Genomic DNA, 72,089 nt, shown 5'->3' with positions numbered 1-72,089 from the left:
CAATCTGGGTCATTTATTGTACAAGGCTCTGAGTATTTCTCTTAATATTTACATCACACAGGCAAGACAGCATTTCTTTGCTTGCATAAACTAATCTTTCCTATCTTGATTCTATATAAATTAGAAAAGAGAAACCACCCACCCCAGGAACCTTACATGGATGGATCTGCATGCAAAGTATTGACTTTTTCAAAGTTATAGGACCAACAAGATGGATTAATGGGCAAAGGTGCCTGTCACAAGCTTGACATCCTGAGTTCTATTATTTTGGAACCCATGTGGTGGAAAAAGAGAATCAGCTCTGGTCAGTGCACTTCAGACAGTCGAAAGTATGTCATGGTCAGTGTTCACACACATTCAGCCAATCAATAACTGTGGAAGTGTTGGAAAGCCTAAAGGAGCACCAGACACAGACAGTAGAAGCAATGAACAGGAAGTTCCTCCTAGGCCCTAGCTGGATGCACACAGTGGAGACGTAGGAAGTCCCTCACCCAGGGACACTGCAGTAGGCAGAGTTGTGGCAACAGTGAAGGTCTTGAGAGTTGGAACTATACACTGGTGACTGCACACTAGCCTAAGATGAGCAGAACCCTGGGCTTGGTGTCCAGCATTGCCAAACCCTGCCTACCTGAGGAAGACACTGAAGTCTTGGGAGGGTCGGGGAGACTGACTCACTGACGGGAGTCTCAACTGGGTCACAGCCACAGGTAGGGCCTCAAGCCTAAGGCCACGCACTGCTGTCAGATGCAGAGTTTAAAAGGAAAAAGGTGCAAGGTCTCTCTATTTCAACCTCTCTGGTATTCTGAGGTTGCCTCTTTGTGGAAGATTCCTTACTCAGCAGTCATTTGGCTGGGAAATATGGGAACTTCAGTATTCTGTGCTTCATCCCAAGAGCATGAAAGAAGAGGAAACAAGCCAAGCCAGGGGTGGGTGGTGAGTGGGAAGAGTGGGGACAAGTGAGTGTCACATACGCTTAGTCAGCCAAAGCTCTTATACGATTTCAATCCTGTACCTACCCCCCATCCTGGAAATGGCTGTTAAAGTCAAACATCAGTATGCCATGTCATTTATAACCTGGCAAAGTTAGTTTTCCATCTTTAAATTTTCAAGATTTTTTTTTTTAAATCAGGGCTTGCTATTCTATTTTCCAAAGCACGCATGTGAAAATCAGGTCCAAGGACCAGCGAGTTTTGGGAACTGTACACTTTATAATCCCCTTGGGAATTTCACACTTTAGGTTAGCATGTAAAGACCCCAAATGCATCTATTTCAAAGTGTATTTTACTTTGCAGATGTGTGCTGTAGTGAACACAGTGGTCATAGTTTCTGATACCTGGAGTTTAGGATGCAGAGACAGAGAATAAAGTGTGTGTGTGTGTGTGTGTGTGTGTGTGTGTGTGTGTACATGTGTGTATGGTTATGTGTTTGTGTGTATGTGTTTGTGTGTATGTGTATATGTGTATGTATACATGTATGCATGTGTATATTTGTTTGTTTTTGTGTGCATGTATATGTGTGTATCTGTGTATGTATGCATGTGTGCATGTATATATGTGTATATGTGTTGGTTTTTGTGTGTATATGTGTATGTATATGTGTATGTGTACATGTGTGCATGTGTGTATGTGTATACGTGTTTGGTTTTGGTGTATGTATATGTGTATGTTTGTGTATGTGTGTTTATGTGTTTATGTGTATGTGTTTGTGTTTATGCATGTGTGTTTGTGTGTATATGTGTATTTGTGTTTATGTGTGTGTTTATGTGTATGTATTTGTGTATGTATGTGTTTGTGTGTGTGTGTGTGTGTTTATTCGAGTGTGTTTTTATATGTATGTGGATTTGTTTGTGTGTGTTTATGCATGTGTTTGTGTGTGTGTGTGTGTTCACTGAAAGAGAGTGAAGTGGTAGAATTTAGTGAAGCACGCTAATGAGGAAACATGGTCAGGACATACCCTTTGAGGAAGACTGAGTCCTAATCTAACAGATGGCATCAGCTCTACCCAGAGTCCTCAGCGGCCTGTGAATCAGACTCCATTAGCAAACTGTTCCTGGATCCTAATTAGTTCCATCGAGAGTAAACATTTGTAACCTATAAAGCAGTTTGATAAGACCACGTTTTATGTCTGTTAAATCTGAAACTAAACATCTTTAATCTTTTTTTCTAATAGTTTGGGGCTCTTTCTGCCTTTTACAAAGGTATAATTACATGACAGATTCAGAAGGAAAAAAAATCTTTCACCACACAGTTTAAAAGTTTCTTAGTAAACCATGGTTGCAAGAGCCCCCAAAGAAAGAGGCTATTGAGTTTGAGGAACAGACAAGATGCTCATGAGTGAGAGTGTAGCTATGTGTTATGTGCAGAACTTTGAGGAAAAGTTTGGGTCACAGCCCAAAAAGAAGAATCCACTGCACAATTTAAAAATAGCTCAAACTGACAGAGGATACATCCTGAGAACAATCATCAAGTGCCTGCTGGTGAAATAAAAAGTGTAAAACAGGTTGATTCTGTCAGAACCATTCAGAAGCTTGTGGAGAGGATGTGTGTGTGTGGGTGGGTGTGTGCAGGAGTGATAGGCAGGCATAAGTTAAGTAGGGAGAACTGAATGGGTGGGCACATGTTTAGCTGACATGTGAGAGACCAGTTTGGAGAAATGGAAAGAAATAGATCAGGAAGATGCCCAGCTTTTTTCTGAGGAAAGCTCAGTACATTTAGAGATCATACTTACTAAGTTTTTATAGCAACAGAGACTACAGAACACCGAATAAAACACAGAAGGGAAAAGTTGAAGACTCAGGACGGAGTCTTGAAGACTAGCTTTGGTTCTTGTACGAGATCCTGGAGCCTGGGATAAAGAGAATTGGCAGCCTCGAGGGCATGTTGATTTCTGTTCAATTCATGTCTTGTGTTCTTAACATGAAATCCTTCTCAGTAAGTTTACTCTGTTTCTCATTCACAAAAGAGTTCATAAGGGGGTTGTCAGAGATGTAAGGCCTCCAATATTTTAAAGGATTTTCTATCTGGAAGGTCTCTGAAAATATGTGCGAAAGTCTAAGACAGACATGGTGATGCTGTGGAAGGATGGTGAGTCAAGGGGAATTTGTAGAAGTCAGAGTCTGAGGTACCAACAAGGGTATGACATTAAGCTGCCGTGGAGTGCACAGATTTAAACTATAACATATAAATATGTGTATATATTACCTCCATACACACGTATTTGCTTTTGTATCTGTATTAGTCTCTCTACATTATTCTTTGAGTTCATAGTTCCAATCTAATTCCATTTCAAGACAGATTGATTTGTTCTTTGACAACTAGAAACCTGGCCCTAATGGTTTACAAAGTATTTTCTTATTTGTACCATTACTGAACCCAAGATATTCCAGAATTGATAACTCATACTTCTGTAGGAAACATGCCAATTATAATATATCTGTATAATATTTTTTCTTTAATTTGTAATAGTAGCTTATCAAAATACTGATTCTTAGGGTTCCTTACTGATTTCTGTCCTCTACCTGGTTTGGTGTGGTAATCATTCACAGTAAGGTTGGTAACATTTATTCGAGTTTGTATTCTACTCAGCAATGCCTCCACTTGTGTGCTTTTATTTCATTGATGAAGAGTAAAATCCACTCCTTGTAGTCTTTCTCTCTTCAGGCTTTGACAAATGCTTAGGGTTCTATACTTACCACCATAGTCTTTGCACAGAATGGTTCTGTTTCCTCAGTCTTTTGTGTTTGCACTTTTGCAAAGAGCCCTCTAAACAGTCAGTTATCTGCTTATTTTCAACTTGGTATAAATGGAACAATACAATGGCCTTTGAGTCTGGGTGCTCGCACTTAGCAAAGTATATTTGGAATTCACCAGTGAGGTTGCAAGTAGTAATAGCTTGTTCTTTTCTTCCTTTCTTTCTTTCTTTCTTTCTTTCTTTCTTTCTTTCTTTTTTTCTTTCTTTCTTTTATTTTTATACTTCAGATTTTATTTCCCTCCTGGTCCACGCTCCCACTGTTGCATATCCATATCTCCCCGCTGACCAAACACCCCCGACCAAGTCTCCACAAGGATGTCCCCACCCCACCCACCTGCCAGACTCTAAACTCCCTAGGGCCTCCAGTCTCTTGAGGGTTTGATGCATCTCCTCTGACTGAACTCCGCCAAGGTAGTCCTCTGTTGTTTATGTGTTGGGGGGTCTCAGATCAGCTGGTGTATGCTACCTGGTTGGTGATCCAGTGTCTGAGAGATCTCAGGGGTTCAGGTTAATCGAGACTGCTGGTCCTCTTACAGGGTCGCCCTCAGCTACATCCAGCTTTCCCCTAATTCAAGCGCAGGAGTCAGCAGCTTCTGTTCATTGGTTGGGTGCAAATATCTGCATCTGACTCTTTCAGCTACTTGTTGGGACTTTCAGAGGGCAGTCATGATAGGACCCATTTTGTAAATGTTCCATAGCTTCAGTAGTGGTGTCAGGCCTTGGGACCTCCCTTTGAGCTGGATCTTCCTTTGGGCCTGTCCCTAGACCCTCAGACTCTTCCCTATTTCCTTCCCTGCAGTTCTTTGAGACAGGAACAATTATGGGTCAGAGTTTTGACTGTGGGATGACAACCCCATCCCTCATTTGATGACCTGACTTTCTGCTGGAGGTGGGCTCTACAAGTTCCCCCTCCCTACTGTAGGGCATTTCTTCTACTACACCCCCCCCCCCATTGAGTCCCTAGGCTCTCTCACTTCCCAGGTCTCTGGTACATTCTGGAGGATCATCCCAGCCTTCTACCTCCTGAGGTTGCCTGTTTTCATTCTTTCTACTGGTCCTCAAGGCTTCAGTCCTTTTCCCCCACCCAATACCAGATCAAGTTCCCCTCTCCCCATCCCCTTTCCCTCCTAGGTCCCTCCCTCCCCCCTTGTGGTTGCTTTCTTCTCCATCCCAAGTGGGACTGAGGCTTCCTCACTTGGGCCTGCTCATTCTTTTTTCAATGGTAACTAGTATTTGGCTGGTTGGCTCCCCCCCCCCCCAGCTTTATCTGCTCACAGGGCTGTATGCTGAATGGAGACAGGATGGACATTCAGGTACAAGATTTTCCATCAGCACGATCTAAGTTCTTTTGGTTAAAACACCTAGAAGGGTTTCACTCTTTTTCTTCTTTGCTTTTTCAGTTTGGTTATTTACTACTGACTGGTGCTCAGTTTGTTTGTTTATTTTTTTGTCATTGATTCATTGATTGATTGATTGATTGCAGCACCCCCATTCTCCTGGTCTCCCCTTCACACAATCCCTCTCTCCTCTCTCCTTTTCTTTCTCCTCTGAGAAGGCAGAAACCCTGGGCTCTCCTCCTAGCTGTCTGGAAAACAGTCTTCTCCTGGCTACCTTTAAATCATGATGCTCTTGGCTGCTTCTCTAGCACCATGTCTGCCTGTCACAGGCTGTCATGTTTCTTACCCTGATAATAATGCACTAACAATGGTAAGCCAGACCTAATTAAATGTTGACCTTAATAAGAGTTGCCTTGGTCACGGTGTCTATGCACAGCAATGACAGCCTAAGACACCCATATGGCTTTTGTACTAAATGATTATATATATAGGAGGAAGGTGCTGATTCAGGATTTTCCTTTGGTATAGTGGTTACAGAGTTCTTTCTGTACACATGAGCAGTAGCACCATCTAACTGGTGGGGTTGGCAGATTTCACCCCGCAGGAGTGAGCATGCTCTCCCATACCATAAGTTCCCAAGGGATGTTTGTTTGCCATTTATCACACATTCAACCTCTAGTAATCCATTAACTCTCCTGTCCAAATCCTTTCTATCAGAGCTGTGTCTGGCTAAGTTCTTCTTTCTTTTGCTATAACTGCCTCTCATTCCTTAATTATAGAGTTGGTAAATGTTGATATTCTCTTAAGATATCACTAGAGTTTTATTGTTTTGTAGTAATAAAAATAATTTTAAACACGCACACACACACACACACACACACACACGTGCGTGTACAAGCACATTTAGACATTCAGCTCCTTTCTGAATATGTTGGTAACTTCCTCCTCGTTGGCTTTTAATAGCTGACTGGCCAATGTAGCAGACAGAGTTGGTTGTAGTTTTAAGGACTATCCTAAAAAAACAGGTTTCTTTCTCATGAAGCACAGGAATATTGTGTGAAGTTTCATTGGCTTAAAGCATGTTTGCCACCATATTGACACTAAGTCTTAATGACACTAGAAGTCCTGGAAAAGAATAACCTACTGATTAGGTCAGAGACCTTAGTGTCCAGTCACTTTCTAAAAGTCATTCAGTTGGCCACAAAACCTTTACTGTGTAAGTCTAAAAGACAATTTATCGATCCAAGCTATTGTGTGTAAGTGTTGCTTCATTGCAGTAGATCCACTCAATAAATAAAAACCCTACAAAGAACAAGGCAATTTGGACACATAAATGTGAAAGATACATTGAGTTTTCATGGAAAGTACCAATATCTTAATAGTTTGAGACTCAGGGGTGTATTAGAAGTTAGTGCCTGAGTGTTCGCAATGCATTCCAAGTTTCAGTGTTGGGAAGTCTTGTTAGCAGATATATGAAAACCCTCTGATAGCCTTTTTCCACCATAATATGTCCTCGAGTATCATTAACATTGGATTTTAATTCAATTATTGTGATAAGTGTTATCATCAATCATTCACTTATAGCTATTATAATATAACCATGATAAATAGCACTAGTGCATTACCTAAAATTTTTCTTTGTCTCATATTAAAATTTTGATTTGTGGTTTTAGTACTCAAAACTGTTTATCTAACTATTTGTTTTTGCATAGCTTACCAAAAACCCAGTCATATGCTATTCTTGCAAAGAAAATTCTTTTTAAAAGGTAAACAATATCACCTTTAACTTGTTTTTTAACTTGCTTTTGTTTGTTTGAGTGTTGGTTGTTTGGTTGGTTTGATTGGGTTTTTCAAGAAAGGATTTTTGTGTGAAGCCTTGGCTGTCCTGGTTCTCACTCTGTAAACCAGGCTGGCCTCAAACTCCCAGAGATCCACTTGCCTCTACCTCCCAAGTGCTAGCATTAAAGGTATGCACCACCACTGCCCATAACCTGTAAATCTTTTCATTAAATATGTTCACACATACTAAGATCCTGGTTGCTTTGGTTACCAAAACATTATGAGCAATTTGAGTAACTATAAGGATGTCTCTGGAAGAACTCTGTGTAACAACTTAATTCTGATCTCTATTGTTTTTATCTCTATTCATATTTGTCCAACTGGGCATGGTAGGTCATACCTTTGGTATCAGGTCTAGGGACACCCAGGCAAAGTATCTCCATGTTCAAGGACAGCCTGGGCTATGAAGAAAGACCCTGTCTCAAAAAACAAAACAAAACACACACACACACACACACACACACACACATTTTTTCTTGAGTTAATTAATATAACTTTTTCTATGAATTGTACCGGATGTGATGCATGCATTCATGTGAGCACTGATACAATCAGGATCCATGAGTTCCACTTCCACCAGGCCTGCCTTAATAACATTTCTTGCTGGTTACCCCTCTCTCCGCCACCTTTCCTAAGGGACAAGTCTGCTATGTTTTTCTCTTGCTTTCACTTTCTTTTTCAGGAAGAGGATGGAAGCAGAGTTCTGGAGGCCGGGACATTCTAAGACTGACCTCCTTCAGTCAGAACACTGCTTTTGAGACTCATCCTTATTGTCACCAGGTCAATAGTTTGTTCTCCTTTAGCCCTGAGTAGTATTGGTTGGGTAAGTGTCTTCACCTTCTTAATCCTGTCTATTGGTGGACTTTGAGAACTGCGGAGTCCGAATCAAGTTGCCATACTTACTGACATTTATTATGCTTTTATTTCTCTGGCTTTCTGGTTGTCAGCTTTTTGTCACTGTTACCGAATACCTAAGAGAAATAACTTTAAAGGAGGAAACATTTCAGGGTCTCCATTATTGCAATTAGCATCCTCATGAACCATTTGTCCCAGGTGAGACCCAAGCGTTTAATACACAAACTTTTGGAGGGGGACATTTTGTGTCTGTAGCATAAAAAGGTTAGATAAAACTGTTGAGACAATGGTAAAGTGCATGCCTAACTTCCTAACAAACTAACCACTGGTTCCAGGAAATGTTAACCACTTTAGCTTTTTCCCTGGCAATGCAAACACTTGGCATTCCCGGGTGTTGACAGGTCAGACTGAGTGATAAAGGCATGGCAGAAAAACCAAGCTGCTGTCTTAAAATAGAAGCAATGCAAGCATTGGGTAGAAAGTAAGAAAATATTTTACATTGATATTTACTAAGGAATGAGCGACCGTGTGATCTGACGAGGAGAAGAGGGCGAGTAAACAGAACCAACTGGGACCCTGAGAGACCGTGGAAGTATTACTAGGAAAGACCAGGAAGGGAGTTACTGAAGTGTGTATGTCAAAGGTATAAAGAAGCATGACACATTTCACAGTGATATATGAAGAACATAGGACAAGTACTACTTACTACCTTAAATGAAACCCAGTGCTGAAGATTTTTCTCCATAAGGAACAAATAAGAACTCATCCAGGGCGATTGCAGGTTTTAAAGATAAAAACTAAAAAACTGATAAGGAGGTTGAGGAAGTCCATGACTCCAGAAGGGAGAAAGATCATGGGTTCAGCCTAGGATAGTCCGTTTGACCAAATTATGGTCCAGACATTTTATATCTCAGCTCTTAGCATTTTATGTGATAGCCAACATTAAAAAAAAAAAAAGTAATACTGAGACTCTGAGATGGCAGGGACATTAAAGAAGAAAGATGTATAGGAAGTAAAGGTGGTCTTCAAGTCAGAAAATCCAAGCAAACGTACTTAAGAAGTGGCCTATGGGTGTCATGTTAGAATGTAGTCAGCGATATTGTATGCTGTGTTCAATGTGACTGCCCCAGTTGGCAGTGTGCATCCATGGCAGTGTGCTAATGAAGCCTGTGCAGGTGAGGTGTCTCCGTCAAGGCCTGTATACACACTGAAGGTGCACACAAGCACACACACACAGATGCACATCACCACCAAATATATATATATAGATGCTATGCATTATCTGAGAAGAGTTACAGCTCCCAGTTTTCACTTGAGAAGCCTGCCTTTGATTTACTAGAGAAAGTACTGGATATTGCTCAACCTCTGAAGTATGAAACAACAAGACCCACCTCCAGACGTTCTTGCTAATGGTGGGGCTTCCTTGAAGGAGATGAAGGCGAAGGTACCAAATGGCATCCCTGATGGAAGAGATTTGGTATTTTCAAGTTGATACAGCAATAACTGATGAACCCCTCAAGGGAATTGGGGGATTGGGGAAATGGGGAGCTGACATCATGGGTTTCTGAACGTGGTGGGCACCGGGCACAAAGGTGAATCCCGTCACAGAAGTGGTATATTTAGCAAAAAGACTGACATGTTATAGAAACTCTGAAGCTTATTCAATAACTTGGAGCAGTTTCAGGAGAGGGTTAGAGAAGCGGAATTCAGGCAGCACTGAAAGGCATGAAAGGCATGCGTAGTGAAGAGGAAGCTCACAGAGCGCCTGTCTTACCTAACTAGGGGGTAAGCAGAGGTTATAAATAGCACAGTGGTTATAGGCGCTCCCGGCCGAGTGAATTCCTTTTAAAACTTGGGCTGATGATGGTCACAGTAGCTCTCTCTGTTTATATCTCATCCAAGGGTACGATCAGTAATAAAGTTGACAAATGTGAAGGAGTGGTGGGTGCCAAGAGCCGAAGGACGTCCCTGGACAGAAACTACAGAACCTTTCAAACCAGATATTCTGTTCCTAACTCCATCCAACCCAGAATAATGGCCAGAGCATTTATATATCTCCAAAGAAATAGTTTTGGATACCAATGCTTTCACAAGTACTGTTAATATGTCTGAGCCAACTTTTTTCTACTGAATCAATTCAGGTTTGTTTCGTACCCGAGAACGTTTCATGCTACAACTTCATGTCAATCATGTGTAAATACTCATTGCAGAACGGTATTTGCAATGCACACCATAGACTGATCGGTCTCTACTGTGAATAGCTAGAAGTGACATTTTTACTTATTAAAATAGAACCTTGAAAATATTTTATTGAGAATTATTTTATTTCGATTGCTACAATTAAAATTATTTTCTTTTTATATAAATGCCAAAAAAAAAATGGAGAAAAATTTATTCTCAAACGTATTACTCAGTGAATGGAAAGGCTGGTCGTAACTTAGACATTATGCAATTTCTGGGAGGAAAGAGAAAATCACAGGGTAATTTCCTATTTATTCTCAAATAAAAACAATACGTTGATTTTATTTGGCAGGTGTGACTGGTATATTTATGATCAGACTGAGTCATCTCTGTTACATCTAATGATCTTACCAACTCCAGGGAAGGGCAGGCTTACTCCAAGGCCGTGGAAACAGCTGTGAGGAGGAGAAGCAAGTTCTTGGCTTTTTTTCCCCTCTTTCCCACTAATATTCTTGAGAAGTGGGTGTGTGTTTTATACCAGCAGTCTCTACTTCCTCTTCCAATTTATCATCTATATTTTTAGCTTTCTTTAGAAAATGGTCCAACTCAAAGCTTGCATCCTTGTCCCTTAAGGAAGTATTAAATTTTGTTGCACATTTTTTTAAAGGCAAAGCAAAACAACCCCCTTTCACATTTTACAATTACAAAAAAAAAAAAAAAAAAAAAAAAAAGCCAAAGGTTCGATGCTGTAAAATCAGTAACCGTGCCATTGCTGAGGTCTATGAGCCTCTGTTTTTTTCATACAATATAAAAGAAAAATGGAGACAAGTTAAAAATGGATTGCTCAGCAAATGGAAAGACCAACAGAGATAAGCACTCGGTTGCTATCTTTGTAGTAACCCTATTTGCTGACAAGGTTTGATAAAGTAATAGATGTCTGCTTTGTGAGTCTGTGCTGAGGTTTAAGAATGTAGTAACCACTTTAGGTCTCCCCAGTAATGTAAGCACTTGGCACTGCCTGTGGGGTTTGCCCCCATTGTCACAGGTATATATGCTATGTCACTATAGGTGTGATTTCCATTTCCACAAATAGCTAGTGATTTGAAGCATCTTTTTATGTTCTTGCTTGACTTACCCTTTGATTGTTTATGCGTTTTTGTCTGGTGAAGTCTCTATATTAAAATCATTTGTCATTCTAAAATGCTGTTTACTGTTGAATTTTAGAAAAATCCCAAGTATTCCAGATATAAGCCTCCTTGTGTATATATAATTTTTAATATTTTTTTCCTAAAGGGTAGCCTTCTCCTTTATTTTCTCAGTTGTGTTGTCTACAGAACAAACGCTTTAAGTTTTCATGCAAAATTATGACTTTCCAAAAATTTTATGGCTTGTGCTTCTGGCTTCATACTGAAAGATCTATGCCTAACACACAATGTCCTCAGGAAGACAAGTCCACTCTGAGCAGGACTTGGTTGGTTAGGGCAATGGATTTCAACTTGTGAGGCACAGCCCCTCGGGTTGTATAGCAAACATCTTGCATATCAGGTATTTGCACTACGATTGATAACCGTAGCAAAATTACAGTTATGAAGTAGTGTTGGGGGTCGCCACAACATGAAGAACTGTATTAAAGGATCTCAGCATTAGGAAGGGTGTGCAGTGAGGGAGGGCATGCCCGAAAAGCTAATCCCTCCTTAGAATGAAAACCTTGCCAGTGTCGGCCAGGGCATGCCACCTCTTATAAGTAGCTCTGGAAAGGAAAAAACAAATTCAGTCACCATTTGTTACTGTTTCTAGAAGCAGTGTTTGAAATAACGTTATACATTCAAAAACCAGGACATCCAGGTGTCTTTGAATGCCGAGTTTTGATTCATCACTGAATGGATTCAAATTGAAAGCACAAGTAGAAAGAAGACTGGTATCAAAGTTTCTACCCCGGGTTGCACAGCACTCCTGCACTCTCTCTTCCTTCCAACTCCCCCGCTGCATCCCATAATCCAGCAGGAGGCAGAACAGGGAGTCTCCAGCAACGCATCTCATCTTCCTACTGCAACTGTGCTTGGCCTGAGCCCATGGCATACAGCTTCTTGTAGATTTGGATAATCCTGCCTGGGAAATCCATTCAAACAGTCAAGCCATTGATGGGCAGAAAAGCTGGAGTTCAAAGAGTGTTGTGCAGGACAGAAGGTACATTTCGGTTCTCCCAAATCTTGACAAAAGGAGGTTGTCTATTTGGAGAGCTGAACACTCTGTTCCGATTCTGAGCTTACCCAGTTGAGTGGGGTTGACCATGGAGGGCAGCAGGCTTGTCAGGGTTCTCACTGTAAATTAAGAAGTGGCATGTGGCTTCATGGGCTAGTGTCTTGAGAGCTCCCTAAGGGACTGGTAAGAAGATTGAGTACTCTCAGGTCAGGTAAACTCCACACACTGGCCCTTCAAGGCTGATGCCTGAGAAGCACTCAAACCATCCCAGTCACTGGCTATCCATTTTCTACATTGCTCTATCAGGCCACTGTCTATAAGCAGCTATGATGTTTGTGACAGCCATTCCATTCTTTTATAAAATTCACTTTAATGTCAAGGAGTAAACCCTACTTTCAGAGCTGTGACGAGGTTCCTAGAGCAATGGTGTTCAGCAAACGTTTGGGGTCTACTGGAACCCCAACCCTGTCACCAGCTTTGCTGTGCTGCCTGGATCTAGGCCGGAGGATGTGGGAAGCAGGCTGCCGGAGATGAAATGGCAGAGAGAAGGGAGAGGAGGCAAGCACTCCCCTTTCTCTTTTCTCCTGAACCCTAACATTCTTGAAAATCTGTGTGTGTTCTACACCAGCAGTCTTCCTGCCCTCTTTCTATTCCAGTTTCTTATCTATTTTTACCGTTCTACAGAAACTGGTCTAAGGTCACAGTATGCCAGATCTGATGGCCTCCTTTAACTTCCCTCCCCTGCGTTATCTCCTTAACTTTCCACAATGATCTTTCGGGCGGCGGAAATCTATCCTGTTCTTTGTAGTTTTAACCAGTGAAGTGTTTATAAAAAGATAAAGAGAGGGGGGAATGTTCTATGGAAGTGTGGTGAGGTGTGGGGGAAGGAGGTGCCTCCACGGGCCCCATGTTGAGGCATCCTTTTCCCATGAGGGACCAGCCACATGGTATTGTATAGAATAGAGTTTATTCAGGGCATGGGAAGGGGGCATTAAGAGGAGAGAGACAGAGACAGAGACAGACAGACAGACAGACAGACAGAGAAGAGAGAGAGAAACAGACAGACACAGAGAGAGACAGACAGACAGACAGACAGAGAAGAGAGAGAGAGAGAGAGAGAGAGAGAGAGAGAGAGAGAGAGAGAGAGAGAGAGAGAGAAGGGAGACAAACAGCCCTTTTTATAGTGTCAGGCTCACCTGGCTGTTGCCAGGTAACTGTGGGGTGGAGCTTAGACCGAATGCTAACAACCAGTATTTGTCAAGGAGCACAGTGACTACTTCCTAGGAACTATGAAATACTGCTTTAATGTTCAGTAATCTCTCACTAATAAAGAGCAGCAGCCCCCTGTTCTTGTGCTTTAACAATATTTTCCCAAAGAATCATATTTTTTTTGTCTGCTTTTACTCCTGGATGTGCCAACAGAAGTGAGGACAAGGACAGCAAATGGGAAGAGGGGATGTGGCTCCTGTCACAGGTGATCAGGAGAAGTGTGACTGATGATTGACAATGATTGACTCCGTGATGTCCCTGTTACTCTGTAGACTCCGTGATGAATCACTCCCCAAACACAGAGCGTCAGATAATGATCACTTACGTTCTCTTTCCCGTTTCCTGCTTGAGTTGAGGAAGGGGGCTCAGGGGTTAAGAGCACTGACTGCCCTTCCAGAGGTCCCTGAGTTCAATTCCCAGCAACCACATGGTGGCTCACAACCATCTGTAATGGGGTCCAATGCCCTCTTTTGTTATGTCTGAAGACAGCTACTGTGTACTGATATATATATATATATATATATATATATATATATATATATATATATATATATATATATATATATATATATACAAATAATTCTTAAAAGATTAAGGGCTAAGCTAGTCACTGAAGGGGTCTAGCAGAGTCCTGGCATAGTAACATGGTGGTCTTGCCCTTCCCCCTTCCCTCTCCCTTGCTAAACCGTAGATTACCTGCCTAGATGTTAGCCACCAAAACCTGGAAACCAACTTCTAGCTATCAAAATAGTGAAGTTCAGCAATCAAATGCCCACTTTGGCTTACTTAATTAATATACACAATTAAAATCAAATACCTCATCCTAACATAGGGTTTTCCCTTTGCCTTTATATAAACTGCCATTTGCTTATGGGCCACATCTGTCTCCTTCCTATCCAGGGGCAGCTATTTGTCCCTCCTGAGCAAATATACCTTCCTCCTTTCTTCTTGGTGCTGAGAACTTAGTATTGGTGTGTCTGGTGCTGACCCCATTTCTTTCTGTCACTTTTTCTCTTGAAGTGCCGTCGGGCCTTGTATGAGGATCTGAGGCAGTGGTGAGGTGTAGTTGAAGGGGTGGAATCTGAAGGTTTGCCTTGGGTTAAAGAACTGATTTCCAAGGAAACTACATCTCTATGTCCTGGGGGCCTCTATCCATCTCCACAGACTTGCCTGAATGTTCTCAAAGCAGGGCATCTAATTTCCCTCAGAGTGCGCAGTTCCAGACAGCAGGATGGAATCCACAATGCCTTTGAACCTTGTCTCATATGTCATATGTCAGGGTCCTACCGTGCTTTATTGATTATACAGTTAGTGGGCAAGATATTGACCATCAGAAAGCGAGAAAGCGAGGACATTAGAGCCTGCTTGAAAATGGGGCACAGACAGTTTAGCCTTGGGGGAAAACAGTTTTGAACTGGGACAAAGCTCAGGTATGCAGTATTAGGAAGGTAAACATTCAGTACAAAGCCTCCAAAGAAGCAAACACATTGTTATCTGAGAGTGAATGCTTCTCAGGTTCCCACCCCTCACTCCTGTCCTGATGCAGTGGCTGGGTGGTCACCTATGCACAGTTACTCTTTAGGTCTCCAAACAGCATATTCATCTCAATGAAGGCCAGGTGAGAGTTTGCATTCTTGGTGGTTTAATCTTAAGCTGTTTGGGCTGTCCCTTAGGCAGAAATGTGAGTGTCCTGAAGCTGCCAGCAAGTCCCAATCAAGTCACATACAATTGTCCTTTGGCCTCACTGAATCTCTGGGCTGCGTCTCGGGTCTCCAAATAGCAGAACTATTGCTTCTGATGTGTTCTCATAGCAATGTCTGTACTCAGAGTTGCCTGGAGGAAACACATTTCTTTACGATCATTTCAAAAGACCAGGAGCAGGGCAGGAACTCCCAAGAAGCCCGGAGCACACCTACACAAAACACATGTTCCTTGGCTGTAACCATTAAGGCTTTTCTATATCTGCCCCGGTTCCCAAACAATGACAGAGAGGCTTATTTGTGCATGGATTTATGCCTAGGCCTTAAGCTAGGCTTGTTCTCCAGCTAGCTCACAACTCAGTAACTCAGTTAACTGTTTAGTTAGTTCAGTTAGTCTGTGACTGCCACATGACTAGTTACCTCTCAGTGTCACATGCCTGACTTCCTCTGAATCTCAGTAGTGAATCTTCCAGCTCCTGATTCTTTCCAAGAGATCCTATCTCCTCCCAGAAGTCCCACCTTTTCTCCTGCCTTGCTGTAAGCCAGTCAGCTCTTTATTGACAGGTGATGCTTTTCCACAGTGCACAAAACATTATCCCTACAATCAGCTGTTGATTGTTATAAGCAAATTTCCTTCGGATCTGGGGAAAATTCCAGGATGTGTGTGTGTGTGTGTGTGTGTGTGTGTGTGTGTGTGTGTGTGTGTGTGTGTGTGTGTACGGTTCAGTTACTGCAATGCTTTTAACTAATTAGAAAAATTTAAAGGACCAAGAACTATGTAAGAAACAATAGTGGAATAATTTTGGAAAAGATTATATGATGCATATCCTCTTGGTTCATAAAATCAACTTTGAAATCAAGCGTTCTTGTTTCATAAGATTTACAATGCTTATTTAAAAAAAAAACAAGATGCAGCTGAATTATGCAAATGAGAACTCTAAACTATAGTTTTGAACAAGTGTTATCTTTAACTCTGAAGACTGGTCTGCTTTTAGTTCACAGGCTGACTTCCTTTGTTTAGTTATGCAAATGATGATTTCTTACCTGGTTCTATATTACCTTCTGCCTCATTATCAGTATGTCCAGTAACTTGGGATGCCCTAATGCAACACAAGCACACTACACACCTCTAACCGTGGCCTTAGTAAGAACTTTGGCGTGATTGGTAGGCACAAAAGACTTTTTGCTGTGAAGATCCTCAGTACCTACTGTGACTATGGACTTAGCCTTTGAATTGAAAAGCAGTTCTTAGAAAGAAATCTGTCTTTCAGCGATGCTAAGTTTTCCCTCTTAGTCATCTACTCCATTGTGGAAATTTTCAGATATATAGCTTTTCATACTTAAGGGAAACAAGAAGCATGTTAGAATCAGTGTTTCTTGGATTCCTCTAAACAGAGTTAAGGCTTCACTGCATCTGTCTGTACTGCAAATGTCTCAAACACCAGCATCTTAGCCAGAAACTCTTCTCACTGCTTCTTGTTCTGTTATTTCTCCCTGGAGCCTTCATGTCTTCACTAGCATGTCACCTCCCGCAGAGACGCCTCCTAATGCCACACCGCAGCCATCTTGTCACGTCTCTATTGTACTCAAAATCTGCATGGCTGTTATGGAGTTTATTAAACTGCCGTCTTCCCTAATGTTCTCTAAAACTCCAAGTCTGTAGTCCTGGCTTGCACAGTGGCCATCCCTCCCTGGTGAGTGCTGGTTAAACAAATGAACTGTTCAGAACCAACAAAAACAAACTAGAATCACACCATTGTCATGTTTTGTCATTTTGATAGATTGGATGTGAAAATATTTAAAGTCCCCCAGGGATGGATCAGAGTCTTGACAGCAGTCTTTGACTGCCAATGGGAAAATTTAATTTATTTGTTACCAAGACTTGATAGCATATTACTTGGCATCTTCTATTAATTATTAAAAATACAGAAATCTCTTTGTTACATAAAACTTGATTGAAGTTGAAACAAGGTATATATTTTTTTTTCATGTCTCATTTTAAAACGACTTTGGAAACTTTGGTTCAGTTCTAGGAAAATTGCTTGAATTGAAGACTGGGGGTGCTGGTAATAAGAACATTAAGAAAGAGTTAACAGAAAATATGCTGGAAATTATATCCTATAAATATAAGAAATAACAAGATAACATTTCTGAATGCAGAACACAAGAGAACAGATGCTGAAGGAGGCAGTGTGGTGGTAAAAGTGATGTGACCCCATGTAGGAGGGCTGGAACTGGGAGGTGACAGCTAACAAACAAAGCAACCCCGGATTTTGTCTCCATAAACCAAAACACGTTTACAAATCCCTTATTTGGAAAAGGGAGATCAAGGGAAATCTCCAGTGAGCCCTGGTTTAGCCAAAGACTCCAAGAGAGGTTGTATAGGTTGTGTCCTTGGTGAAGTTGTGTCCTTGGTGAAGTTGTGTCCTTGGTGAAGGTGTGTCTTTGGTGAAGGTGTGTCCTTAGTGAAGGTGTGTCCTTGGTGTAGGTGTGTCTTTAGTGCAGGTGTGTCCTTGGTGAAGGTGTGTCTTTAGTGCAGGTGTGTTCTTGGTGAAGATGTGTCTTTGGTGAAGGTGTGTCCTTGGTGATGGTGTGTCCTGGACTCCTTAGGTGGGGATTCCCATCCTACGGCGCAAAGAGCATCTTAATTAATACTTATTATGCTTAAAATAACTTCCTACCTTTGAGGGTAATTCCTTTATTACAGGACCTAAGAGATATTCAGAATTAGCTATTAAAAACATATGTTGGATACAATGTAGGCAAATCATTGCTTTAAACTTACTTTAAGAGTTTTTCTATACTGTGCTTTCGTAATGTCTCATATAAAACTGCATCCACCAATAAACACATTTCACACCTTGGCAGATGATCTATAACCCTATGAAATCTAACAAAAAACACCAAAAGGTTTAGGAAAATGTAAGAGCTTAACTGTGGCAGTTACTTATGTTCATATGTGTAAATATATCTAGACTTACATGCTCCCCACTGTGTAACAGAGTAAGTACTTCAGAATTTAGTGACCTAAAAACAATATTTAATCAAATTTCATGACTCAGAAATTTGAACAGTACTCTATGGAGTGTTTATTTTGTTCCAAGTAGGATCAATGAATCTTACTGAATGAAATTCATCTAGTGATGAAGTCAACACGACAAAATTTACATTTAACAGGAGATACTGAGAGGCAGGGATTAGTTGGCAGTCCTGGCCCAGTTCACACCCTGTAGCCTTTTCAGTGAGGTGGTATCATGGGAGTTGAATTTACATGTCAGCCCAGAGCTATCAGAGGGAATAACCCAAAATAATGTACTAGAAAATACAAAGTTCCCTATGCATTAACTTTGAAAATCTTGGAATATCTCTTATTCCAGGTTCTAGTTTTTAAGGTAGTTAGGTTAGAAACAATTCAAAAGTAAGGGTTAAAACTCTCTCTCTCTCTCTCTCTCTCTCTTTTACAGTTTTTGAAATTAAAAAGTAATCACATTATTTCTGCCTTTCCCGTTCGTCCCTCCAGCCCTCCCATGCACCCCTACTCCCTTCTTTTTCTTTATTTTAATCCAGTTCATGGACTATGTTTTTTTGTTTTTTTTTTTTTCTTTTTATAAATTGTTACATATGGGGAAAGCCTGTAAGAGACAGAGGAACAAGAACTTTGCTTTGCAATTTCCTCTTCTAGACATGTCAGGAAAGCTCCACCCAGGAAGACTCATGAACATGCCCTAAACAGGGATGGCACCAACAGACATGCTAACAGGAAAAGGAGGAAATCCCATAGGGCCTCAACCAGAGACAAAGAACTCTATGAAACTAAGGCATTCTGTGAGCAGGGGAAATAGACTCTTAATTACAGGAAAGCAAAGTCAGCACAATGGACTTATTCTGCAATACAGCTAGGTAAATGGGTAGAGCACCTGGGCACATTATCACCAGACTTTGGGCTTCGACACTGGACTAGTTAAAAGTTCACTTTTGCTGTGTGTTCTAGTCCAGTAATGAAGGCAGACGAATGGAATACTGTTGATTTGTTTTACAGGTGCCCCATTATTTTTTTTTCTCACCAAGTCATTGTCAACATAAACCACAATCAGAGGTTCTCCACGGTGACATATATATGGGAATGGAAGAGCATTGGGAGAGAGGAGACAAACAAGAATTAACCGCAGGTATAGTCAAGAGGGCTTGAGGAAGGATATGATTCTAAATTTAAAAGAAGAGATACATTTAAACAATCGTCTTGAATATCAAGATTTTGGGGCTTGGAGGAGGGAGGAAGGGGTTGAGATGGGTTCACTTGTATACTAGGTAGAATTACTAGGAAAACCTTCTGTATGAACATTTGTACGGACTACTGCAGTCTCAATGTTACAGATAATCCAAGCTAATCCACCCCCCCCCCCACGCACACCAGTGGGAGATGTACACAGAGCAAGCTGATGTATTTAAGAAAAACACAGATCTTATGAGCCAAAAAGTTACTTACCTCAGACACCCCTCCCCCGACAATACTGTCGGGTTCTAATTTTGTTTGGGTCTGGTAAGAAGGACTTCATCTTCATATCATCCATTTTTATGATGTCCTGACCAGAACACTCTTTTTGTGTGTATTATGGGTCCATTATTAGTTTTCGAGCCCCTGCTAGTCATAAAGTCATTAAAGGTGAGGCTAGATGTCTCTCCAGAGATGAACGAGGAAACTACTATTGTCTCAAGAAGCTACATGACCTGTCCAAAGCCAGAAACTACCGTAGAGGCACGCTCTACTGTAACGTTTGGAAAGATGCAACCATTGATATATCTGTGGAGCGGCATCTGCTAGCCGAGTCTTCCCTGAGCAGTGCCCTTCTACCTGGATTTGTAATTTTTTTAATTACTAGTTCTGACTATGATTGGTGCATCTAATAAAACTAACCTATGATCCCAGGCAATGTCGCACAGCAGAAAAAGTCCTGTCAAGACTAATGTGCAGGCAGAGGGCTACTATTTCTTGGAGTTTCACGCTCTACCATTTTCGGGTTCTTTGGTTGTTATTTTGCCTTGAACTATTCTTACAGCACGGTCGCCGCTTGGCCATAGAACCAAGGTCTTAATAAGCACTCCACCTAGAACCAGCCTATTCGTTGTATATATTCCGAGGTTTTTCTGCCCAGAGTACAAATGTGCACTACTCACTGATGAAATAAATGTGCTGGTCTAATTCTTCTTGCTCCTTTGTTTCGAAAGAAGTTTGTTCTTTAGATGAGGGGACAGAGAGCTCTGACTTTATATATATATATAGATAGATCGCAGAGACTCTAGGTGGCCTTAAGTGCTGTTCCCGAAGCTTGGATTTCCTGTTTAGAGGGCGCACTGTCACGATTAGCTTTTGTCTTCTGCTGCAGCTAATTTGTCTTCCTTTTGGACCCGCCGGTGGGGGCGGCGGTGTGTGGGCAGGACTCGCCTGCTGATGGAGGCACCTCCTTCCTCTCTGTGACCTGGGCGGGATCAGGCATCCCGCTTGACTGGGAGGAGCCCCAAGGGGGCGGATCCAGACCCCCAAAGGGGCGGGGCAACAGCGGACCCCACCCCCACCCCGACCACTGGGGGGGGGGACCGTGGAGGGGGGCGCGTCCCGGTGCAGCTGGTCCTGCGCGCTCAGGAGTGGGTTGGCCTCGCTGGGGCGGGGCGGGGCGGCGGCGGGATGGGCGGGATGGGCCGCGTGCGGCAGCGGCCCCGGGGCGCCCGGCTCCTCCCCGCCCGTGCGCCGGAGCGCCGGTGGCCGCGCTGAGCTGTGCGGCGCGGGCCGGGCGAGCTGCCGCCGGTGCCCCGAGCGAGCGGTGCGCGGCCATGCCCGGGCCCTAGCGCGCTGCCGCAGCCCGCGCCCGCCGCCGCCTCTTCAATGGGCAACCTGCTCGGCGGGGTCAGCTTCCGCGAGCCCACCACCGTGGAGGACTGCGACTCCACCTGGCAGACCGACTCGGAGCCCGAGCCCGAGCAGCCGGGGCCGGCAGGCGGCGGGGAGGGCCAGGAGCACGACGAGCTGGAGCAGCCCGAGCAGCCTCCCGAGAGAACCGGAGGGCGGCCCCGCGCCAGCCCGGTGCCCGAGGACCACGCTGAGGCGGCGAGCGCGGAGCAGGTACGCGACCCCGGGACTCACGGTGGGCCCGGCAGGGCTGTGTGCCCGGCGCCGGGGAGGGGGACTGTGCGCGGCCCCCCGGGGGTGCAGGGCGGGACGCTGGGCGTGCGTGGTCGGGGCACCGACCTGGGGGAGCTGGCGGTGCTCAGGATCGCCCGGTGGCTCGCTGCTGGCCCGGGGGCCTTGCTGTGAGCACCGCAGGGAAGCCCCCCCAGGGCAAACCCCACTCCACTCTGTGTTCTCTATGCCTCTGCAGCGCAGCTGGGTGATGCGAAGGTGGGGTGGGAGGAACTAGATTAAAAATAGAAGATTGTGAGGACACGGCCGGTGCGCGTTAATTCATTTTTATTTTCACTTTTTTTTTTTTTTAAAGAAAATTAAAATACTCAGATCAAGACAACTACAGTTGGGGAGCTCCCCTCCCCGCAGCGGGGGTCCATGGCCATTAAAAGTATCGCAGAAAGTACCTGAGCAAACTTAAAATAACACCGTTCTTTTCCCCAAGAGAGACCTTTCAACGACTTCGAGTAGTCTTTGAACATTTCGTCTCACCCAGAAGACTTGTTGATCCAACCAAGCTTAAATCAGTTGACCAATACAATTTAGGTAGAAGAGAGACATGGCGTCCCCTTAACGTCCTGTGGCTTTAGAAAGTTTTAAAAGGAGGAACTGTATATTTTTAAAGAAGTCTGCAGCGTTTAAGGCTGGTGGTTCTGTATTAGGCCACCCTTTTACAACTTGCAAGGAAAATGGAGCCCAAAGTCCAGTGTGACTTTGGGGAAAGCATCACCTTTCCAGTGAGTCCAAGCCTTCCCATCCGAACTAACTGAGCATGTTATTGAATGGAATGCTATTTCGGGCTGTGAGGGACGTTTTAATCCCCCATTTTGGAAAACTGTGAGCCTTTCAGAGAAATTTTTGCCCAGAGCATATAGGGAGAGAAAGATGCAAGCTTTGGTATGTCTGTGGCCAAAGCGAGAGGAGCCGTGGCCCTGCTGGATGAGGTCGTGGCCATTTGCCTTGTGTCCTCTTTGCCTGGTGTTCTGGTTTGTATTTTGCACTTAGTATTCTCTGCCCAACCCGAAAAGGTATCGCATGGCGCTTTTCAATGTTTTATCCTTCCATTTGTCTCCCAAGTAAATTGTCTCCGACAGAAGTTTGGAATAGTAGCAGTAGTAGTAGTAGTAGTAGTAATAATAATAGGATAGTAGCAGTAGTAGTGATAATGATGATGATGATGATGATGACAACCTTGGTAATAATCCAATTAACTAGGTCATTGTAAAATGAAATTTCAGCCACTGACCTGCAACCAGAGTAAGCGTAGAGCATCCTTTAATTGTTAAATTTTTGTTTCCATACGTTCCACCAAACTTCTTAAACAATCTTTTGACGTTGTTTTGATTCCTTGCCCTATTTGCCCACTATGTGGACCTGTCAGTTCCCCCTTTAAAGCAGGTTGCAGACTAGCTTCTCACCGCTGTCTTTGCTCTCATCCATCTCTGTAAAGTTAGACAAAAGATGGTACCGTTAACTGAGGTGAGGAAGCCTGGGGCAAGAGATGCTTCAGAGGTTAAATCAAGGCTTACGTTAGGTTTTCTGTCCTAGTAGACACCCTAGTGGATGGTTGAGCAGTTAATGAATCTCTATGACAAGATACTCAGTCTAGGACTGGAACTATAGGTAGGCATTTAGGATTAGTTATACTTAAAAACACATCAATGTAAAAGGTCATCAAGGAGTCTTGAGAGATGAGGGTAAGCCTTCTCACCCTCTATAGGGGCTGTGATTAAGAGGAGGAGCCAAAAAAGAGGAGAGCAGTGATACAGGAAATAGGACATGAGGGTGTGGTATTCTGAGAGCCAAGCGTTGACACTGCTTCAGGGTGGAGGGCCTTAAGGAGTCCAAGAACTACTGGGAAGTCCCCAGGATGACCACCGAGACATTTGAGTAGATTTGAGTAGATGGAGATTTATTTGGAAAGTTCCTGATGGTCCCATTTTAAAGTCGTCTGTGGACTGGGCATTATTTAGGTCGTGGGGTGGGCTGCCAAAGGAGGGAGAGTATGCACAGGTCCTTGGTGATGATTTACCTCAAGAGGAAGCAGAGATGCAGTCAGTGCGGAGGGTGGACCTGGATCAAGGGAGATGCTATGCTTCCAGTTGGAGGGACGACAGCATATTTGGCGGTTGCATGGAACGGTTTGGAAGCGGGAGTTTTGATGATTCAGAGGAGGGGAGTCCTTGCTGAGGAGGAAAAAGCAGCCAGGATCCAGAAGTGAACAGGACAGCGACTGGCAGGTTGAAGGATGTCATCATTTACATGGTAGTCTTAGGCAGGACATGAGTCATTAGCTTTGTTTTGCCGATGAGAGAACTAAGATTCAAGCCTAAGGCCTCACAATTATTAAGGAGCAGAACCAAGCCTCACCTGACCCTCCTGCCTCCAGAGCTTGGGTCATTGGTTTTCATAACTGGATTTTCAAATATCCATAACTTCCAGCAGGAACAAAACTGCTTCAGACCCGATTAATCAGATGTGGAAGCAGTAAGTTCTCGCACTGTTGCTGGGCTCGGAGCCTTGTCCTGTTCCTCCGAGTTTCAGCAACCTTGTTTCTAAGATGTAGGTGCCAATAACTGTGGGCCAGGCATGTTGTACCACCCAAATGAAGCAATGTGTGCGGACGTGTTTTGTAAATGGGAACGTGTTCTCTGCAAGCGCCTGTAGTTGTAACCCGGCTAAATAGATTCCGAAACTTGCTAGGCAGAGCTATTTTGAAAAGCGTGGCAAGAACCAGAATTTTGAGCTTTTTCCTTGCTTATGTAACATGACAGTGTAACTACTATAACACGGCAGAGGACTTGGTGTGAAAAGTATCTCTGTACGTGTAGTAAGAGTGAGAAATCACACCACTTTAGAAAGGTGTGAAAGCGGGGCTTAGAAGATGCCAGTCTGTCAACACAGACAGACAGACAGAGGGTGGGAGGGGTGGGGACTAACTCCTCGATGAATATTCATATGTCGTCACAGAAGTCTTCCTCATCACGGTCAGTCATACGGTTCTGAGTGCCACTGGACAAATGCATTTTGACACGCAACATATGGTCTGCATAACTAGAGGTTTATTAGACCCGTCTCTTAGCCTTTTAAAATGACATCACAGTGCTGGCACTTTGTAAGCACCATGAGCGAGCCAGCACATAGGAAGAACTTCAGTCAGAGTGTTCATTCCACCCGAGAGCTCTGTCTTGCTCTGGGTAGTTATGTCAAGTTTGCTGATCGCTACTAGCCCACTGATCATTGAATGGGCAGATGATTGCTCATGCCTTGGATGTGTGTTATGGTGCTTTGAAGTAGCTCAGAAAGCTAATTTAGTTTAAAAACCCTCCTCTCCTTCCATAAATATTACTTGGCTGTCGGGTTGCAGCCAGGAAATGCAAATTTAATGAGAATCTTCTGTGTAGAATTGATTTACCAACTTAACCCTTTCATGGACACCCTAGGAAATAAGAGGAAATAAGAGTTGTAGGTTCCGCTGTGTAACACCTGATGGGATGTGGTTTCAGTTCATTCTGAGAGCTGTTCTGGATCGATACTAATCCTGAGCATTTACCCTCCAAAGGCATTGAACATTAAAGGGGTTTTTTTATTTTATTTATTTATTTTTATTTAGTGATATACCTTTGGGAAAGAAGATTTTAGTACAAATAAGGTAGGCTGGTACCAGCAAGCACTGGCCAGATAGCTTTCTCTATCTGGGCAGGCTGTAAATGCTCAGGGTTCTCTATGGAGGTTGGTTGTTTTAAGTTTGTTCCAGAAGTTTCTCAGTACAATCCTCTGTGTAAGCGGAGTTTCACATTGTGTCCTAGGGTGGCGATTCCACGGAAGGAAGCGCTAAGCCAAAGAGAAGCTTCTATGCGGCTAGAGATCTGTACAAGTACCGCCATCAGTACCCAGTAAGACAGTGCATGCGTTTTCTTTTAAAACGTAAACTTTTCTCTTTCTGTTTTCTGATTTTACTCTGCCGGTAAACAAACATGTCAGAAGGGTCCTTGTGCGTGTGTGTGTGTGTGTGTGTGTGTGTGTGTCTGTGTGTATCTGTGTGTGTCTGTGTCTGTGTGTCTCTGTGTGTGTGTGTGTTACCATACACTGGAGATTAATTTATCTTTTCCTTTAGCAGAACTTCAAAGATATCCGGTATCAAAATGACTTGAGCAACCTCCGCTTTTATAAGAATAAAATTCCATTTAAGCCAGATGGTGAGTAAGTCACCTTGAGAGAAAGCAAGTCTGAAATGGTAACATGTACCTGCGTACTTCCCTTGTTCTGGGCTTCATGTGTTGTTGCTGCTGCGTTTGTTGGGTGGTTACCTTTGTTTTGCTTTGCCATGAAGGCTGACATGTCCCCAGAGCCCTGGGTTTTAGAGTTGCGGCCATGTATTTAGTGAGCTGTGGAGAAGTAGATATTGGCTAGTTTCGCTCTCTATCTGTGAGTCATGGTGATTACCGACGGGGTAGGAGGGGCGGGGTTTCTCTTTGCTGGTTTGGTTCAGTTTAGATTGGGGGTGGGTAGGGTTTAGTCTTCTTTTATGAACAGAAAAGGGGAGAGATTTGTAGAGCTATTGAATTTTAAGTGATTAGACCTTGGAGGGGGTCAGATTCAGCCTTTTCATCTTGAAGGTGTGGTTAGTGGGTTTTGAAGCCCCAATGACTAACTTACTGGGTCACTGAGTCAAGTTCAGAGTCGAGTTCAGAGCGGAACTAAGTTCCAGGGCTCGTGGTTCTTGCTGCTGGGCTCTCCTTAAGAATTGTGTAGAAGATGAGTGTTTGTCTTCCGGACTTTCTTTGTCACTTTTCAAAATCCCTAAGGGATTGGGGGACTGCAGCAATCCCAGTTCAAACCCTGCCAAGTAAATGGGCATCGTTCGCAACCGTACGACCTTCCTCATAGAATAGGAGCTTTGTCAATCCCATAGTGAAAACTCATAGTTGCTATGGTAATTTGATTACAAACTCATAAGCAAAAAAAAAAAAAAAAAAAAAAAAACAAAAAATCTGAGGCAGCACACTGTGCCTCACTGTGGGTATCTGAATTGTGTGCAGGCACACAGCAGCCAGATACACTCCTTAGACGTTCAGTGTGAGGTAGCCAGATTGTCCTGATTCTTGTCCTTTGCTCTCGGTGAAAGCTGAGTGACATTCAGAGCCCTATGAGTCAGCTTGTGCAGGGCCTAGATGGTAAACTACGCTGGCCAGCTTTATGTTAACTGACACAATCTGAGCCCTTCGGGCAAGGGGGAAGCCTCAATCTAGACGTATGCCCACCTGTGGGCAAGCCTGTGGGTATTTTCTGGAATGCTGACTAATGTGGGGGGAGGGTTAACCTCACCTCCAGCAGTGTTGTCCCCAGGCTGCTGGGCCTGGTTGGTATAAAAGCCAGTACATGGTATTCCTCTATGGCCTTTGCTTCAATCCCTGCGCTGAGTTTCTGACCACCCTTCCTTTCAGTGGCAGACTGTAATGTGGAAGTGTGAGCAAAATAAGCTCCTTTCTCCCAGCATTGCTTTGGGTCATGCATTTGCCAAAGCAATAGGAACCCCTAAGACATAAATGCTGGACTCATGGGAAGGAGGGCATCATGGGAATGCTGGAGGGAAGGGAATGGAGAGAGGAGGTGTTTAGAAGTGGGAAGCCCTGATGGTATGTCCTGAGGAGTGTCGCTGAAATGAGCAAATCCAACCAACTTGGCGTTTTTGGTATCTCAGAAGTCTTGAAGGTACAATGCGCACTATATTTACTGCTGATTTTAAAACAAACAAACAAAAAAAACACTGTTAATGACACTGAAGGACAATTGGTGTGACACTACACAAATTTCTGAGAGGAGCCTTGGTGACCAGCTTTGAGGAAGCAAAGAGAGAAGTTATGGGTGTGGTATTGATTTGTTGTTTCTGGATTTTTGTTTTGTTCTTCTTGTTTGCTTTCTGTAAGACTAGCTAAGGACAAGGACCTTGACAGGCTTGAGAATCATGAGGATTTTTTAAAGTTCTTGTTGGAGAACATGGGCCACGGTGAAAGGGCCTGCTTTCTGCAGGCACAAAGACCTGTGTGTTCCTCTCCCACACGACTTTGTAGCCAGTGTGCGGCCTTGAACAAATTGTCATTATTATTAATTTACTAATGTGAGGTTCTGAACAAATAGTCCACCCAAAAGCAGTGTTTTCTTGTTAGTCATGCGGGGATGGTGATGTTGTTTGGAACAGTTTCCCTGCACAGACGCAGGTAGCAAACATGTTAGGCTTTGGAAAATGGTCTATTGAAGCACTCAAGCCTGTCTTGCACTAAAAAGCAGGTGAGCGCAGTATAAAAACACTGTGCTCATCTATGTTCCAATAAAACTTTATTTACAAAACGATTGTTAGGCCATCATTTGCAAACCCTCTGGGCATCACCCAGTGCGTACAAAATTTTGTAATCTGAGGTGCTGCTTTTTTATGATAGTTAAGCTTTCTATGTCACTGGGCATGGGTATGTGGCATAGAATATTCCTCTTTTAGGAGCATTTTTATGGGTTGCTTTTAAACTGAACGTTCTAATATAAAACTCAGTGACTCATATGTTATTGTTTGTTAGGAAAAAGATGAAGAAAGTATGTTTGGGGAGGGGGCATGCTCCATGGAGGTGTGGCGAGGCATGGGGGCAAGGAGGATGCCTCTAGGGGGTCCATGTTGGGAATCCCTTTCCCCTGAGAGACCAGTCACATGGTGGTATAGTGGAGAATAGAGTTTAATTTTTAGGGCATGAGGAGGGGAGGTAAGAGGGAAGTAGAGGCAGAGAGAGAGAAAGAGAAAGATAGGAGAGGGGACAGGAGGGGTGGGGAGGGAAAGGAGGAGAGGAGGGAAGGGAATGGAGAGAGGAGGAGCAAGGCAGGGGAGAGCAAGAGGCCAGGAGAGAGAGGAAGGGGCAAGCAGCCCCCTTTTATAGTGTCAGGGCGGAGCATACCTGGCTGTTGCCAGGTAACTGTGGGGTGGGGTTTACAGAATCCCAACAGTTGTAATGCCATCACTGTGTCTGATGGATGGTCCGTTTTCTCAATCTCTGCTGTAGGTGTTTACATTGAAGAGGTTCTGAATAAGTGGAAAGGAGATTACGAAAAGCTGGAGCACAGCCACACTTACATCCAATGGTCAGTTAAGTGTTCCCCACCTTCAGCCTCGTCCTGTCCCATCATGGTTTCAAGACAGCGTTGATTGAGAATGGTTCTTTCTTTTTTTTTTAAATAAACCAGGCTTTTCCCCCTGAGAGAACAAGGCTTGAACTTCTATGCTAAAGAACTAACCACATATGAAATTGAGGTAATGCAAGCTTACTTCACCTTACACAAGGTACCCAAATAATAACATTATTTTCTTGTCCTGATCGCTACTGAATCATTTTCAACTGGCTCCCCCCCCCCCACCCTTATATTAGGAATTCAAAAAAACAAAGGAAGCAATCAGAAGATTCCTCTTGGCTTATAAAATGATGCTGGAGTTTTTTGGAATAAAGCTGACTGATAAAACTGGAAATGTTGCTCGGGCTGCAAACTGGCAAGAAAGATTTCAACATCTGAATGAGTAAGTGAAGCCCCAGTGGTAAGCCGTTGGCCTTTCGCTGTAGTTCTGCTCTCTGGAAAGTAGGAATAGCTAGCCACTGGCGTAGGTCTGTCTAGCTGTTGGGCATGGAAATAGTCATTGGGCTCTAGGTACTGGGCATAGGACTAACTAGACATTGCCCAATTGTAAATGTTGAGAAAACAAGAATGAAGTGACACTATCAGATGTTGGCCTAGGACTAGCTACTTTTGGTCATAGGACTAGGTAGCCATTAGGAATCAAAATGTAGTCAGAAAAGCTTTTGTTCCATCTTGTGCACTCTGAAGCACATCATAGGAAAGGCAGTGAAGAAATTCTACAGAGTGCTGACTGTTCTGCTTCTGAGTGGTTTCTTGAATCCTCTGCCTACAGCCCAACGTGGCTTCTCTCCTTATACATGCTCCGTTTCACGGAGTTTATAGGTTTTTCATTATGTTCTCTCTCTCTCTCTCCTCTCTCTCCTCTCTCTCTTTCTCTCTCTTCTCTCTCTCTCTCTCTCTCTCTCTCTCTCTCTCTCTCTCTCTCTCTCTCTCTCTCTCTCTCTCTGCTAGGCTATAGGGCCATAAATTGTTTGTAATATCTTTATGCATGCTGACTTCTTATGTTAAACTTGTAAGTGCAGTCTATGATGTATAAAAATGTCCATACTTCTCACTAACAATGAGAAAAACATACAGTTGTCCTCATGAATTAGGTGAAAAATAAGTACCTATTTCTGGCTAATTCCAAAACCTATAAAGGGAAATTTAGCAGTTTTCTTGGATGGATTTAGCTATACTCTTTTGATTGGATATGTGTATTGGTGATTATACTTATAACCAAAGTTTAGTTTTAAAAATATTTTCTTCATATGCACACTGATATTTTTCCCTTTTTAATTATAGAGTGACTTATGAATACTGGACTATAAAACTAACAATTTTAAGAAACTTTTTTTAGTACCTTATAATTAGCTGAACTGGGCAAGTGTTAAGGGAAAAAAAAAAAAACTAATGCAAGCAGTTTTTCTTTGGCAAAAACAATCAGAGTTTTGGCATTAGCTCTTTAAACTTTTTCCAGAATTCCCTTCACTTTGGTAAAAGGAGTGAAATTTTACCATCGAGATGTCTTTTTCCTTTGTCGTAAGTGACGCCATTAAAATAGGAGGTTCAGCTAAAGCCTTGAAAATATGGACATAAAGCTTTAGCATCCTGACCAGAGACTCATTAACCTATAACCCAGGTTAAAGTTTGATACGTACGTCCATGTAAGGTCGACATGCGCCTCTGCCTGTCTAATGCAGATAACCACATCTGGATGGCTTCTCTGCCATGCTGTTGCAGAAAGCTCACCACACAAGTGGCCAGGACAGCATCTTAGCGTTTGATTTGCACATCTGTGCTTTCCCACGTTTTACCGCTTTGACCCAGGTCACTTCGGTTTACTCTGATTAAACAGTCCCCCTCCGCTGAGCTCTGGCTAGGCTGTCTGGACTGTACTGACTCTAGTGTGGGCTCCAGTCCCAGCTGCGCCCTCTCTTAACCCATCTGGTCTCCTGATGAATCAGCACTGCACCTTTGCTTCCTAGCAGCCCCTTCCTCCACTTCCTGGGGTGGAAGCCAAGCCGCCTTTGAGTTCTCTACCCACCCTTTGTCTTTCATTGCTCTTTTCAGTCCATCCCAAAACAACCAACTCCTTTGTTTTGTAGATAATTTAGTTCTAGAATCCTAGTCACTATTTTCCTCAGCAGCTCAGGTTTTTCTAACCTTCCTTTTTCCTAGGTTACATAAATGCTTTAACTCGTGAATATGTAAACACCAGTGTATGTATATGCAAAGGCTATGTTTCCAGTTCATCTTAGAGTGGTTCTGCCTGCCAGTCTGGCATCTACTGCAGCGTGTAGCACACCTTTCCTTTTACGAAGTCTCCTCTCCTCTACACCTCTCCTTTGAAGTCAGTTTAGCATGTGACAGCTAAATCATCCCTCTCCTTATTTAGTAATAGCGTGTTCACATTACCTCGGTCACATTGTCTTAGCAGAGGACAGGGATGTGGTTCCTCGCTCCCACAAGGTGTTTCCAACTGCCTGTAACTTTGCTTCCTGTGGATCGGGCGCCCTCTTCTGACCTTCTTTGGCTCTTGCACACACATGATGCTTAATAAACTTAAAACAGGTACACACAGACACATAAGTTAGTTTTTAAAAACATAAATATCACAGATTCATAAAACCGAGATGTAAGTGCTGAGTTTCACACTTCGAATTAAAAAATACATTTTAAAATAATTTGGGGCAGATATCCAAAAGGATGGAGATAATTTTTTTATTTCAGTAGTTGCTTAGCCCAAATGATACCAATTTGTATTTTGTCTGTATTCTTTCATTAAAATATAAGACCAGAAACTATGTGTTTCTATATCTCTAATTTGACATCTTTTCCCAACATTCCCGTGTGATTTGGTAATTACTTCTAATTTAAAAAAAAAAAAAAAAGAAAGAAAAAACTCAGTCGCTTTTGGAAGCCAGGCAAGATATGTACAGTGGTTTTAAGAAAGTTCAATATCTGGTATAAAACAGAATCTAGGAAGTTAGAAGCAAGTAGAAGTTCTGTGGCGTAGCGACCTTGGGTCAGTACATGGCCAGCCTGCTAACATCAGGCATGGGTCTGTAGCAGGGAAGAGGGTCTTTAAGGGTTCAGCCAGGCGTGTGCATGCGACAAGTGTGTTTGGCTGAACAAGGCTGGGGAGGTGAGTTATAAATTGTGATAGAGTAAGTTTGGAAAACGCTAATCCAGGCATGGCCTCAGTTTTGAAAGAAAAAAAGGTGTAAGTGTCATGTGGGAGGAGTGTTAGAATCAAGGTTACTCTAAGTGAGCTTTGGTTTACCAGGGCGAGGTTGGCAAAGATGCAGGGAATAGGCTAAGCTGATACAGATGTGCTGTTACTCCATCCTGTTGTAGTAGATGATAGTACGAGTGACATTCGTGATAACAGCTGAGGGTGGTAGGTGACACGTGCTTATAACCCCAGAGGATATGCTTGCAGACACATGTGTATATCCCCCCCCCACCACTGCATACATGAACACCGGCACACACACAGAGTAGTTCTAAATAATGTCCATGTTTACTGAGTTAGTTCATGCTCACCATTTGCCTCATCTCCTTGGAGCTTTGCCACAGGACAGTTGATGGAGATTCCCTTTTCCTTTGCTTTACAGGTGCAAACACTGAGGCTTAGATGGGCATCATTCGTTCTGCAGTTCAGTGACTGGCTTAGGTCCTGAGGTTTGGTCCATTATCATCATGGAGAGAAGCATGACCACAGTTAGGTAGACCTGGTGCTAGAATGGTCACTGAGGTTTCTACCTGTGGATCAGCAGGCAGCAGAAAGAGAGAGCAACATTTGAGTCTAGCTTCAGCTTCAGAAGCCCCAAGGTGACACACTTCCTCCAACAAGGCCATCCCTCCTAATAGTGCGACTCCCTGTGGCCAGACTTTCAAACACATGAATCTGTGGGGGCCACTCCTATTGAAAGCACCACAGTATTAAAGCTAGGCTCAGACTGCCTCTGAGGCCCACGCTCTCCCAACAGCTGAGGCAAGCCCAGTCAAGTAGCTTGGTTTTCTTGGTCAGAATTCTAGCCAGCGAGAGTAGGAGCACTGCTCTCTGGATTTTGCCGGTCAGCTGGTGGCATTAATGGTACTGTTCAGCTGTTAGCTAGTGGCATAAGGTAAGAGAACAGTAACAATGAAACAGTGCTGTTACAATGTTACCACAATAAAAGCTACATGCATGGCTCTTTCAGTCTCTCATCTTGTACATGGTCACTACTTTTCTTACAGTGGCATTGGCTAGCCTGATGCTTAGCTGTGTTCTCTGTCCTCGGCAACAATAATAAATAATGTAGCACCAGCAAGAATGCAGTCAATCTCAACGGCTCTTTCTGTTGATGAGTCTCTTAAAGAGGAGGATTTGTTTGAACATTTGACTTTTACATTTATCAGATTACACTGTTAAGTTTCCCATACGTTAAATAAAATGCATTCTATGTTTTTATTAAATTAAAGTCACTGTAAGACTTATTTTCTTGCTTTGCATTTCTAAAAACATCTTCTCAATTGTATGGATTTTTCCCACTTTTCTTCTCCTGATTCTTTTCTCTCATTTTATTCAACTCTCTCTTTCAGGTCTCAGCACAACTATTTAAGAATAACCCGAATTCTTAAAAGTCTTGGTGAACTTGGATACGAGAGTTTTAAATCTCCCCTGGTGAAGTTCATTCTTCACGAGTCTCTAGTGGAGAATACTATCCCCAATATTAAGCAGAGTGCTCTGGAATACTTTGTTTATACAATTAGAGACAGAAGAGAGAGGAGAAAGCTCCTTCGATTTGCCCAGAAACATTACACACCATCAGAGAATTTCATCTGGGGGCCACCTAAGAAAGAACAACCAGAGAGAAGCAAAGCCCAGAAAACACCTTCTCTGCCCGCCTCAGGCTCGAATGGTCAAAATTCTACACACAAGAAATCCAAGGACTCCAAAAATGCCTCAGTAGCTATTCCCTTAAATAGCAAAACAGTGGAAGAAAAAAAGGGAGCATCTAGAGAGCCCGGGGAGGAGACAGAGAAGCCGAGCCCAGAACCCAGCAGTGAAGATACTAAGTCAAGAAACACAGAACAAGACAGTGCTGCTCCTGAGCAATCAGATTCTCCACCTGAGAAAACAGTTCCTGATGATACTGCGGGAAAAGAAGAATGTCCAACTTCTTCTGAAAAAGATGAAGGGGAAAACCAGAGCAAAGACTCTGAAAATCCTGAAACTGCCAGTTGTCATGCTGAGGTAGTATCACAGCAGAATGTCACAAACCCACAAACCAGTTCTGGTTAAGGGAGTTAAACAGCTGCTGTCTAATGTATCCTGAAGAACAGAGATAGGTCACATTTAAAGTGTTAACCACCTGTGACTTTTGCTGTAAGCCCTCTGTTCTTGTTCTTATTTTGCCTCACGATGAATTGGACATTTAATAAGAAGTCTTAAGACCAGATCCAATAAAAGAATGTATTTAGGATGTGTTTTCGAATTCTGTATATAACAGTCACTTGAAAAAAAAAAAAAAGTTTCAAGTTATCTAGAAGGAGTTCCGAGGCAATTGGTATCCAATGTGATCTTTCGAGAGATTCCTGCAGACATGTGACCTTCTGGTGATGCGGCAGCCCCTGGCTTTGGATTGGTGAAGGATGATGAGTTAGGTGTGCTCCAATGTTTCCAGAAACGAATCTGGATTTTCTGATTACAGCGCCTCAGAGCTCTTAGCTTTGGTGTCTGCCGTGGCTGCCCTTCCGTTGGTTTGCTCCGTCCTCTCATCCCCTCTTCTTGCTTAAGCATCACCATCTCTCTCAGCTTCTACACGAGTGTTCTAGTACACGTTAGGACTCTCTCCTGTTCCGGCGTCCAGGTGGAACAGAGGGGGTTTTTACTAGTCTGATTTCAGGATTTTTTTTAACCTTTGTAATAATAAAAAATATGCTCAGTATTAAGTGTTTAGAAAGGATTTTTTTGAGTGTCTGTGAGAAAAATAAGGAACGAAAATAGACTTGTTTTTTTGTGGCTGTTCTATACAAAATTGGTAGCTGATTGTGGACACAAACCACTGAGGGATGTTGTAAAACCCTCAAAAAATAGTCATTTTGAAAAGATGACTTCATACTATCAACACGTATGTCAAAAATTGTTGCTCAGTTGTCCTTTGAGCCATTAGTGTAGTGATGCCATGAGGTCTCTACTGATATCACCAGTCCACAGCGTCTACATGTATGTGGTATGTTCATCTTCATGTGTTATGTATGGTGTACATGTTCATCTCATCTTCATGTACTATGTACATTTATCTTCATGTATTATGTGTATATATTCATGTCCATGTATTATCTGTGTATGTTCATGTCCATGTATTATCTGTGTATGTTCATCTTCAAGTATTATATATATATATATACTATATATGTTATATATAGTATATATATTATATATATAATACTATGTATCTTCATCTTTCATTTGTCATTTGAAACTGAGAACCGTTTGAAATTATATGTACCCACTTTAAGTAAATCATAGATTTGCACAGCATTGGTTAAAAGTTTTATTTTCTACAGTGTTATTGCTAATTATTGGTATGTATCAGAAGACGATCAGAAACACTGTGATAGGAACTTCAGAACATTCATACAAACAGATGAAGTGATGAACAGAAAATATTTTTACTTTTTCTTTTCAACTAAGCAAAGAATTGACTTTAAAAATTCTCTCTTCATCGTTTAAGAAAAGCCCCATATGCTTTCACCCACCCCACCCCCACACCCCAGGGAACCTTTCCTATTTTCCCTTTTGTGGTACATCACATAATGGTGTTCTTGGCTTTTTCAGCCCACAACTTTTAGTGGTGATTCCTATAAAATACTAGCACCAATCTTACGCTTTTAGAAATCAGATTTTATTGTTTTTAAATGTACACAGGCCAGTTATTTATCTCCGACTTTGTGTGTCATAGTGGCACAAATTTGACATGTATTTATTTGTGAATCATATCCCTGTAAGTAAGACAAGAAACATGTCATCCTAGGTACGCAATACCTCAGCTTGACCTTGTTTCAGTTTGTGAGGTGTTCAGATTCTGAAGAAGCAGTCACAGTTTAAATTCAGTTCAATGCAAGGAATGCCCGGCTCTCTTAAGGGATATTTGTAGCAACAGTCTACAAATGTAGCAGATGTAGACATTTACACAGGGTTCAGGGATGGGAGAGGATGGCCAAGTTAGGCTGGATTGTAGGGATATGAGCAATTAAGTTAAAAATATCTTAATTTTGAACACACAGTGAAGCATTCAAACCACTTTAAAGATGTTTAGTATAAAAAACATGGGGCCAGGAGACTAGAGAGATGTCTCGGTAGTAAAGAATTCTTGTTGCTCTTTAAGAGAACCAGGGTTCCGTTCCCTGTGCTTATACTGGGTAGTTCACAACTGCCTTTACTACCAGGGGATCTGACTCCTTGTTCTGGCTTCTAGGAGCAGTGGGACCTGCATGCATGTGGTGCACATACATACACTCAAGCACACACATACACATACATTATTTTTTTAAAAACTAGACATGGGGTCAGATACTAAAATTAGTTTTAAAAAACAAGCTACCAGATAATAAAATTAATATAATCCAAATTACTTAGAAATTACAGTATACCAGAACCCTTAGAAATAAAAACATCTCACAATATAGATTCTAGAGTATTATTTTTAATAATTATTTTAATAGGTTATGCTATTTGATTTGAGAATACTTGTCTCTAGAGAACTCCCTGGCTTCCATCTAAAATAGTGGCCTTTTTCTTGCAGCAATTATTGAAACTGTGTATTCATAAAGTGACAATGTTTCCTGCATTTAATCTGTAAATAACAGAAAAAAAAATAACTCAGTGAAGAACAAGTCAAAGGAAGTCGTTCCTTTTACTGATAAAAATTGAGCATCTCGAATTTTTTCTATTAAGAGCACTTTGTACATTTAATAGATTTTTTAACATAAGATCTATAGAGGATGCGCCCATGTGTATATTGGATATCAAACAGTGGTCTGAATTTGACTTAGATGTTTCGCCTTTTTCAAGCCACCATATGCTTACAGTAATTTACTGAGAAGCTGCTCCAGAAAATGTTGTGTGGCATGGCCAAGTAGCTAGGTGCATTGCTGTGCTTCCACGGGTCTTCTCGTGGTCTTTGTTGCACCACACGCGGCAAGGATACAAAGCATTAGCTGTTGATAAAGTTACATTTCACAACAAATAGACGCTCTATTGCTTGATTAGCTTGGTGCATTTCTAATATTTTTTTGCTTTCATATTTCAGAGGAGAAAATATATGTGAAGATATTTTGAGATACTATAAAGTGATAAATAGTTCTATATTTCTGTATGGTGGAGATGTTTCTGACATTAAGATTATTGTACTGTTCTGCGTTTTAAAGCTCATTCTCATAGGACATTTTAAATGGACTTGAAAAAAAAATCTTATCCGTTATCTCTAAATCGAGGCTTGTTGTCAGTTCTAAAATTAAATTGTATAGTTTTATTCTGTTTTGTGGTTTGAAAATCTAATTTTTAGTCTTAAGGAACGAAGATCTAAAACTCAGGAGTTACTAAGAAAGTTTTAAGATTTTTTTGGTGTTATGTATATAAATACATGAATGTGTAATAAAAACCTGCCTAAGCCATGACACATTGTACCATGCCCTCCTGATTTTCATAGTTTACCAGGAATGAAAATAGAGTGGAGTGAGAAGTGGGAAAAAAATACACTGAGGTAGTTCTTAGAAAAAAACATTTTGATAAATAATTAAGTGGTTAAATGAACAAAGAATATTTTATTAGTTGTTTTAAAGTCAAAGTTCATTATACAGTGATTTAGTTAGTCAAGCAAATTTAAAACTATCCTCCAGGCTCCTCTAAAATCTGTTTTGTAACACAAGAAGAACATTTAAAAATCTTAATTGAAATTATATCCACAGGTCTTTAATGACTATTTGGAGTAAGATTCCTCATTACAGGAGGATTGGGGAGTAGTTGTTTTTAGAATATTTTTCTTTTCCTTTCACTGTGTGAGTGTGTGCGTGTGTGTGTGTGTGTGTGTGTGTGTGTGTGTGTGTGTGTGTGCAAAGATGAGCTGAAGGCATGCTAGAATCATCGAAGGCAGGGGTAGGCTATTAGGAAGATGGTTAGGGTGAGGGTTGCACCTAGGAGCCAAGCAATGTTTGTCTACTTACCTTTTTAAGCATTGACTTTATTGCAGGAACAGATTTGTCCAGTGAACACTACCACACCTCCAGCACTGTTCTAGGTAGCCAGTCCCTTCCAGCAGATTATACTCAGGGCAGTCTGCATTTAGAAATCTCATTATTGAAATGAACATTGTAGTCCTAATGTGAATGCCTAGGGGTTGCAGATGTGCCTTAATGAATGTCAGTGGTTTTCATTCAGAAGTTCTTACTATCCCATTGTAATCTTTTGCCCCAAAGAACTGAACACCCATTGCCATGATAGTTAACAATGTGTCACTTTTGATGAAAGGATACAGAGGAGCAAAGATTCTCAGGTGCTGGGTTATTTTTATGTTTCTCCGCTCTGTTCCATGCTGGCCCATTTAAACATCCTTTGGTTAGCACAAGTCAGAATGATCGTTTTATTTTCCGTTCTTGCATTCAGATGGCTACATAAAATGGAATGTTATTAGAGAAATTGTTTAAGTCTTCGTTCTCGTAGTTTGAAGAAATCTGAAATTAGTTTGAGAAACTTGCATGTTCCCTTCTTAGTCGACACATTTAGAAAGGCTTCTTCTTGTTTTCCCTAGAGATTAGAGAAAGAATTCAATGTCAAGTAATTTTACCAAGTCTCTGGTGAAATTTATTGTTCTCCTTATTTGTGGAAAATACTTTTTCCTTGGATTAAAGCTTTCATGTGGACCATCTTGTCATGTACTTACGTGGCCCCAATTGTGGCTGGCTGGAAGTGGAGTTCCGAGAAGACGGGGCTAAGAATCATGTGACCATCTTGAAGGCACAGCCAAGCCCCTTTCATGGGCATGAGGGACCTTCAGAGGTGTCTCTGGATCATGAAGGTGTGATCTCTGATGTCCAAGATAATAGGCCTTCTTGGAACACATGCTCAATTTCAATGGGTGTCATTTCCCCCAGAGTATTTGCTATAATTTATCTGCTACCATTTTATAGTGGTTCATAAATTTATGAGCAATTGGACATCTGCTATGTAAATTAGTTCTATCTTTATACCTATCCTGGGAAATACTGAAATACCATCCTTCACATTTGTTCTTCAATCAAATTTCTTTTGGGCTATTTTTTTAAATGGCTTATTTTATAGGCAGAGCTCTGGAGAAATATAACTTGTAGAATATATGTCTTTATAATATATAATGTTTTATATATATTTAGGGATTTATTAGACTGGCTTGCAGGCTGTGATCCAGCTAGTCCAACAATGGTCTACCAAAAGAACATCTAAGAATCCAACAGTGGTTCAGTCCACAGGACTGGGTTTCTCAGCTGGTCTCCAGTATTCGCTGGGCTCTGTAGCAGCAGGGAAGGAATGGACTTTCAGGAAAAGCAGGGACAAATAGGCAGATGCAAGTGGTCTTTCTCTATACCCCTCATGTAGGCTGCCAGCAGAACATGGGCAGAGGAAAGGTGACTTCACCTCAATAAAGGATCTGGATTAAAGATGTCTTCCTACCTCAAAAGTTTGTTTTAAGAAGAAAAAGAAACTTCACAGGTGTGCCAGCTCCTTGGGGTTTAGTTACTTACAGATGCAGTCAGGTTACCAACCAAGAATAATCGTCACATTGATATTTTTTAAACAACAAGAACAACAATAATGTTCTTGTAAATTAGATGCAAAAGGGAGCTTAATGTCCACTCTAAAATATGTTTCAAATCATAGCACTGAAATAAAAATATTTCAAGTGACGATGTTTAAATATGCTATCTTTTTAATGAAAGAGTTTGGAAACTATGGGCAGCTAAGGGATACTATGAGAGGAAGTTCGTCTTCTCCAAAGCACACCAACTGATTATCCTGTGTGGTCAGCACTGAGAACATACACATGCACAGGCCTCAGAAGATTGTAGTTAGGTATTTGGATATACACACAGACACACACACACACACACACACACACAGAGAGAGAGAGAGAGAGAGAGAGAGAGAGAGAGAGAGAGAGAGGCGGGGGAGAGGGAGAGAACAAGAAAAGAAGCCATGAAATTGAAGAACAAGGAGGAGGCCGTAACTTGGGCGGTTTTGGAGGGAGGAAAAGAAAGGAGGGAATAATGGTATAATTGTGGTCTCAAAAGAAAACTTTAAAAAATTATGGAGCTCGTATTAACGAGAGAAACCAGGTCTAGAAGGTATTTTTAGCCTAAGGAGGGCTCAATTACTGGGCTCGCATAATTTCAATACCAAATTGGTTTATGCTTCTGTGTGAGCAAAGACACACCCAAATCTAGGTTACTGCAAACACCAGATTCTTCTGAAGCAGGAGAGGATGGACATGCCTTGGATGTGTTGTGATGATCAGCTGGGAGCTCTGTGCTGAGGCAATGAGCAGTTGGTGTGGAAGAAGAGCCATGAACTGAGTCCCTCAGTGACACCTTCAATTAGACTAATGGAATTAATCGGATGATCGGTACCGAATTGAATTTCTTCTTATGTGCAGACAGTCGGGGTTGCTAAACTGACTCAGTGATAGGAGGCAGATAGATTCCGTCTCCCGCACTGTTTAGTTGTCTGGGTAGTAATTGTATGGCATCACAACCAAGAATAAAGTGAAAGCCAGAGAGAGACAGGTCAGGGGTTAAAGATGCCAAGCCTTACAACCCAAGATTGAGTCCCTATAAGTCACATGATGGAAGTAGAGAGCTGACTTCTGCAAGTTGTCCTCTGATCCTTCCAAGTGCACCACAGCCCTCTCACGGGTGCACACTCACACGTGCAAGTGCACACACAAACACACACACACACACACACACACACTCACACACACAGAGTAAATAAATGAGAGTAAGGAAAGAAACCACAAAATGAGAAACAAGTCAGAGCAATTTTAAATCCTTTTGCAAGATTTTACTCTTCTCTAGAGTGCTTTTATTTGTTTCTTCACGGACATGGGTTCATCCTTTTTGCTATCTAAGGAGGTCTGGAGAAAAAGCATAGGCACTGTTTTAGGTGGGAAGTTGTTGGGTCTCTGGGGTTTCGGGTACCTCAGTGTGGAGGTGTGCGTGTTCCCCGTTGTTCAGCACACGGTCTTCTCTGCACTGTGATCTCCTCCAGTGAGAACCACCCAGTGCCTCGCATGCTTGTTTCAGCAATCCCTCGTGTAGACCTTGGAACCAGTTCCTGGGTCTGTGCGGTGCTATGGAATACCTCTTGTATAGTTCTATAACTGCACAGCTCAATTAAGGTCCAGCAAGTGTAAAGTGCATTATTTCTGTTGCTAACTGTTGTGTATTGCTTCTAAAATAATATATTTAGACTTCCTTTAGGATTGTTATTTTTAATAGCTATTGCGTTTAAGAACTAATATGCCATGAAAATTAATAAAAGTCAATCAACCTTAGGGAACAATTTAGTGTTGTGCTAGAGTACACTGTGTTATTTTTGCATGATTAAAATGGTTTTTGAAAGAGCTAGGGAAAAAAAGAGAGATGCTGTTTTCCAATGATTAAACAGTTTTTCTAATGCTCAACATCTCAAAGATCTCCTTTAATCCTCTAAAATAAACACTTTAATATAAAGGATAAAATATTACTCATACTTCGAGACTTTACCTGGCAGAATGTCTATGCACATACTTGGAGATATATTGGAGAGATGTTGGAGATATATTGGATATATATATATATGTATATATGTGTATATATATATATATATCCTGCTTTCTTTTTCATTTTTAAATGCATATTCAAAGATGTATCTGTACAGGTTCATGAATATGATGACTTTTTCATTTAAGCAGGTTAAAGTTTGTAAGAAATTAAAAATGTTTTAAAGAAAAATCTGCTCATGAGATACAAGTGAGAAGGGAATTCTAGAGCTGTGGTTCTCAACCTTCCTGATGCCTCGGTCCTTTCATACAGTTCCTCGTGATGTGGTGACCCCCCCCAACTATAAAATTATTTTTGTTGAAGCTTTATAACAGTGAGTTGCTAGTGTTATGAATTGTTGTTAAACATTTGGTATGCATGGTTTCTGATATGTAACCCCTGTGGAAGGAAGGGTCACTGGACTACAAAGTAGTCATGACCCACAGGTTGAGAACCACCTCTCTAGCATCACTGTGGATAGATAAATTGGGAGAATATTTTAACTTGGCTGCGTTGACTTGTTTGGGCAGGAAGAGATGGGATTAGAGAAGGAAGAGCAGCGTGTGCGGAGAGAATCAGGTCACCTTGTGCACGACGGAGAAAATGACGGGAGAGTGTAGCAATCACAGGATCGGGAGAACCGGATGTTAACCGAAGCATTTAGAGGGTGCACACAGTTACTGTCAGCGAGAGAGAGCGCACACATTGTAGTAAGCGAACACTCAAGGGCTTCCTCTGGCCCACAGACTGCGGACAGTGTAAAGACCTCATGAAAATGGAGATCGTTGGGTAGGCTCAGCATGTAATGCTTGATAAGAAAAGAATTCACACTTTCCTCATTTTAAGGTTCCAGTGGGCACCACATAGGCATGCCACTATTTTAGAAATAAAAGGAAGACCCCACCTGGATAAAAGTCCTGAGGGAGTAGGTTGCGTGTGCTCGCTCGCGTGCCTGTGTGTGTGTGTGTGTGTGTGTGTGTGTGTGTGTGTCTGTTGCGGGGGTGATAGTGATTTTAGGTCTGGAAATAGTGGCTGAATCATCTAACCATGACAGAGGAAATAGAGAGATTATCTTGCCCCTCAGATTGTCCTCATGAATATATAGGGTTAATTAGAACAACGTTTTAAAAATAAGGCACAAAGGAAGCAGGTTAGAGTCAAAGTCACAGGCTTTTGATTCGATGGCCGGGGAACAGGAGGTTTATTAGTTTTGCCGTAATAGTTAGCATTGTTCTAATCTGGTTAACATTATTATAGATTCAACACCTAAGAAACATACAGATGCTGAAAAACGGAGATTTTTGTCGGCGGCGGTGGTGCTGAGTGGGTTTATTCAACCCACTCTCAGCTTTGGAGAAGGAAAGGGTTGTGAACAGAAGGAAGGGGGCCTTGCCCAAATGACTCATGTGAGGTCAGACGGGTCTTCCTAGAAATGTGCGGTGTAAAAAGGAGGCAGAAGGAAAGACAGAGACGTTGCTGGACAGTGGGCTCTGAAGCCCGGTGGACATGAAGACATGGGAGAACACCATCATTTACATTTGGCTGTGTAACCTTGCACGGGACTCTCAGTTTCTGGGCTCTGTTTTGTGATGTCCTTCTTAGATCAGAGAGAATGGGAAAGTCTAGGGATGCATTCCAGGAAGTCCCTTAAAGGACCAGCTTCTGGTGCTCACAGAGAGTGACTTGCACACCAGGAACTTCAGAACACTTATTTCAGTGGAAATCGGTCTAATCTCATCTGTGCTAATTAGGCTTATAAACCAAAACCAATACTGTGGAGTTCGCTTATAATTCTAATGTGCTTCTTAGAAAACACTCCATGGGGTATATAAAATTGATGGTTTATATTAGATCTGTTGACAGAAATAGGCAGAAATTTACCTCGTTGTAAATATAGAAGATGAAACAGCCCCTCATTGGTGAACCAATGATCCTTTGGAATGGCCCACAGCTAAAGTTTTGGCTTCTTTAAAGACATTATCTATGTGGTCCTGGTTGAAAGCAGGACATTTTAATTTGTAACCCTCTAAGTGGTTGTTCAGGTTATGTCTTAATGGGAGGCCACTTAAAAGTAAAGTTTAAAAATGTTCGTGCAATTAATTCTCTGAGCATGATGGTTTAACTGCCTTCATTTTTGTAAAACTAGACAGATGAAGGATCTTGGCTGATATTCACACTTTGAAATTCTAAATCGTTGGCATTCACCTGCTGTGCATTAAAAGTGGTCTTGTACAACCTTTTCACCCCGAGAGTACCAACCATACATTATCAATATGATAGGAAATACATTCACATTGACTTGGACAGAAATTTAACGTTTTCATTTCCTCTAGAAAACAAAAATCTAGATCCGTTTCAAGCCTTTGCCCTAATTCCGTTCTTTCTGTTTCCAGAAATGTGAGAGGAAATCAAAGACCTCCATCCTTGGCTGAATGTTTTCTAACTTTACAGAGAACGAGACTGACAGGAGTGCCCCCCCTACCTCCACAGAGGTGCAAAGGCCAGAGTCTAGTGTAAAACTGAAGCAGGGGGAGGGGCTCAGGGGGTGTTTGGTGTGGCGCCTTTAGCTCAGTCTCCATGTTTAGTACTTAGGATAGAAATAAGGGATCCACCAGGCCATGTACTGGTCTATTCTGTGGAAGGAATTTAGAGCCAGTAGGCTGAAGTGAGAACTGAGAAAGGCTTCACCTTTTGAGCCATTCTCCCTGGCCCTCAGCTAGGGCTTACAGCTAGCAGAATTTCAGGTTTCCATTTGGGAAACAAACCAGGGGGGGGGGGGGGCCTCTGAAAATGGTATTGGAGCACAGCATAACACACTGAAGTTAGTTCTCTGTGGACATGTCCTTGGGTGATGAAACCTGAGGTACTGCTCTAAACCTGAAGCCTCTGAACCTCATCCTGCAGCATTGCCTGATCCCCCAAGTGTGCACCAGTGCATCCAAAGTGACAACTGGTGCTGTGTCTTGATTTGTGTCGAACTCATTCACTCGCAGGCACCATCATCACCTCCATGGGACTTCGTTTAATTTTGCAGATGCTTACAATGAGAGCATTCTTCACAAAATGCTTAACATAAAGCCTACAGAATTTCAAATGTACGGCAATAGCATCTTTTTCTTTCTTTTTATCTTTCTCTCTCTCTCTTTCTCTCTCTCTCTCTCTCTCTCTCTCTCTCTCTCTCTCTCTCTCTCTCTCTCTCTCTCTCTGTTTGGATATTCTCTGCATTTACATTGCAGAAGTTATCCTCTTCCCCCAATTCTATTCCCCCCCATTGCCTCCATGAAGGTGCTCCCTCTCCCACCTCAGCACCTTGGCGTTCCCGTACACTAGGAAAACGAGCCTTCGCTGAACCAAAGGCCTCTCCTCCCATTGATGCCAGAAAATGCTATCCTCTGCTGCATATGCACCTGGGGCCATGGGTCTCTCCATACAAACTCATTGGTTGGTATTTTAGTCCCTGGAATCAGTGGTGGGTTTGGTTAGTTGGTAATTTTGTTCTTCCCATGGGGTTGCATACCCTTTCAGCTCCTTCAGTCCTTTCTCTAGCTCCTTTATTGGGATCCTCATGTTCAGCCTGATGGTTAGCTGCAAGCATCCTCATCTGTATCAGTATGACTCTGGCAGAGTTTCTGAGGAGGCATCCATATCAGGTTCCTGCCAGTAAGCTCTACTTGGCATCAGCAATAGAGACTGGGTTTACTGGCTGCATATGGGATGGATCCTCTGGTGAGGCAATCTCTGGATGATCTTTTCTCCAACCTCTGCTCCTCTATTTGTCTCTTTATTTCTTCCCATGAGTGTTTTGTTCTCCCTTCTAAGAAGGACTGGGGCATCCATCTTCTGGCATTCCTTCTTTTGAGCTTCATAAGTTCTGTGGATGGTTTCTTGGGTGCTCTGAGTTTTGGGGGCTAGTATCTGCTTGTAAGTGAGTACATACCATGAGTGTTCTTTTTGTGACTGGGTTACCTCACTCAGGATAATAGCTTCAAGTTCCATGATTTGCTTAGGAATTTCTTGAAGTCATTGTTTTAATAGCTGAGTAGTATTCCATTGTATAAATGTAGCACATTTTCTGTATTCATTCCTCTGTTGAAGGGTATGTGGGTTCTTTCTAGCTTCTGGCTATTATAAATAAGCCTGGCAATCAATAGCATCTTAAGACATGTGTGTGTGTGTGTGTGTGTGTGTGTGTGAGAGAGAGAGAGAGAGAGAGAGAGAGAGAGAGAGAGAGAGAGAGAGAGAAACAATTACTTGTGTTCTTTCATGGAAACAATATTTTTTCCTCAAGATACATACTTTTAGGAAAGGATTATTTGGGGTTGGGCTTGCCGGTAATACCTTCACTCAGGACACAGAGCCAGGCAGATCTCTATGAGTTCTAGGTCAGCCTGATCTACAGGACAACCAGGGCTCTGTTACACAGAGAAACTCTGTCCCCAAAAAGAAAATGAACAAGCAAGCAAACAAAAAGAACGAATTGTTTAGGGACTGGGGAAATGATTCAGCCAGTAAAATATTTCTGGTACCCATATGGCAGCTCACAACTGTCTATAACTCCAGTTCCAGGGATTCAGCACCTTCTTACGGCCTCCAGAAACAGTGGAATCACACTTGGTGCACAGACATGCATGCAGGCAAAACACCCTACACATAGAATTACTAATTTTATAATTAAACTACTTCTCGGGTATTTAATGGTTTGTTCCAAGAACTTAGGTCCTGGTTCCTTCCTGCTGTCTCTGGTCACTTTAGCAGCTAATTATTTTAATAGAGGCAGTGACAAGGTTAGAAAAAGAAAAGGAACAAACCCATGGGTCCACTGTTGATGCTTGGCTTGAAATTTTAAATCAAGCCAAGTAATTTTTGAAGTCCTGTTCTGCAAGTCAGAGGAGAGGACCTGACCTGTCCCTGGCTGAGTTATGTAATGCAAGTCAGGGTGAGAACGATATGGAAATGTCTCTGGAAAAGAACCACCTGGACCATTTGGCAGGATAAAGGTAATTCCTTGGGCAGTTTGAAGCAGCAATGATGTGCCCTCTCTGTTTTTACAATCCAGAAATCTTTATTATCAGCAAAGACCAAATACAAAGGAATACAGGGTTGTTGATTATTTTTTTCCCAATAACATTTAATTTTCAGGTTGTATTTGTATCTTTTGTTTGAGCCCATTTTACTCTTTTTGACAGCCAAATCAAAATAAAACGTTCACTTACTTTACAGTTTATGTAAGTAGAAACATTGTGGAGGTTCAATGAATGGAAGCAAATGATCACTCACATTTCTCTAACCTACACAGGCATTGTTAGGAGGCCTAAGAAAGCTTTGAGCAAGTTACAGACTTAGAAAACCCTTGAATTTAACGTGACTTTTGCGAAGAGAGTAATTTTTGATTTTGTTTGTCCGTTTGTGGTTTATACTCATAAAAATCAAATTATACAAGTATGATGAGGACACAAAATTAGACATGTAAGTAAATTTGTAAATAAATGCAAGGCATAGTTTCTAGTTCCTCCTCTGCCTGCTTTTCACAAGCCCCACCTACTCATTGTCTGGGACTCTAGAGACTGGACAGTGGGAGCTGTTTGTTATTTTGTGCTTGCATTTGTCTTTCTGGTTGAATGTTCAGAATGTTCAAAACTCGAATAGAACCAGTAAAATGCCTCCTTGGAACAACCTTGCTTTTTTCAGTAAATCAGCGGTCATTCTGGGCTTTGTGCTCTACTTTCTTGCCTTTCCCAAAATGGTGCCAGGGAAGCTGGCACTGGGGAGTTTCACTCAACATCTGTGGCAGCCCACATAGCTGAAGACAGCCTCTGGAATGGTTGCGCTGGGCTACTCCCAGACTGGAAACATACTTTCTCTGCCTACTTAGACAAAAACCCAGTGGTACTCACGGTAGAGCTGAAGTGTTGGTCTTAAAGTTGCCACATGTAGCAGCTGTAGATGTGAGGGCCCAAACTTATGGGGTCATGGGCATAATAGAAGAAGACGTGTGGATGATGGGGAGAAATTTGGTTCTGAAATTTCAATCTCATCTTTTTTTTTTCTATTTGTCTGTGTGACCTTGGGAAAGGTTAAATGCGTTGTGAGTGTTGATTTATTTATAAGGTAGAAATAAGACTTAGCTTGCTCAGACTGCAGGTTATAGAATTAGGATGTCTTTTTCCCGAGGCAGAGTAGACAGCTACTCTTGTTGATTGGCAGTTATTTAATATTTGTAGTTTATGAGTGTTTTCCACAAGGCCGGAGTCAAAAAGGGAACAGAGTCAAAGAGGATGATTTAAAAAAAAAAAAAACAGAGACAGTTGCACATATGATATTTTAGATCCCACTCTGACTTTTGTTTGGATTTATTTCCCAATTAGGCAACAACTAATCATTCCTTATCTAATCTGCTTGATCTGCAGTAAGGTAATGGTACAAATAGAAATGTTGTATAACCAAGTATATTTATTATTCACTTATCACAGTAATCTTGGAAAAAAATATTTCAAATTAAGGGAATCTATAAAATGCCCATCAGGGATTTACCAAAAGAAATAATATAATTTTAATGTTTTAGAAAATTACATTCCTCTTTATCATCAATATATATATACATATTGAGGGCAAAGCATAAAAATCAGCGAGGTGATTCACTTTCCCTCCAGTGTTTTAAAGACAGTTTTGTTTGTGTAGGTAAAACTCTGCTGATAAGACGTCACTATCTACATTCGGTCTCTAGACTTCCTTCAAATATTTGATAATTGCATAAATAGCGTTGCCGGCTCACACTGAAATGCGGGGCTTCTGCTAAAAGAAATATCCCCAGGGACACATTTTCATAGTGTCTATTACTGTGATAAATCAGATGGACTTTTAAGTGGTAACTATGTATAACTCTAGGCTGGGTCATCCATAAAACTGCTGCTTTCAGCCTGGGTGACAGAATTATCCTGGTCAGCAGCTTCCCCAATGACATGAGGGAGACCCTGGGCACCTTACAGTCCTTGTCTGTGTGCTTACTGGCATTCCTACTGGTTAGAGCTGAATGGGGTTTCATGTAGATTTTCCCCCCTACTGTGGCAGGAAATTAACTTTAAATTGGAAATGCTTCCAGTTGGGAAGCATCTCTCCTCCATCCCATCGTCACCCCTCCTCCCCTGCCACCAATGTGAAGGACGTATTGTTACAATACCACTAACCAAACTGACAAATTTGGGATGCTATTACCTCCCATAACAGTCAACTTCTAGGACAGACGTCTAAACTAACTGGGGATAAACTATACAAAGTATGTCTAAGATCTCTACAATGATAACACCCAAGGCTGTTAGGAGAAATTGGAGAAAGGGATGAAGGATGGCCGTCAAGATGCTGAGCGCTTTCTTGGGTCTGCACAGCTTGTAAATGAAACAGCCGACGTGTGACTGTAGAGTGGTGAGAGCCAACAGACTTGGTCCTCTGATCACGAAATTAAATTAGAAAAGTATAGGGTGGTTATAAAACCACCCCCATGGGAGCACACGGGAGCTCGGTGGAAGAACCTTCTTAAGCGGTCTTTCAATAAACCTCTCTGCTGGCAGTGCCTCTGGAGTAGACGGGAGCACTGCGGTTTTCGATTCCTCCTCCCCAAAGGCTTCCCCTTCAAGCATCCGTGCAGGCCTAAGAAACTGGTTGTGATTTTAACTCAGAAACAAAGGTCTGTCTGATGGGAAGTATGGCCATGCTACAGAAGGAAGTGGAGAGAGCTCACGTTTCGGGACTCTAGCTCAGATCTGTGACCTCTGAGAAGAGGAACGAGACTAACTGGGCATGCGCATAAGCAAGGAGGCTGATCTAGAGTCAGAGGTATGTATGGCCAGGGCACCCAGGATCACTCAGTGTCCATACTTCTGCAGCCCTTCCCCCATCCTGTCGATGGTTTGGGGTCACTTGCATTCACTGCACTCTTTCAAAGCACCAGTTAAATTTTCTGGAAGCTCAGCAGCTACTAGAACATTCCTATGCAGACACCTGCACTGGCAGGCTGATCTTTTGGTACTGGGCCATCCAGCTGGGAGGTGTACAGGCAACCTCAGCTGGCAGGAGCAGTGTGAGAGGAACTGCTATGCTTACCCTGTCCAAGGACTTCGGTAGGGAAAACACTGGCACGAACTCAGCCCATCTGGAATCAATGTAGTCCGTGCGCAAAGGCGAGAAGAGTAGCGTGTTCTGAGCCGGCGACTACTTCCTGTCTGCCTGCCCCCAACACCGAGTAAGCTGCAAGCCAAAGAGTCTGGAGTAAAAGCGAAATGTGTCCATCCCCTAGCTCCTTAACAAAGAGGGCATACCGACTGTTTGTCTCCGTATCCAAGCTGTTGGCTAGGTCCTAGTAATTATTTCAGTGACTATGATCTCGGCCAAGGCAAAAGAAAATAACTTCAGAGCCAAAGACCTTGGCACTCCGTTTTAGGATCCTAAAAATTCAAAGTGACTCCTTTCTCGGGGTTGTGGTAAAGAAGAAAGAATAAGAACATCATGGAGAAGCAGAGGGGGGCGGGGGGGGAAAAGAGAGGGAGGGAGGGAGGGAGGGAGGGAGAGGGAGAGAGAGAGAGAGAGAGAGAGAGAGAGAGAGAGAGAGAGAGAGAGAGAGAGAGAGAGAGAGAGAGATTGCCTTTTCAAATCACGAGCAAATGGTAAGAGATCTAAATGCTTGCCATCAATGTCCCAAGGCAGCCAAATGCGGCTAATCTGTATCCAAAGCCAGCTGAAGGACACTCCTCTGGGCAGATTCACCCCAGTGCATATGATTTGATTAGACAGTACCTCATCCAGGAGAAAATCAGTCAGTCTGTGCCAGGGAACAGGACCTGGCAGACAGAGTTCAGAATGGCTCTGCAGTAGAGACGAAGCCTCTGTATCGTACATAGGTATACCAGCACACAACTCCCAGTGAATGTGTGGCAAGCCCTCTGATGGATGACTCCCTGGTACACATACAGGGGAGACCTCTGCAGGATCCTTAGCAACAAGTTCATACCTCCATGTTCTATGGAGCAGAGAAACCAGAACTCGAAGGAATCACAGGGTTTGAAGCGGAATCAATGTTATGTCTCAGTTAGGAACGAGAAGACTTTGTCCTGCCCCTATAAATGCGATTTCCTCAATACTGACGTGATCCTGGGAGAACCGACAACTTAATGAAGTTTCGTTCACTGGCAACCTTGAGGGATGAAAGTCGGGGGTCTGTTTTATCTGATGTGAAGTCAATAAAGAGCAAATGTCTCTTATCACTTGAGTTCATGTGCTATATTTGCCATGCCTGAATTTTGGAGCTATAGTTCCTCTTGAGAAATATACCTAGAAAATGCAACCTTCAAAAACGACAGTGGGTTTGTTCTTTACTATGTTCCCGTTGGTGGACTGTCATTTGCTCCATATGAAAAGACACCAGAATACAATCTGAACCCTGACTTTAATCCCAAGCACTTTGATCAACAAGACCCCCCAACAAGGGGTTACAGCACTTACCACATGAACTCCCAGGCATCCAGAATTAATCATAAAGGTTTGATATTTCCAACTGGCCACATAAGCAGAATTCTTATGACTAGTTTATCCCGCTGTATTTTTAACATAATAGGCAACAATATCTGAGATGCTGTTGCTGTCACCTTGGCAGATCCACTGGCCTGCTCCTAAGTGTCTGCAACACAGATGTTTGCTTTGTTAACAGTCAGTGGTGTGCCATCCAATAATAGCACAGGGCAGTATATGAATATTATGTAGTCTGAATTTGACATGGCAAGATTCATCATGGCTAAAATTAAAAATTAACTTTGTGACTCATGAGGGAAATAAAAATTAAAGAAGCCAGAGCCAGAAGCATGCGAAAACAACTAAGGAAAATTGAATTAGCTACACTGACATTTAAACTAAAATAAATATGATGTTTTCAAAAGGTTTTCCTTGTAAATAGATGTTCAGATAGAAAAGCTAGTACTTTAGCAAACGTAATACCTAGCATCCTAAAACTCTTCCAGGAAAGCACTAGAAGAAAACATTGTCATGTTAACCAAAAAAAAAAAAAAAAAAAAAAAAAAAAAAATCAAACATATTGTAAAGCCAAGAGAATTTTGATGTATTAATTGTGCTATAGATTCTAACAGCATTTCCTCTAAAGAATTTAAAGCCAGTGAAAATGGATTCTCTTCTACACACTCCATTTTCTAGAATCATGAAAAACCTCCCAAATTCACAAACAAGAGAACCACAGCACAAAGTTGAAACTGTTAAGTAATTCAACAGCCACGTACACTCCAAGGGCTTTAAGATTTTATTTTATCGTGAAATACTTTCTCCATGCCTCAGAACATTCCTTATACTTTTATATCAAACTAGAATATTTTTTCATGACCACCCCCCCTTCTTCTGGAAAAATGAATGACTGGAACCACCCCTCATTCCCCATACTTAGAATTCTGAACGTTCTCCTTAACCTCTGTCCAAGCACAAGCCAAGTTGCTAGATAAACCGGAAGTACTAGCCATGACAGTTGTGGCAGGCATAACTCCCCAATTTCTGTATTGTCCAAGTCCTTAAAGGTCATATAATTAATAACTGGAATAAACAGCAAAATTGTGGGAAGACATAGTATGACACTGTGACAAATGATTATTTTAATTGGTAGCTTAAAAATGTTTCAAGAGTGGGGCACAGAAGAGGAGATGTCAGAAAGCTCAACCCTCAGTAAATTCTACCCCTTTCACCTAGTAGTACCTCTACTTTCTCATGGTCTTTCTCTGCCACCTTCTCTAGGTGCTACTGAGTATCCAGGTGACTCAAGATGCATCAACCTGATTCAGGACATTAAATAAAGGGCAAGTCAGAAATATAGGGATACTGAGACAAAGGAATTTATCATCCATTGACAAAAGGGAAGGAGGAGCAGAGCCTTCTGGAGTGAAGGAAGAATTGGTGTCCATCTCAAATGGCTGCAGCCTGATGCTTCCTGTTCTCAACCTTAGACTAGAGCCAAAGAGAGTCAAACAGTGTCTACTTATGTGTACTGGCTAGGCAGAAAGCCAATCTTTGAAAAGGCTCCCCAAAACACAATGACCAATAGAAAACAAAGTTTATCTTTCTCGAAGAAGTATTTTTAAGGAAACTAGTTTGGTTTTGTGGGTCTTCTGTAGCCATTCAGACACTAATTTATTCCATATGTGTGTGTGTGTGTGTGTGTGTGTGTGTGTATGTGTGTGTGTGTATGAATATGCATATACATATATCCTTTATGTTAAAAAGACTGAGAAAATGACACACCCCTGTACCCTATCTGTCCTATTTTTACAAATGCATTTTGTTATAATATATCCATGCCTACATGTTATCTTCAAATATTTGTATACCAAGGGCGACTGGGAGGTCACAAAGCTGTTGTTATGTCACAGGAAATGCTTGAATTGTACTTTCTGAGCAGCAGAGGCTGGGTGTAGAGCCCAGTGAAGCTCACGGAGGTGAATGAAAAAGAGTGTAGCATCAGCATTTCCATCCGTCCACTGGCAAACACCCTTACACGTTCCTCTGCAACAACTGGGTTCTGGGTTTTGGCATAATCGAAGATGCTGGGAGATGTGTTCTTGGCTTCACAGGCAGGAGGCCATCCTCAGCCATAGTAAAACAAAGCCCAAGGATCATGACAACAGTTAGCATGCCACATGGCTTGATGCATTTGCTTCAACTTTGATCATTCATGTCATGTCATAGGCAAATGGTCACCTTTTATTGCACATAAAAATATCTACTCTTGCTACATCTGAAACAAACATATCCTAGTACTGCCTGTTAGAACATGAAGTACAGTTTTCTAGGTCACCTTTAAGAGCTCTAATGTATATTGAGACAATCCAAAGATAGGTCCTTAAACTCTCTCTCTCTCTCTCTCTCTCTCTCTCTCTCTCTCTCTCTCTCTCTCTCTCTCTCTCACACACACACACACACACAAACACACACACACACCCATCTCTGTCTCTCTCTCATACATACACATACACACACACACACACACACACACACACACCCATCTCTGTCTCTCTCTCATACACACACACACACACACACACACACACACACACACACACACCAAGTTTGAAAGCCCTATATACAAAGTTTCGATGGCATACAAAATGCACCTGAGACCTCCAACTAGGTTCCATGTCAAAAGGAAAAGAAACAGTATGTATTTAACAAGTAGTCACAATTTCCAAAGAAGCTATTTACTCCATTCTTTCATAAGACTAGAGGTCTGAAAGGTATCTAAGCGAATCTTCCTATTAGATGGTTCCCTACAAGTTTCTCTTCCTTCTTTGATTATATTTTAAGAACCCAAGGCTATGTTCACTCCTCATCCCTCTGCTAGAGGCAGTTGATAGTCCTGTGGGAGCTTTTCCAACACGCATGTTATAAAATGTAATCAAGTGAGTGATGACGAGTTATATTTTCAAATCTTCTGCCCCACATCTCAGCACATGAACAGGAATTCCTTCTACACACCCATCCACACTCTTGTCTCTCTCCTTCTACCATCGAGGGCACTGTGCAGGAGAAACAAAGACAGAAGACTAATTGGAAGATCCTCTAAAGTGTGTGAATGACCAGAGGAATAGCTGCAAGAGAACAAAGAACTGGTTGCATCCATCCTCTGTGAGCGACAGTGAAGGACACCACTGTAAAATGGTTTGGAAGGTGGATTCTGGGAATGTTCAGGGGAAAGGGTGGGAGATAAGAAAACATGCATCCTGGGACTGGAGAGATGGTTCAGTGGTTAAGAGCACTGACTGCTCTTCCAGAGGTTCTGAGTTCAATTTCCAGCACCCACATGATGGCTCACAACCATCTGTAATGGGATCTGATGCCCTCTTCTGGTGTGTCTGAAGACAGCTACAGTCTACTTTAATCTACATTAAATACATAAGTAAACAAACAAACAAGCAAACCCTTTAAAAACAAAGCATGCATCCTAAGTTGTTGTGCAAGGAAGTATAGGTGGTCTATTTCAACAAGAACATGTGTCATTTTCTGGAATATTGAGTATATTAACTAAGACAGTATAGAACCCAAACTGGGAAGCTAACAAATCTCATGTCTAAAAAGAGGTGATTTAATCTGAGGATCTTTAGAGGTATTATTCAAGGCCTGCCCATCACTTGCTGAATGAGTTGGTGGCAGGGAGAGTATTTAGTTAAAACTAGGACAAAATTGAAAGGAAGAGTATCATAAGGAATTCTATTCTTTGTGCTGAGCAAGGTCTCGTTGGTTAGTTTAGAGATGCTATAATCAAACAATGATGGGATAGGAAAAAAGCCGGCAATTAAATTGATGGACACGGGGCTAGGGAGATGAGTCAAGGAACAAAGTGCCTGCTGTACTAACAGTTCTGATTTCTAACACCCAGAACATCTGGTGCTGCAGCTCTTTCTAAATTGACTCCTCATGTCCTTGAAGAAATAGGACACCGTGTTGGTTTCTCAGATGTTGGGGACACACAGGTGGTTGTTTTCAAACAACCAAAATAAGAAGTGTCATTTCTACTACAATACATCAAAGTTCTACCCAATCTGACCAATGCTATACAAAGGGAAGTCAGTAATGCCATTGCTACTTTCAAAGTTCTCCTGGGAGATAAGCATCCTAGAGCTGGAGGTGGAGAAACAGAAACTGAACTGGCCAAGCCAATCGCATCATATGAATAGATGTGCTTGGGACTTGAGGGTGTGTGATTATGAAGTCTGTTGAAGCACTGGAAACCATTCTATGGCAGAGAACAATGCAGTTAAGGCCAATAAAGCGATCTTCAAATTTTCTGTAGTGCCCTAGAAAGTAAAGGAATACTAGATTAGCTTTTGAATTTGAAGTTCCTGCTGTGAAAGACATTTTTGAAAGCCAGTATTCTAGATATTTGCCTGGGAAAATATTGGACTTTTAAATTGGCTGGCCATACACGAGCCAGGACACTCAGAGTGGATCCGATGAAGCAAACCCAGCCAGTTGGTCCGAATGGTTAAAATGATTGAACAGCTTGGTTTTACTATTGTCGGAAGGCTGAATCTGTACCTTAGGAATTGCCTAATGTTTCTGTGGTCTTCTGATATTAGGAAGTGGCTCTGTTTGCAAGCTCTGCTGAGTGATGTAATAAAGAAGCTCCAGCTAGCTATGAAGTTGAATGTGCATTTGTGGTATTGAGAGACCAGATATCTTGGTTCAGACTCCATCTGAATATGACCTAAGGTTGAACTCAAATTAACTAACAGGCTGGTACCTAGCACCAGTTTCCAGGGTTACCTCCCAACAAGACCTGTGTCTAGCACCGGTTTTTAGGTTACTCCCCAACAAGTCTGCACCTCCAGGCTACAAGCCTGCCCCTGACACTTCACTTCCTAACAACCACCAATGAAAGTTTGCTGAGATGAGTTTTATGTTTAAGAATCTAGATGAGCAGAGAGTCTGGCTACATTTTAGAATGTTTGCTTCATGCTTGGCACAGAATAAAGCATAACTGATTGAGTGGGGAGAGACATAGGATACAAACGAGGAGCTCTTGGGCTCTGTAGAGAGGGCCAAACACGCTGTTATTGGATAACAATGCAAACCCTAGATAAAGAATGTTTTCAGCTCAATGACCCTCGTAGATGTCTTTATTATATTTTTTCTTCAGTTTGAATCTTTGAAGTAGATGTTAATTTTTTAAACAAATGTCACAGAAAGGTTAAATGATTTTTCTCTACTCCACTTAGCTGATAAAGAATGTGTGTACCTTTTATTTAAACAATTAACCTTCAGAGAATTTTTGACAGAATAAGACATTCAACATCAATATATAAACTAGAAGCACATAAACAGCCTTCAAACTTCCTTGGCTGGTTCAGGCAACAGGAAAAATTAATTGTTTGGTTCTTTAAAAAAAAAAACAAAGAAAGAAAAAGAGAAAAAAAACTTGATTCTTCAAATGTTTCATCTGAAAAAACAATCTTCATATATGTGTGTGTTCACATGTGCGTGCACACATGTGTATATGTATGTGTGTGTTCGTGTGTGTGTATCCACACATGTATATATGTATGTGTGTGTTTGTGTGTGTGCATACATGTATATATGTATGTGTTTGTGTGTGTGTCTGAGAATCCCATCATTATGTTTATTACTAAACTATTTTAAGAGGCAGTAGTTTTCTTGTCTGAAGTTACTTTCATGAACTGTGAGTGTAGTTCCACTGCTGAGTGTTTATTATGTTTAGAGCACCAAATTTAATTCTTAACACTCCTCTCCCTCCCCCACAGCACCAATAGGGAAGAGAAAGAAACAAAAGTCCTCTTATAGGGAGCAATTCGGAGACTCAGAACAGAGCAAGGTTCTTCTGCCTGCATCTCTTATCTCAATGATCACAGCTCGCTCAGCAGGGTGTTATCGTCATCTCGGTCTCCTACACCTTCACTGTTTGCTTAGATTTTCAGTTCAGTGCCCTGGAGTGTCCAAAGAGGGCTCCCAGAGGTCAGGGATGCCTGCAAGGTAAGAGGTAGAGACAATCTGGGGAGACAGACAGGATTTATGTTACCAGGACATTCAGCAGAGTGCTAGGATTGGGTCATTATTGTACAGCTTCATTTAAGTGCTATTAGATATTGATTACATCATGCCTTTCCAGTTCAGAGGTATGAAAATTTAAATAAGGAGCAGACTGGGATGCTTATGGAGACCACTGGGTTGAAAACCTACACATTGACTGGCATATTTTTGATTTTTAAAGTACTTAGAGATGCTGCCACCTTTAATGCAGTTCCTCATGTTGTGTGTGACCCCAAGCCATAAAGTTATTTTCATTGCTACTTCATAACTACAGTTTTGCTACAGTTATGAATCATAATGTTTCTGATGGTCTCAGGAGACCCCTGGAAAAGGGTCACTCACCCCACAAAGAGGTCACGACTTGAGAACTACTGGTTTGGAAAGTTCAGTAAAGTGGGTTATCTTGAGAAGTAGGGCTGGACATTGCCACTGGGATCCAGGACAGCTGAGCACACTTCCAGGGCATCTCTTTCTCTCGGCGATTGCTAACTTCTCTCCTGGTCTAGCCTGTCTCCTGTCTCCTTATCTCTGACTAGTCCACAATGTTTTCTGCCTTTGCTAATCCTGATTCTACTCATGACAGTCTACCACACTCTCAGATTGTTCCCTCAGGTGCTTCTGTAGGTCCCTGGCCTTTCATGCATGTCTCTCATGGAAGCAAAATAGTATCTAGGACACAAACAACAGAGAATTCTGAATATAGATACATATTTAATTATGTATATGTGTACATTAAATTGATATTAAATATATTATATTGAATGTATTGTATTAAATACATATTTATTAAATGTATATGTATATATACACATATATGAATTGATTACCAAAATTAGACCAAAGACACCTGTTTGGTACTCATGAAATGTATCTATCAATTCTCAGTACCCCATATGTGTGTGTGCCAGTTCAGGAATATTCTTCGTGTTCCTGGGCTCTGCAATTCAAAGTCCCAGGAAAGAGGGAAGGTTGTCTAAGAGTTACTGAGGTCCCAGCCTTTAGGTGTTGTCGGCAGTAACAGGGACATCAGACAGAGGAGCCTGGAGTAATGTCTGGGTTTGCTTTCCCATTGGGTTGCACCAAATAGGGTAAGGAGTTACCCAGAAGGACATTAAGACGCTGTAAAGACTGGGGATGAAAGCAGAGCAGACCCAACAACAAATGTCCCCATGCCCTTCCAGCTTTCGCTTACCGCAGCACACGCTTTGTCATTTGTTGACTGCTTTTATATTTGCTCCATTCTATAAAGATGCAGCCAGCCTTAATGCATCTCCAAGTAAAATATAAATGACTTTGGGGCCTTCTCTTCTGAATTATTTATGGCATGGCTTCCTTCTTTTTGAGCAGTCCACATCTGATCATGGAAAATGACAGCATTATAACTTTCTGTCAGGCAAAATGTTAGCTTTGTGTACCTTTATTTGCAGATTCCTCGTCTGTGTCTGTCTCTTATTGACTATGCTTGCACGTGCTGTGGGAGGCAGTGCAACCCTAGACAAGATGGAATTATTGCATTCTAGTTGGCGTGCAAAAGGTAAAATAAAATGGCACAGTTAAAGGCTCATAAATTGCACAATCAGATAAAAATCTGCCCGTGTGAATAAGCATAGTATGAATTTAAGTGTAACTTGTGCTAATGTGTGAAGAGTTAGACCCAGAATACATAATTAGACCCGAAAGGATATATTTGATCTGGGAAAGAGATAAGATTTGTGATTGACAGCTGGTTGATCTTTATCTAGACTATGTTAATCTAAAGGACAATTCCTGCTATTCATTTGTTCCAGAAGACAGGTTGGAGATTGATTTAGACATCAATTATTCTTCACTGGAATGAGCAAAGAGTTTATCCCAGGGTCCTTCCTCTTGGACATGGTCCTACAATGTAGCGTCACAGAGAGATGCTGTTCTTCTGCCCTTTGTCCCTGCCACAGACTCAGTCCACCTGTCTTCTGCTGTCATCCCACTGTTAATGTCATCAAACGCCTCTGGCAGCATAAATAACTTTATTACTACGCTGTAAAGTAGAGCAAGTAATTAATATTGTATGAATTGCACTCCATTCAATTTTTCACCCCTCTAATGGGAAGAGGCCTTCGTATAGTCTAGAAAATGCATCCTTAAGACCTCCGAGTAGCATGGTACTGAATGAACTGCATTAGCAAGCCCCAGAGCTGGAAATTTTGATTGCAAGGTTGCTTCTAATACATTCAGGCTTACTTTCTGAGGTCCTCATTTTCTTGAGGAATTCAGTTGATGAGGGCGGCCTAACTCTCAGCAGTAACCACTAGAAATTAGATTTGACTGTGAAGTCTAAGTGAGCTGTCATCTGATGATGCTACACTCTCGGCCTTGCTGCTTTGCTGTGGGGGGTAATTAACACTGGCAGCTTCTCGGAAATTGAGGTTTAGAGGAGGAGGCCCAAGCCAATGGTCCTTCATTTCATCCCCAGTAAGATGTTAGCTGGCAGGTTCTAATGCCGTGTTACGAAACTCAAGTTTAGGGAAGGTATTAACCTCCTTTGCAATAAACAGAAGTTAAGCTGGAAAGGATAAAAATAAAACTCCCTCCGGACCAGGGTGATTGCTCTTTAAGGAACGGAGGAAGAAAAGGCTTTGCAGAAATAACAGACTCAGCTTCGTTTGATGTGAGTTTATTTCTCCTGGGCCATTTAATAACTACATCTTAAATTCTCTCCTCTTTTTCCCCCCTTGAAGAATGAGAATTCACTTTGCCCTTTACTGTTAATGATTTCAAAAAAGAAAAAAAAACTTCAACAAAATTAAGCATAGTAGGGTCTGTTCCTGAATGTTCCTGCCAGACCAGTGACTTTGAGCCCGGATGTCCTCAGTGGAAGAAACACTTGGCTGGTAATATTGACCTGTACAATCCTTTCCACGGCCTTTTCCCCAGGGAGTGTTTCATTCCCGGGTCATTATCAGGGAAGAATACATGCTCTTCCCTCCTGATCAAGAATGGATTCTGTATGCAAGGAAGCATAGGGTTATAGAGATAAGTTGTTATTCATGAATAGACCTAATTTGTAAATAAAGTGATCATTTTCCTGTTGTTGGAACACACCACTCATGAGACGTTCACTCTGGCCTACGAGGTAAATATCTGGCTTGCCTCAGAAACTATCATATGAAATGGATTTATCTCTTGAGACTAGGACTTTAGCTTCCAAATTTTGACCTTGACAATGACAAGGAAGTATCACTGGGAGGGCATATTCCCACTGGCATTTCACTGAAGGATTATGCCTACTTCCTTAAAAGTACTCTACCTTTAATGCTCATGTTGAGTTTGTCCACCATGATTAATGCATCATGGATGAACTGTAATACAAATGTTACTGTGATACAGATATAAAATTTGTACTCATAGTCCCATCCAGCCATCAAAGAACTAGGCTGTAAGTTCTAGAAATGTCTGGGATATGCTTTTGTTTGCTCATTCCTTTGTCCACAGGAGCTGACCCAGAGGATGTCTAAAATTATTATATCACTACATAAAAATATTCATATTATTGTTAAATAAACTTGTAGGTACTTAGACACAAAGGAAGTAAGCTATTGATGTGGTCAACCCTAGAATGGAATTTGTGTGCCTGGTCTTAGGTGAGATATTGAAAGACCCAAATCCATGGGTCTTGTCTTTAACACTCAGTGTCTTTTCTTGGTTGGATTGTGACCATAGGTAGCATGTGTGTTTCCCAGTGCTTGGCATCAAGAAATGGGTACTTGCCTTTTTTGGATAAACTGTTTTTGGTATGTTTAGGTGTGTGTGTGTGTGAGAGAGAGAGAGAGAGAGAGAGAGAGAGAGAGAGAGAGAGAGAGAGAGTGAGTGAGAGAGAGAGAGAGAAATCAACACCAACTAGAAAACAAAGGATCTCAGTTGGGAAATTTCCCTCCAATAAGAGTGACCTGTGGGTGTGTCTGTGTGAAGTTTTCGTGATTTACTGTTGATATAGGAAGGACCAGGCCACTGTAGATGGTACCATCCCTAGGCAGGTGGCCTCAGGCTATATAAGAAAGCAATTTGAGCAAATGCTGAACACTCCCTCCACTTCCCACCTCCTATCTCTAATCCCCTCGCCCCCACTCCAGCCTCTGATTTAGTCTCTACCTACAGATTCTTCCCTATTTTGGCTTCCCTGGATGGTGAACATTAACCTGTAAGCCAAATAAAATAAGCCTTTTCCTCCCCGGGTTGGTTTTGTTAGTGTTTTATCACAGAGGTGACATGTTAACAGGGAGAGTGAAGTTAAGGATCTGGACAAAGCTTGCAAGAAGTTCTTTGTGTCAGGAATGTGTTAGTTTATGCTTTAAAAGTCATCTATGGGAAGTTAAAAAAAAAAAAACCCACATGTTTCTAAACAGTCGATGATACATACGTTTAGCTTGCTAGTCCTTTAATGTGAAACAAGACTCCTCCTTTTGTTTGGAGACCCATTTGATTCTGAACTCCCCTGCTCTGATTTCTCAAAGATGGAGCAAGACTTAAAAGCATTTGCATCCAACCTTCATGGAAAACATTCCTAGATGTTTAAGATTGTCTCCTCAGCCGAATATGGTGACATTTCCTGTGGTCCAGTTGACAGGCTTGTTTGTTTGTTTGTTTGTTTTGGTTTGGCGTTATAATTTTGCATCACGGAGTTTTCTGAAATCTTTCAGGATATATTCAGCAAGAATTAAACCTTCATGTCTGCCATTGTGTACTTGTGACAACTGGTAACATTGGCATTCAGATTTGGGAATCAGGCAGTAGGACTGAGGAGCAAACATCTACTTTGTAAACAAAGTAGGCAGAGGGTCTGAGCTGTGCCCGTTAGTCATGTGGCCACTGTGCCCTAGGTGTCAGCTGGTCTCTGAGATAGTGCATGGGACACATTCACTTCTTGGTGCCCTGGCTTTAACAGGCAGCATCCTGCCTTTGGATTTTCACTGTGCGTGGGAGGGAGGAACAGAAACATGCACACAAGTGCATACACCTCAGTGTGATGGTAGAGACATGGGGGTGAAGGGGGGCCCAATTGGAACTGCTGTTTAGAACAACAAAGGGTAAAAGGATTTTGTAATAGAAATGTTTGCTACTTCCAGGTATTAAATACTAAAGAAATAACACAAATCCTTGAGAATTATTGTATAATTGTTGCATATTTTAAATGTTTACATCAAGACAATTCCTATATACCAGATGCTAATCATAGGTCACCAAGGGATATTTATATGTTTGTTTGTTTGTTTGTTTTCGACACGGGGTTCCTGTGTGTGTCCCCTGGCTGTTGAGGAACTAATTCACTCTGTAGACCAGTCTGGCCTGAAACTCAGAGATCCACCTGCCTCTGCTCTGCCTCCCAAGTGCTAGGATTAAAGGCTTGAGCCACCAATGCTTGGCTCGAGGGCCTCATTTCCTTTTTCTTTTTCTCTTTATTTACTTTATGTATTAGTGCTCTACCTGCATATACACCTGCATGCTCCAAGAAGGCATCATATTACCTTATAGATGGTTGTGAGCCAACATGTGGTTGCTGGGAATTGAACTCAGGACCTCTGGAAGAAAAGACAATGATCTTAACTACTGAGCCATCTCTCCAGGCCCACGAGGACCTTATTTCCAATAAGCAATAGGACTTAATGAAAATACCATGAATGATCAATGTCCTCTGAGAATATTTGCAATTCTATGCTAAGTATTCTTTGGCGATAGTCCCAGCATCCTAACATTGAAGTAGCTCTAAATGTTAAGCTGTAACCAAATGATTTTTCTCCACAAGAACCTCCGCAATCATATGCACAGGAATAGAGAAAATTACCACAAATGAAAAGCAACAGTAACCAGGATGTACACATCCCATCGCATGTGTCCCATAATGTGTGTGTGTGTGTGTTTTAAAGAACTACAACTAAACAGCAGTGGAAAATGAAACAAATCATATAGAACCTCACGGAACTTTATAAGAAATGAAGCAGACTCCAACAGTTCTCCTTTCTGAAGAAAGCAACTGCCAATGACCAGACAACACTTGCATTTTTCTCTCATTCCTTCTACCATTTTCGTGCAGAGCTGTTATTCTGTCTCCAGGCGTTCAGTGACCTTAGAAGTAAATGCCAAATCATTGTTTGCCCATCAAACCAGATAACAAAATGCCGAAAAATACTCTTAGCTGAGGAGCTTGGGATGTTAGATGACTTAGCCTTAAAAACGGAATTGTGGCTTATGTTGAATAAGAAAAACGTTTAAAGAAAATACCCAATCCAGGAGATTTGCACGAATTCCAAACTAGATAAAGCATCCCAGAATCCCACAGGTCCTGGCTTCTTCTGCAACCTCTCCCCACCATCGCTCATTCTGACACAATCTAAAGGGAAGTGGCTAGCGATGGCTCTCTCTCCTCTGCAGTGGCTTTGTCCTGGCAGGTAAGGCTCTCAGTGATGGATGTCACAGACATGCACAGGCAGTGTGAACATCAAAAAGCTATGGTGTCCTAGAGGAGAAAAAAAAAATCAGGGAAAGGGATAAAATGTGATGAGCAAGCTTATTTTCTCCCTGTTCCTAGACACCTCATCTTAAAATATTGGGGGCGGGAGGGTATATGTTGGGAAACTTTATTAGTAAGAATAACTTTTAATTGTAAGGTATATAGCTGATGGCAAATTGTGGGTAGATGTTTAAGAGAAATGAATGGTGCTGCTTTTATGAGCTCCCATAAGCTGGGGTTAGGGATGGGGAGTCATGAAATAATTGACAGTTATTCCAACATGAAAACTTCCTTTTTAGCCTGAATCACACACAGTGTTTGATTCTTCAGGCTTGAGCCTGCTCTGACAGGACTAATGTGCTGACTGAGTGGGTTAAAGAAGGTTTTAAACTACACTTGGGATGTTCAAGGGTCACGCATCAGTGTTTGCAATGTGTATTTACCTATCTTTATTTACTTATCTTGTTCTCCCTACAGGGTGAACGCTTTTCTTTAGGATATAAAATTATAGGATTAACTATTGATCATTCACGTGTAACAGAATAAAGCCAGTGGAAGATGGTGGGTGAGGCCAAAATGATGAGACATGAGGACTGTGCTCTGAGATGCTGCATTAAGGTTTAGACCCAGAGGGCTGCGGAGGACCTCGGATCACAATGTGGTTGGCTGAGTTTGAAAGATGCACTTGTACAATGTTGTGCACAGACCTCGAAAACCCCAAAGAAACCAACCAGGAACCACAACTACGATGCAAGCACATGAGAGTCTTAATTCAAGCTCTGGTCACAAACCTTCAAGGTGGAACAGAATAGGACAGCAGCCCAGAGGTCAGGAGGAAGGGGGTTTATAAAGGAAAAAAAAGCCACAAACAGGGGGTGGGGTGGGGTGAGGAGGTCTAAACCTCGGTGTTACATGAGAAGGTAAGAGGGTAAAAGGAATGCTGGCCTTTAGGCTCTCTGGTTTACAGCACCTGGTCAAACCGCAAGAAGGGACTATGCTTCAAACAGGAGCATCTTAACCAGGGAAGGACTGTTTTCTTAGCCCACCCTGTTGTTATCAGCTACCTACAGCTGCTGTGTTTGCTTTGCAACTGCCATCAAAGGGTGACGCCATGCCTCTCTGAGGGGGAGTTGACATAGAACGGAAACAACATGGAGTTTATTCTGCTACTTGAATTCTTACACCTGTCCTCAGTGTGACTTGTGCTCTCAACTCAAGTTGGGAGTTTCTGACTCTGCCCAATGTCTGCTTTGCTGTCTTGTGACTGGACCCAAAGCCGGCATAAACAGAGTTAGAAAGAAACATTTTGTTATAGATGTTTTTTTTCCCTTTACCCCTACCAGGTTGAAGTTGTAGCTTTCATTGAAACAATGTAACTTTAGTTTTGAACGAGGACTTTTATGTTGCTGCTGCCGTTTTCCTGATACTGGTTTTGAGGTTTATTCAAAATATCAAATATGTTTTAGGTATATATAGTTTAGTAAAGGGGGTTCTCTTTATTGTGACATATAATAAGAAATTTGTTCAATATGAATGCCATACATTTAGGTTTATAACATAGGTGTTCATATTATATTTATTAAGTGCTATATATATTTGTATATATATACAAGTATATATATATATATGTATATATATATTTGTATTAGTTATATAACAAAGTTTCACAAAGCAAGTGTACAAGTTAGCACTGGTAACTTTGTTTAACAAGGACCCATAGGGTGTGTTAGAGCTTCTACATCAATGTGTTGGCACTGTTCTGACAGCCCAACCTCATAGAGTTCCATAGAAGAAATACAGTGCCAGTTAGAAAAATAACTCTCTCATCTGGTCACTTTGTAATCAGAGTCTGTTTGCAGGGCCCTAATGTGACAACCATACGCCCAGGCCTTATAGGTTTTTGAGGTATCTAATTGACTTGGGGTGGTAGTGTATGGTTATAGAGTAGAGTATCTTAAAAGGAAGCAATTGGAATAGGTCTAGGCCTACAGGTTTTAAGTAGTCCTGGGCCCTGCAAGGAGAGACAGCTACTGTGCTGACGGGAAGGGCAAGGAGCACATTCAGCCATTCATTCCATTCCACCCTTTAACAAGGCAAATCTCTACACTGATTCTTCCTCATCTTTAGGTCTCTATCTTCCTTCCTTTCTCTTTTTCCCCATTTCTCTTTTCCTTCCTTTCTTTCTTCCTTCCTTCCTTCCTTCCTTCCTTCCTTTCTTTCTTTCTTTCTTTCTTTCTTTCTTTCTTTCTTTCTTTCTTTCTTTCTTTCTTTCTTTCCTACAAACACCCTACCCATAATCACAGACAGACCAAAGGATGGTAACACTAAGGTTTATTGAAGCATCCTAGTAGAGATTCTGGGACTTGTCCATGATGCTCCTGATGTACAAAGCCCAGACAGTTTGCCAATTCTTCTTAAGCAAGAACACCAAGATATTGACAGCCAGGCAGATGCTGCAGACCAGCTTTTACCAGTCATCTTCACGTGGCCAACAGCAATGACCAGATGCAGCACCTTCTTTATCTGGAACTCAATCATGTATTTCACCTCATTGACTTTGGCCATCATGCTTTCATTGTGTGTCAGTAGGGAAGGAACTTACCTGCCTTGCTTAGGTCTAGGCCTTTGCTCTGCTTGATAGGAGAATCAGAAGCCAAAAAGGCATCACACTTTCTGGGACCCTTTTGGTAAAATGGATTAAAGTTCTTCAGTGTTTGGATGTCCATGTGGAGGATGTCCACAGCTTTGGATTTATCACAGTGCTGCTGGTCCCCAAAACACATGCAGAGAATGTGGTATGTGGAGTGAAGCTAAGCCTGATCCTGCCCCAGAAGTGTTAGTCCTTCTGTGAGTTGTACTTTTGTGGGATAAACTGCAACTCCACCATTTCCAGAAACGTGTGGCACATTTGGTGTTCTGGAGAGAATTTGGACAATTAATTCAATTCAACTAAGTGGAATGAATTGTTTAGATCTTCACTAATCAGTCGTAGACAAGGATGGTAGAGAATAAGATTTTGTGGCCCAGATTTCCAACATTTTCATGTCAACACCCTCTGAAAGCGCGGATCATGACAATTAGGGACCCAATGAGTCAACCAGCATCTCTAAATGATGTTGACAGATACTAGATGCAAATATCCTAGGGCTTTTAAACTTCTCAGATTTCGGGGGACACCGACCAGTAACAAGCCCAAGAATCCAGCAAATAAAAGCGGGATTACACCGAATGACATGGAGAGTGTCTGGAAGATGTGAGGCACGGCCCACACTCAGAGCACCACGATACCTATTCAATCCAACAGATGTAGAACCCTGTTGGTGTTAAAAATTGCTCAAGATATGTCTCTTCATCATCCCAGTTAATATGATGCTCTCCAAAATGTCACAGTGCCCTTTGCCCAGGAGTCATTGCAATGGCTTGTTTGATCCTTTGCTCTGGAGCTTGTACTCAATGAGCAGTCTGTAATTTCCTATGACTCGTCTTTTCTCTTTTTTATCGGGAAGGAGAAATGTTCCCTTCTTTCATCTCCAGAGGGTTTTTTTTTTTTTTTTTTGGTGTGCATGTCCTTTATAATTTTTTAAAGTGACTGAAAAATAGCTCTGTCGTGACAGCAGTAAAGCAATTTGCGAGCCTTCAAAAAGATGCAGTTCAAGTAAAATTTATTTTTCTGTGTTAACAAAGTAGCGCATGACACCTAATATTTCCTAACCAGGCCCTCTTGTCCAGACCTCTAGCTGTTACAGAATGGCATCTCTGAATGTCCATCTTTAAAGATGATGAAAAGCTATTGGTAGCACTAAAGAAAATATCTTTATCCTTTTTTATCTAAGAGCTAATAGGATTATGAGAGCCGTTGCCTGGGAATATTCATCCCACACTAACCATTGCATTATCCTTTTTGAATCTGTCAGGACCCTGATGTGGAAACTTTCCAGTTAACAGCTGAGAACTCTGACGTGGCACAAATCATTATAGAAATCATTTTACACATTATGTAGACTACTCCATAAAATTACTGCAGCAAACAGCAACACTTTAATGGGGCTTGATGGTTCCAGTCCTGTAATCCTAGCACTGGGATGACTGCTAAGTAGAAGGCACCAACACTGTTTTGTTGGAAGTTAGTATTCAGTTGTCACTAGGTCAGGGCTACTCTGGGATATATAATGAGACCCTGTATCAAGATATAATAAAACAAGAGAAGGGAAAATATGCCCTAAAAGCCTCCCTCTCTTTCTCTTCCTCCCTCCCTCCACCTCTTCCATTCTTTGGTTCCTCCCTTTCTCTCTATGGGCGTCGTCTGTGTTATGTGTATACATGTAACTCTATTCCTGCATTCCAGAACATGCACTTTGAGTCACGATGCAAAATATGTTCCTTTTAGCTGAAGAAGGTTCCAGGAGATACTGAGATGTAAGGAGCCCAGTTACCGGTCAGAGAGGAACTTCCGAGAAGGCACCAACTCTGTTTTGTTAGAAGTTCGTATTCCGGTTGTCACTGTCATAAAGAACCTTGTGATTTCTGCTTCAAAAATCTTAGCTCAGTTTTAACTGTCCTCTGATGTTTATTCCTAGCATTCTACTCCACACAGGAAGAGCTTCAGATGATTCTTTATCTTCCAAACCTAACTGGATAGAATTCTTCCACAGATACATTGTTGTCCCACTCCTATACAACAAAATCTTTAAAAGTGTTTTTTATTGTTCTTGTTGTTTTGTTTGTTTGTTTGTTTAGAATGAACTTGAACTGGTATCTCTTTAAACCTTCATTTAGTCTATCTTGGCACCAAAGAAGTTAAACTGTAAGAAAGAATTATTTTTTTAACCAAGGAATGGTTCAAACAAACTCAGTATTTTAGGGGAAAGAGGACGGTGTTCTGAAAAGGTTCTTAAGCTTTTAGAGGCTCACTGCTCTACTCTGCCTTCAGAGAAATCTGGTCTCCCCTCTGAGGCCTCTCTACAAGCCAGCCTCCCTTGCATTGTAAGACTGTCTGCCATTCAGCCAGTGCTCTCTCGGGAAGCTTTCTTCCCCCCATTGAAATGGAGCAGAGAAAGAAGACAACCTGCTTGGGGAAGAACACAGAACACTTGGCTGAAGTTGGTATTAGCAGAGCACAGGAGTCTGTAGGTGTCCAGACAAATTATTGATCCAAGTTCACCATAAATATTCCACTATATTCAGGGGGTAAAGTTATTGCTTTTTGAGTGTAGGCTCCTAGAGGGAACACACCATGAGGGGTTGGCTTCTCGAAGAAAAATATTAGATGACTCCCCATGGTCGGGCAGAGATGTCTCCCTTAGGAAGCCATTACTTCCAGGTTAAGCTATCAACAAACCATTCCCTGGCTGTAGTCTAATTAAACTGTGCACATTTTAGGGGGTGTAAAATAGAGATGCTGACAGGCCAGTTATGCTGCTGACACAGACATTCTGAGTGTACTTGATATGAATGGTGCTGACATCGGCCTTCTCCTTGAGAACAGCTGCTGGAGGTGCCTTCTGGCCAGATCCCTGAGGGTTAGCTCAGAGCAGTGTCTAGGCCAAAGAGGAAAGCATCTGCTACCAAGAGCTAGAGCCTGGTCTGAAAGCTTTGTGTACTGATTGCTCAGTAGTGAGTTCTTCTGTTGGAGCTTGGCTTCTCATGAAGCCCACTACTGAATTAAGATACTCACTGTCTTAATACTACACAGGATTAGTTTGCAGAACTTCGAAGATCATTAGTACTCACTGAGTTTAGGGTGGAAAATGAAGGCATAATTATTATTGTGTAAAATCTGTTATTTAATGAAGGTTCTCATGACTGTCATTTGAGCTGTGTCTTGTTAAGTCACAGATTAGCCACCATTGCTGATAATCTAGCAGATGAAGATGACAAAAAGAAAGCTTAAGATTTTTGACAAAATTCACAGACTCAGTATAATACCCACTTAGCCAAAAGATTTAAGAGATCCTGTTTCTGTGAACAGACAGATTATGAGCCTCCTTCATTGATCCATGTGTCATGTGACCAGAACCTGCACTGGACACCAATATTTGGAGCCCATTTGCAATGAGGCATTTAGAAGGTGACACCTTCATCTACAGTCATTTTCTTTAGTATCCACCCTTTGACAATTTTGTGACATAGTCAACTGTTAGAGGCATTCAATAAAGCTCTCCAACGAATAAATGACAAAATGGGATAGTCTGTGGAAGAGATTTATGGAGAGAACTCCCTGGAGGAGGAAGAAACATAAAGTCCAATTGAGCTTTCAGATCTAGAAGTGTTAAAGGTTCTACTTTGACTGAAATAATGAAACTCTAGTGTCGCTGTATGTTCTGCCCTTGCCTGGGAGAAGCTCAGAAGAAACATCACGGACTGGAGGGAGCTGGACCCAACCCCATCCCCATGTCTGGCCTTTTCAAAAAAGAGCTGGGTGTTGTTCATTATATCCACCAACAGTGGGTTTTCTATGTACAAAAATGGAAGTTTCTTCCCTCTGAATGTCTGTAGTCCTACTTTGGGGTCATTATGGATCTACCATCATGGGATGATGATAAATGTATGGCCTTACCACTTATCCCTTTCAGAACAAGATTATTGCTCAGATTGGAAGAGGTCCTGGGCGTCCTGGCACTCAGAAGTGCAAGAACCATACAGCTCTGAGGTCAGACTGTTTCTCAGTGGAAGACATGGGGGCCCAGGAACCACACAACTCAGAGAGGAAGCCTCCTCAGCATTGCAGCTCCCAGGGTAGGGTGGGCAGCTGAGCTAAGGAACTCGGAAGTCTCAACCCTGCTCTTTCTCTTTCCTTCTTTCTTTTTTCTCTTCATTGCTTCTTGTCTAATTCCAATGGGAGCAGGAATTCTTATAAAGAGAATTACACCAGGCAGCAAATCTCATAAAGAGATTCATTGGAGGGGTCAGGGTGTGGAGGGATTAGGAGTCCAGGAGTGGCTGCCTCTGCTCTCTGGAGGGAGTGGACAGCAGGGAATTGGACAAAAATCCAGGCTCATATAGGATTTTATAGGGGGCAGAGCTGTCTAAGGCAGATATTTGCAAGGTGAAGATTGGTGGGATTTTAAGTCCTGAACTTGGGGAATCTTAGGGATTGTTGGTTTTCTTATTCAAGGACTGTGTGGATTTTGTTCAGATGTTTAGCTTGAAATTGGCATAATCTTGGGAAGGTCCTATTGAGGGGATGGAGATAACTTTTGTGACAGTTACGGAGGCTGAAAACACCATTATGGCAGTTAAGGAGGTCAGGGGGAGTGACCTAGCTGCTCTAGCTCCCCAGAGGGGCCAGGTCACCTTTCTGCCTTGAGTGTTTACAAAGTTTACAAAGTATACAAAATTCACAATGGAAGTCTAGGGCAGGGAAAGCCTTCCTTGTCACTGGAGTGGTGTGAACAGCCAACCTACTTCTTATCACTTTCAGCACAAGGTTATAGACATAGTATTTGTCTTGTAAAGAAGCAGATCAGATGGATTATTCACAAAGCTTAAGTAAGTCCTGAGATGATATACAAAATCAGATGATCAATTAAAACAAAACAAAACAAAAAACAGAGCAAGAGGGCTGTGTGCTCATTCTCTCCTGCTCACTTCCTGGGAGGAGAATGGGTACACAGCCCTCTTCTTGAAGTGTAAAACTCAAATCGAGCCTTGACTACCAGGAGACTCCCCTGAATGAGACGAGAGACAGGAGATCAACGCAAAAGCAAGAGGTTTATTGCTCTAGCACACTGGGGCCTACATCTAGAGGAAAGGCAACCATGAACCTCCCATTAGTACAGTTTTTATACACTTTGTAGAGGGTGGGTTACAGTGATAGTGATTAGGCATACAAGCATTGGTGGGGTCATTTGACCTTTAAGGTGATTGGCTGCTGCTCACGTGGTCCTGGTTGTGACTCCAGACCCACACTCCAGGGGCTGGTGCTAGATAAGGTTGGGACACTTCTTCCTGGGGCAGGGAGGGGGAAAGGGCTGCCTAATGCCTCAGAGGTGCTAATAGAACTGTGGCTAGATAAGACTGGAACATTCCCTCCTGGATCAGAGGGGTCTCTCTGCATCCTGAAGCCAGTGGGAAACTAGTAGCCTTTTCTTTTCGGAAGATGCAGAGCAAAAGATGGACCACGATCTCCAGAAGTCAGGGAGATGCATAACAAATGCCTGGTGTGGAAGGAGAGGGATGAGTTCTGAGAAGGCAAAAACAGCAAGAACAGGAAGTTCTAAAGAGTCTTCTGGGTAGGAAAATGTAAAACTTCTCAGAAAAACCATTCACTCATTGTCTTAGTTGGGGTTTCACTACTGTGAACAGACCCTAAGAACAGATGACCAAGACAAGTCTTATTAAAACAAAACAAACAAACAAACAAACAAACAAACAAAAACAGCCTTTAACTGGGGCTGGCTTACAAGTTCAGAGGTTCAGTCCATTATCATTAAGGTGGAAACATGGCAGCATCCAGGCAGGCATAGTGCAGAAGGAGCTGAGACTTCTACATCTTCATTGGCTAGCATGGAGGTATTAAGGTCCATGCCCACAGTGACACACCTATTCCAATAAGGCCAAACCTCCAAATAGTGCCACTCCTTGGGCCAAGCATATACAAACCATTACACTCACATAATAAATAATTGGTCAGTTAGTATTCTAGATACTATTTTGGGTGCTTGGAACATGGCAGGAAACAGGGCAAAAAATGACTTCAAATGTGAAGGGCCACAGTCAGACCCTGACCCCAG

At 42.0% G+C, this 72,089-nt stretch overlaps 1 protein-coding gene across 2 annotated transcripts; it reads left to right on the top strand.

Moving 5' to 3' along the window:
* Positions 1 to 20,893: 20,893 nt before the first annotated feature.
* Positions 20,894 to 34,891, top strand: OGFRL1 (opioid growth factor receptor like 1). 2 transcript variants are annotated; one of them, XM_080916932.1, is made up of 7 exons: positions 20,894 to 21,251; positions 25,121 to 25,207; positions 25,432 to 25,510; positions 28,358 to 28,436; positions 28,539 to 28,605; positions 28,721 to 28,866; positions 33,054 to 34,891. In XM_080916932.1, exons 1-7 carry the CDS (start codon positions 21,015 to 21,017, stop codon positions 33,754 to 33,756), a joined length of 1,398 nt encoding a protein of 465 aa, XP_080773058.1. In that variant the 5' UTR covers positions 20,894 to 21,014; the 3' UTR covers positions 33,757 to 34,891. The 2 variants fall into 2 exon arrangements, with proteins under 2 accessions (XP_080773058.1, XP_080773057.1); XM_080916931.1 differs by having other exon boundaries at positions 25,429 to 25,510.
* Positions 34,892 to 72,089: the final 37,198 nt, after the last annotated feature.

This window comes from Micromys minutus, assembly GCF_963924665.1.
Source record: "Micromys minutus genome assembly, chromosome: 5".
Classification (NCBI taxonomy): domain Eukaryota; kingdom Metazoa; phylum Chordata; class Mammalia; order Rodentia; family Muridae; genus Micromys; species Micromys minutus.
The sequence above is the reverse complement of the archived record's forward strand: the minus strand, read 5'-3'. Positions and strand labels throughout refer to the sequence as shown.

Excerpts from the sequence above, each read along its gene's own strand:
- OGFRL1 (XM_080916931.1), top strand. The coding sequence starts at position 21,015 with ATGGGCAACCTGCTCGGCGGGGTCAGCTTCCGCGAGCCCACCACCGTG. Across the intron at positions 25,511-28,357 it reads AATTCCATTTAAGCCAGATG|GTGTTTACATTGAAGAGGTT; the intron begins GTGAGTAAGTCA and ends TCTCTGCTGTAG. Across the intron at positions 28,606-28,720 it reads TAACCACATATGAAATTGAG|GAATTCAAAAAAACAAAGGA; the intron begins GTAATGCAAGCT and ends CCCTTATATTAG.